The sequence below is a fragment of the Anomaloglossus baeobatrachus genome, chromosome 12 (genome assembly GCF_048569485.1).
Source record: "Anomaloglossus baeobatrachus isolate aAnoBae1 chromosome 12, aAnoBae1.hap1, whole genome shotgun sequence".
NCBI classification, from domain to species: domain Eukaryota; kingdom Metazoa; phylum Chordata; class Amphibia; order Anura; family Aromobatidae; genus Anomaloglossus; species Anomaloglossus baeobatrachus.
Window position 1 is genome coordinate 57,120,425 of NC_134364.1, and position 72,089 is coordinate 57,192,513.

The following is a 72,089-nucleotide window of genomic DNA, read 5'->3' on the forward strand; positions in this document are numbered from 1 at the left end:
TTTTCCGGGAGGCCAAACCTGAACAGTAACACGAACGTCCCTGAGAAGGCCATGTTTGGGGTCTGTGCACGGACTCTAGGTGTCTGGTACAGACCCCTAACTTTACAGATCGGTTTTGCCTATTACTAGTAATGACTAATAAAAACAGCATTATATCGCAAAAAGTTGTGGTCATTAAGATCTCCCATACTTCTGTAGGAAAATTCTAATGTTATGCACTGACAGACTCCTGTATTGCTGTATAACAGCAAATTTGCCATGAAGAAAAAAGTATTTCAGGCAATCCCTATAGGATAAGTAGTGAAATTAGATTGACAGTAGTGTTTTCCATTAAAGATACAATTAGATAAAAAAAAAAAAGTAACATCTTGACAGCAGGATAAAGGGTTCTTCCAGTAATTCCTTTAAAATCTTCACAGGTTATGCTCCTCAGTCTGAAAATTAAAGTTTCTAAACTAAAGTAAAAAAAAAAAGACTTTTCTATGCTGCCTATTAACTCTATCCACTTGCAGGATGCAAATTTAATTTATTTCATTAAGTAGCAGAGTAGAAAGAGAAATGAGTTATTGCAATATTTACCCTCCTCTCTGCTAAGGATACAGAGACCTGTGATCCCAGCAGCATCAACAATGACTCAAGCAGTTTATTTTTTTTCTTTCTCTACAGTGTTAGAGCGCTGAAGTGAGAAAGGAAACAAAGCAAGAGGAATGTAAACTAGAAGTCTTGGAGAAACAGTGACTGGGGTGCAGATCCACTATATTTGTAATATGACAGGCAATGATAACAACTTTACGTCAATTAGAAAGGCGACAACTGTAGAACAAATAGCTAAGCTATAAAAGAAAAGGCTTAGGCTGCTTTCACACATCCGGTTTTTGCCGTCAGGCACAATCTGGCGAATACCGGATAAAACGGATTCGGCGCCGGATGCGTTTTTATCCTCATTGAACTGTTATAGCGCCGGATTGTGCCTGATGCCCTTGCGTTTCATCCGGCGTGCACCGGATCCGACGAAATTTCTGTGTCCGGCTGGCAGAAAGGTCGCACAAGGGAACGTTTTTTTGTCACCGGCAAAAAACCGCACTGCGTTGTGCGGCGTGATGTAAAATGAAAACCTATGGGCGCCAGATCCGTCGTAATATGGCATACAACACATTCCACCGACAGATGTTTATTTTTTTTTTTAACTGAGCATGCTCAGTAGCACAACGGATCCGTTCAAAAACTGAAGGAACTGATGGAAAAAACTGATGCAACTCATCCGTTTGTTCGCCTGATCTGTTGCATCAGTTTTTACACCGGATTGTGTCTGACGGCAAAAACTGGATGTGTGAAAGTACCCTTATAAGTATTTTATGAGGATGTATTTTTATATTTATTTACTGGAAGGATACAGGTAAAATTTATGTTTGTACCATGTTAGCCAGAATATAGAAAAATAATAATGATAATAATATTTATGCACTTATATAGCACTATTAATTCCACAGCGCTATACATCCATTGGCAATACTGTCTCCATTGGAGCTCACAATCTAAATTCCTTATCAGTATGTTTTTGGAGTGTGGGGGGAAAACTGGAGACCTCAGAGGAAACCGAAAGAAACATGGGGAGAACATATAAACTCCTTACAGATTTTGCCCTTGGTGGGAACCACTGAGGGCTCTGTTTTAGTAAAGAATTTTTTTTACTGGAAGGATGCATTAATTTTACATTAAATCAGTTTTTATTTATATATATATATATATATATATATATATATATATATATATATATATATATATATACTTTAAACAATAGGGCTACGTTCCCACAATGAGCTTTTGGTGAGTTTTTGATGTGGAGAACCAATATTAAAACCAAACTTTAATTACTATCCTAATAAAATGAACCATGCGCATACAGGTAGAATGCATAGACACCCCTCAAAAAATCAATACAATAAAGACCATGATTCAAAAAGTGCCCAACAATAACTGTATAAGTAAAAAATCTCTCACCCATTCTTCTGTAGTAGAAGGAATCCATCCTAGAGGCAGGCACACAGAGCTGGGCAAAAGATATATTAATCTATTGTCCCCCGTCGTGCCCCGTGTATTGACTCCCACCCTAAGGCCTCGCTCCCACTTAAGTATATAACGGATGAGTGCAATGCTAGAAAAAAAAAAAAATCGCATTGCATTCTGACCAATGTTTTTCAGTAAGTTAGTGCTGATTTGTGAGTTTTTCCTCAGCTGTAATCGCCATGAGGAAAAAAATTGCAGCTCGCTGGGTATGGTCGCATATATTGCACGAGACTCGCCAATGCAAGGGTATTGGTACAAAAAAAATGGATGGCACATGGACCATCTTTATGCCATCTATTATCATGGTACTACAGAGACAGATAGATGAGGTCCCCCTCATCTATCTATCATGGTATCTACATGGCACGCATTTTGATTGGGCTCCTGATGAACCCTAGGGGAAACGCATTGAGGAAAGGGCTCATACGCATGGCATCAGAACAATGAGTACCTTTTATTAATGAATTCCTTGAATGTATTTATCTGCCCATTTAGTAGCACTTCTTGCACTTTGTTAGGAACGAGCACTTTTTCTCACTTCATTATGTCAGGGTGAGTAGGGGCAGCTAAGTGACAGTCAATGAAGAGTGGGGGTGCAAATTCGCATTTATTGGGGTAGTGCACAGGAGGGGGATTTTATTTTAGGGTATCATCTTTAATTCCCTCCTCCTTTTACCTGTGCACTAGCATTTTATGTGTATGGTGTATATTCTTTGTGTCTTCTTTTAATTTATATAGAATAAAATGTCAGATTTAAAGGGTAGTATATGTTTAAACTTTAAGAAGCTGCAATTTTTAACGGAGTAAAAACACTTACAGTCAAAAACTCATGGTGGGCACACAAACTAAAGGATGCTTTACACGCTGCGACATCGCTACCGATATATTGTCGGGGTCACGTCATTAGTGACGCACATCCGGCGCCGGTAGCGACATCGCAGCGTGTGACACCAAAGAGCGATGATCAACGATCGCAAAATCGTTCAAAAACGGTGATTGTTGACACGTCTCTCCTTTCCTTAATATTGCTGCTGCCACAGGTACGCTGTTGTTCGTCGTTCCTGCGGCATCACACATCGCTATGTGTGACACCGCAGGAACGACGAACATTTCCTTACTTGCGTCCACCGGCAATGCGGAAGGAAGGAGGTGGGCGGGATGTTACCTCCCGCTCATCTCCGCCCCTCCGCTTCTATTGGCCGGCCGCTTAGTGACGCCGCAGTGACGTCGCTATGACACCAAACGCACCTCCCCCTTGAGGGAGGGATTGTTCGGCGGTCACAGCAACGTCGCTGACAAGGTGTGTGAGTGTGTGACGCTGCCGTAGCGATAATGTTCGCTACGGCAGCAAGCACCAAATGTCGCATGAATGACAGGGCCGGGTGCTATCATGCACGACATCGCCAGCAATCGCTAGCGATGTCGCAGCGTGTAAAGCACACTTAAGAGCAACGAACAGATCAGCAAATTGGCAACCATACATTACTGCAGTAACCCGTTAGATATGAGCAACTAATAAGACATTCTCCAGTACACCGTGCACCGTGAGTTATTACTATGTCCTCTTAAAAGCGGATGATAACAAGTGTACTCCCATTACACACTTCTTTTTGCATAAGTTACTCAAGTGCACAGTGCAAAAAAACTCAGCTCTTAAGATATTTCAATACAGCCTGAGAGCAAAGTGGAGATTGGATTTTAATTAGGCCAGTCCTCTGCTGAATTTCTAATAAAGGATTTTTAATCTAGGCACATACTGATAAAAAAAAAACTTCTTCTGTATCCTGAAGGCAACTTCCCTGCCAATTTTGTTTGCGGAGAGCGAAAATAATTGAAAGAACAGTTCAAAACAGGAAAATCACAAGAGAGAAAAAAGCACTTCAAACTTGTGCTCTGGATCTGTCCTAGGGTTTTCATGTTTTTGATACAGTTCATGAAATTTTAGTAAGTGACACATATCATTACTCATTTTTTTTCCGGCACATCATAGCCTGATTTATTCTGATGGGAAAAAGTGTTTTGTACTCTGGGATGTTAATACATTGTGTACAGGCTGATGGTATGCCCTTAGCAGACCTCTTCAAGGGATAATGCATTCACTTAATTGCAAGATGTCGACATGGTCCTTGCAGAGTGGAAAGAGACGACAATGCATTTTGTAGACTTAAGGCTATGCTAATGAGCTCACTATGATGCATACATGCATGAATGGAAGCCGATACATCACTATAACTACACTTATTCTGAAATGATAAAGTATTATTCACAGGTATAGTACTTAGGAGGGAAATATTCCTTTTCTCCTTGCAAAAAATACAGTACATTTATCTTTTCAGGACTATGCTTTTATGTCAACTACAAGTTCTTATTTAAACAAAACAAAACCGTTTTATATTACAGTTCATGAGTTACAAAGCATTTATTTTTACCAAATTGTATTTTACATTTTATAAATGCATTTGTATCTGGTTGTCTACAGATCTGTGCCATAACAGGACATTGTAAAGCTTTATACTGCACATCTATGTACTCATATTGGGTCCATACTTTACGTGTTCACCAGTGAATGTACAGTTATGGAGCAATTCTCTTCTAAAGGCATTTAAATATAGTGGAGAACACCTTGAGAGTCACAAGAGCCTTATTGGGACTCTCAAGGTATTCTCCACTATATGAAGTGCCTTTACAAGATTATTGATCGGTAACACGTCGTTTTTGCTGCGTTTTCTTAGCATGGTTTTTGCCTTTGTTTTCTGCAAATCCATGCTAATAAACCTCTGCCTTCACAGTCCCAGCAAAGCCTATGAGAGATTCCAGGAATCTCATGCACACACACACAAAACATCTGTGTTTTGAAGGAATGAGCATTTCAATTCTTTTCATCGTTTTTGCCATGGTTTTTCAAAGAGACATTGGACATGGCCAGTTTCATCTAGCAAGACAAGTAATCTTGGTCTTACTACCCAGTACCTGCTTATTATTTTGTTTTGCACTGAGCACCTTATCTAGGCACTTGCACGTTTTTCGGCAGGGAACCCGTGGTCAGGGACAGCCTACAGTGAGTGGGGACATCAAATCGTTATTAGGGTGCCTACCCCCGCTGTTAGGCAGTGCACTAGAGGGAGAATCAAAATCAGGGTCAGTATTCTCCTTTTCTGTGCACCTTAGGCTAGAATTCAGTTTTTGGTGGCTTTTAATCATTACTAATAAAATTGTGTTCTATGCATTTTTTTTTTTGACAATCCATTTTTTATATTTAACTCTATATGCCATGGTTTTTCACCCTACAAGTCACTGAGGAAGTGCAAAAAATGCATTAAAAAAACGCCATAAAGACCGTACCAAAAACACAGAAAACCACTAGGAGACTTCCTGCCACATGACTGTAACATTTGCCCTTGACCACAGACTCAGGGGGACTGTCACAGACAGACTAGGGCTAGCCACCGAATCGGCAGGATCTCAAGAACCCTGAAACCCTTTAACCCCTGTACAGGGATTTAAAATTATACAAGGTCCAAGAGATCGCTGCCTATGGAAGGCTGCAATCCAGGAAAGAGTGGTCGTCAGGCATGGTCCAAACCAGGAGTCACAAAAAGGGACAAAATCGGCAGGCAGGAACATAATCAAGAAACGAGGCAGAGGTCAAAACCGGAGATGGTAGCGAGGTACAAAAACAGCAGGAGAGTAGTCAGTGAGCAGACAGAGGTCAAAACACAGGGATCAATAGTCAGAACAGAACAGGAACCAGACACTAGCAGGAATACAAAACTATATCTGGCAGTGACCAGCAGACAAGAGGGGGAATTAGAAGGGTGTGATGTCTTTCCATTGGCTGTAGCAGGAATGGTGGTAACTTCAGCTGAAAGACACATGCCACCTACAGTCAGCCAGTGGTATTGCAGGTCCCAAGGAAACCCAGCTTAGTGGATGAGTGGAACCTGCGCCCACCAGAGCCACTGGCACTGACTCCTCTCCTATCACAAAAACAGTCCATGGCAGAATCACGGCGGTGCCTGGTGACGGAAGCAGAAATCGCAGGAGCGGACTCCAATGAGGACGTGACAAAGATATGGTTTTGCTGCAGAAAAAAATGCAAGAAAAACGCTCTGTGTGAACATAGCCTTAGGTGCCAATAAGAGGTTTAAAAACTCTTTACCATGAAATAGGTCTGTGCACCAAGTCGAACTTTATACTAATTTCCAAATAAAGCAGTTTATACTGTTTACATCCCTGCATCGATTATGTGACATCTACTCATGTGACCACTGCAGCCAATCTCTGACCTCAGAGGACCTCTGCTATATACCTCAGAATGACCGCTAAGGCCAAGGATTAGCTGCAGCAATCGCTTTAGGAAGTAGCCAGCAGGTAGCGCTAGAGAGGAGTGATCTGATTGGACAGAAATTGATCAAATATCTGCACATGTAAAGTCAAGATGAAAAATTCTCTAGCCGTATTCCAGATAAAAATAATAAACTTTATTCCAACAAGTTTAAAAAGTAGACCTGCTCAAGTACGGTGTATATGCTTTCCATACATTAAAAACAAAACAAGTGTGCTGATGTGATTGACTACTATGGTGCAATGATCCTATTTTTCGTTTGTATATATTCCCAAAGAGAGAAAATGCAAGAAAAAAAATGGACGAAATTGCAGATGAATTAGGTATTTTCAATGGCCTTTGTTTACAATATCCACTTTTGCACAAAGTATATGTGCCGTTTTATAAATATATCATAATAATGCTCTCTGTCTACTGTTCATTGTTGTGCAGGAAAATTATGGTTTGGGTTTTTTCTCCTAGTACCCATAAAAAAAGGAACAAAAAAAGAAAAAATAACATTCGCCACTGTTTATTTTAGAATCTCAGCATGTACAATGCTGCACCTGAAATTGTACCATGAAATACTGGATGATTTATATGTATAACAAAAGGAATAAAAATCACCCCATTCACATAAAACATTCATTTCTCCAGCAATTTGTAATTGGGGGCAAAAGCCTTAAAACATATTCACGATAATTCACAAAAATTACATCTTTGTCAAGACGAAAAATTACTTACAAACCAGGCTTCCTAATTATTAATCCCAGGCTGAATTTTATATATACAGTAGTTCCCTTATGTTACAGTGTTCCAGTTTTGCAATAATTTTGCAGTTATTATTATATAAAAATATGAGGAATGCTGCTCATTCTACATGGACACAAAATGTAATTTTTGGCTCCAATGATATAAAAATAAGGGTCACAATAGCTACAGCCTAATTTTGGCTCTTATGCCTGGAGGGGGCTGCTATTGAAAATGAGAATAACATCCTCTCTGGCTGCACAGAAGCACTCAATGGCAGAAATATCATTAGTGTAGCTTCACAGGTGCCCAAAAGGTAAAGGGGTCACTACCACCTCCAAATCCAGTGGAATTATGCATTATGATGATCTAAAGGGCCCATATATTGTTCTTGCACTGGGGACATCTTTTTTTCTGTGTCCACAACTGGAAGAACTCAAAAAAGTCCCCAGGGTAGGAAAGTTAGTAGCCACTTTCCCTGGTCTTTCCAACCAGACAATAAATCATTCACCACTCCTAAACCAGATGGAGTTTTGACATAGCATTTGATATAAAAACAGTTTTCTTAAATGATGCAGAAAAGGGTGATTGGCGTATATGACGCACAAAGTAAACTACAACTAATAAGTGTTAACAATGAAACCTTATCTATAAGCAAACATGAAGCATGTGGCAATATGAAATATTATGGTCTGTGTGTTATGTTCATATTTCAAAGTTTTTCTTGTAATATTCTAGACTGGCTGCATAAACAACAAGTACAATTACTGCTAAGAAATTTTTCCCACCTAGTAAAGAAATATCACATTTAGCAAATTTTATAGATGCATATACACCACTCACAAAAAGTTAGGGAGATTTGGCTTCCAGGTGAAATTTCAGGTTGACCCTACAATGCCTTCTAACCTTTTCAGTCTTCAGTGTAGGAGGAGAAAAAGGGGTTAAACCCGCGCAATCCGCCAAATAAGATGTAGAGATGTTGATAGTTTAATCACTCTTTTATTCCATAGGTCTACGCGTTTCAAGGTGCAGGGACCTCTTCCTCAGGACCAGAAAATCAACATTGCATGTGCAGAGAGATAACACACTTATATACATATGGGATATAACAAAAGGCCGCCTACTGGCACTTTGAAAGGAAAAAAAAAAAATGTGTTTAAATGACACAGCATTTTCCAGCACCATAGCAAAACTTAGTCAGTTGTTCATATAGTGTTAAGATGCATCTATATGTATCAGTAATTGAGGAAGAGGAATGAAATTCAGAAAAGAAAAGGAGGAATGTAGAAAGAAAGTAATGAGCAATAAAGAAAAAAAAAAAAAAAAAAGGGAAAAAAGACAAAGAATCTGAAAGTATATATGTTCTTATAGGGGCTAGAACCCCAATTGCAGTGAATGTATCAGTGAAATGGCAATAGCACATCAGTGCATCAGTGGTTAATGCCACCCAAGTCATATGTGCAAAGGGATATTGGGTAGACCAGGAAAAAATATATATATAAAAGATCAAATATATTTTTAAAAAAATATGTAATCAAATTATATTTATTAAGATGAATAAAACATGAATTAAAAACAATAAGTGTATCTTATTAGGGAGGGGGGGTCGTCAATTTCAACATGTAAAAATAGGTCTGATAACAAGCCAGAAGGACTTCACGGATTATTAGGGTACAATAGCGTGAGAAAATTGTATGTGCGCATGCTCTAGATCTCATCAGTAAAGCTGCATAGAGCAGCGGTATCAAGCAGTCACCAAAGTTCAAAGCGTGGGAAAAAAAAAAAAAAAAGAGAGAGGAAACACACATTAACTACAAGGGAAACACAGGTTCAAGAACCAAGTAGGAGCTTTTTAAACACCTTATTCAGAGCAACACATGATACATTGATATAAAAACGTTATATCTGACACAATGTGTGAATCTAAATATATATTATCACGGAAGAGGTTCCAAATGATATATTAATATCAGAGGCACAATATGTAAATCTAAATATATAATTCCACAGGCAAAAACAATAGTATACAATAATATAAACAAAGGATGATTATATTGGGACAACCAAAATCAAATCTATAAATATTAATAAATCATAAAATATATCATAAAAACAGATTTAAGAACTATCTGCAGAAAATGTAGTAACAATAATAATATTATAAATACATATATATACACATACACACATATATACATATATACATATATACACATATATATATATATATATATATATACATACACATACATACATACACATACACACATACACTGCATACATAAGGAATAAAAAATAAAAAATAATAAATAATAAATAAATAATAAATAATAAAAATCTTCAGTTTAATAGCTATATATCAGGTGGAATAATAAATATATTAAAAAGGAATAAAAAAATGAAACAAGAGATCTGGAAAGTAAAATCAACAAAAAAGGTCTGTCACTTCATTTAGTCCTATCGGTTTTAATGTGTTCAGTCTATAGATCCAAAAGGTCTCTTTTTTATTGAGAACCTCCAGTCTGTTCGGAATGTCAATTGGGATTTGCTCAATGGGTGTTATGGTAATGTCCGCCTTTTTCTCATGTATTATAGTACAATGTCGAGAAAGACCATGTAGGAGGAATCCTTTTTTGATGTTGTGTCTGTGGGAATTGAGTCTATTATGTAGGGCTTGTATCGTTCTCCCCACATATTGTTTCCCACATATACAATCAATTAGATATACCACATAATCGTAAATTTCTCCGCTTCTCCAGCGGGGCCAAAAGTTTTCCTCTTATGTGCGATAGATTTGCAACATAGACAATTCCTACTAAAACATTTGGAGACACCCATTGGCAGATCCCTGGCTACAGCTTTAAAGGGAACTTTCAATCTACTAGGTGCAACAATGTTCCTTATAGTAGGAGCTCTTCTGAAAGTGACACCCGGGTGGGAAGATATTACATTTTTAAGGACAGGGTCACCCATTAAGATACCCCAATGTTTATTAAGTACCTTTTTAATGACTGCATTGTCCTGGCTATAGGTTGTAATAAAATTTGAACTAAAATCAGGTAGATCAGCCAACGAGATCTCCTTTTTTGATGGTAAAACCAGATCATCCTGCCTCATATTTGACATTCCGAACAGACTGGAGGTTCTCAATAAAAAAGAGACCTTTTGGATCTATAGACTGAACACATTAAAACCGATAGGACTAAATGAAGTGACAGACCTTTTTTGTTGATTTTACTTTCCAGATCTCTTGTTTCATTTTTTTATTCCTTTTTAATATATTTATTATTCCACCTGATATATAGCTATTAAACTGAAGATTTTTATTATTTATTATTTATTTATTATTTATTATTTTTTATTTTTTATTCCTTATGTATGCAGTGTATGTGTGTATGTGTATGTATGTATGTGTATATATATATATATATATATATATATATATATATATATATATGTATATATGTATATATGTATATATGTGTGTATGTGTATATATATGTATTTATAATATTATTATTGTTACTACATTTTCTGCAGATAGTTCTTAAATCTGTTTTTATGATATATTTTATGATTTATTAATATTTATAGATTTGATTTTGGTTGTCCCAATATAATCATCCTTTGTTTATATTATTGTATACTATTGTTTTTGCCTGTGGAATTATATATTTAGATTTACATATTGTGCCTCTGATATTAATATATCATTTGGAACCTCTTCCGTGATAATATATATTTAGATTCACACATTGTGTCAGATATAACGTTTTTATATCAATGTATCATGTGTTGCTCTGAATAAGGTGTTTAAAAAGCTCCTACTTGGTTCTTGAACCTGTGTTTCCCTTGTAGTTAATGTGTGTTTCCTCTCTTTTTTTTTTTCCCACGCTTTGAACTTTGGTGACTGCTTGATACCGCTGCTCTATGCAGCTTTACTGATGAGATCTAGAGCATGCGCACATACAATTTTCTCACGCTATTGTACCCTAATAATCCATGAAGTCCTTCTGGCTTGTTATCAGACCTATTTTTACATGTTGAAATTGACGCCCCCCCCTCCCTAATAAGATACACTTATTGTTTTTAATTCATGTTTTATTCATCTTAATAAATATAATTTGATTACATATTTTTTTAAAAATATATTTGATCTTTTATATATATATTTTTTCCTGGTCTACCCAATATCCCTTTGCACATATGATACACATAGTCCTTTTAAAATTATTTTTTCATCTTTTAATGCTTCACCCATTTATTTATTTAAAAATGTTGATACAAATAACTTGGGTGGCATTAACCACTGATGCACTGATGTGCTATTGCCATTTCACTGATACATTCACTGCAATTGGGGTTCTAGCCCCTATAAGAACATATATACTTGCAGATTCTTTGTCTTTTTTCCCTTTTTTTTTTTTTTCTTTATTGCTCATTACTCTCTTTCTACATTCCTCCTTTTCTTTTCTGAATTTCATTCCTCTTCCTCAATTACTGATACATATAGATGCATCTTAACACTATATGAACAACTGACTAAGTTTTGCTATGGTGCTGGAAAATGCTGTGTCATTTAAACACATTTTTTTTTTTTTTTTCCTTTCAAAGTGCCAGTAGGCGGCCCTTTGTTATATCCCATATGTATATAAGTGTGTTATCTCTCTGCACATGCAATGTTGATTTTCTGGTCCTGAGGAAGAGGTCCCTGCACCTTGAAACGCGTAGACCTATGGAATAAAAGAGTGATTAAACTATCAACATCTCTACATCTTATTTGGCGGATTGCGCGGGTTTAACCCCTTTTTCTCCTCCTACACTGAAGACTTCTGCACGTGGGGCCGCGGCAGCCGCCATTATCCTATGCTATCTACGGTGGTTGTGACCCTTCACAACCATTTTTGGTGAGTGTATTTATCTATATACTAACCTGTACTTATCTGGTAAAACCCTATCAGCGCTTCTGTTTTTTAGCACTATTTTCTAACCTTTTCAGGTGACCTTAATGTGACCTTCTCTTATCTTTTGGATGCACATGTCCAACTGTTCAGTGTTTCAGGACTTTTTGCACAACTTGCTGTTCTCTAATAAGGAGCTTAAAATTCACAACAGCTGCTTGATTCATGAAATCGCCCAATAAAGGTTGGGGTTCAATTATCATTGGTATTAAACAATCCTCCTCATCATCATAATGCTGTTCACATTTTGACATCAAGAGACCAAGACGGCACCTAAGAATTGATCAACTGTACCGCGCCATTGTGAAGCTCCAAGCAGGTGTCGCAATTGTGTCGTGTTCGGCTGAGACTGTTGCAGTAAGTGTGATTAGAAGGTAACGGCGATTTGCATATCACAGGTTCTCTTTAACATGAGTGGATTTAACTTCATTTGGTGCTGAAGGGGTTAAGGGTTCCTTATTGATTCTGCTAAGATTCCATTTATCTATAATCTCAGCTGCTCACTCCTGGCTCTCCCATATGCCAGTGATAGTTCATTCTATACTTACCTGTGAAGAAGTTATCCTTTCCAGAGGATTCGATGGAGTCTTTCTCTGCAGAAGAACTGGCGTTCTTTTGCTGTATCTGTCTCACTTGTTTAGCTCCCCTTCCTTGTGTTGTCTTGATATTAGTAGTAAGACCAGTGTCTTGCTGGCCTGCTCACTAGTCAGGGCAAGTTCAGGGTCAGCCAGGGTCTAGGCATGTGATCACGCATAGGGAAAATAACCCACCTAGGGACATTAAAGCGTGCAGGCATCAAACACAGGAGAGTGTGAGGTGGTGATCCCTCTCCCTATCACCAGGGCTTTCCTTTACATCTTCCCTGGTGTACCCCACCTGTTATGCTGCATGTTCCCCGGCATAACAGCAGGATGTTCTCAGATGGAAATGGCCACTAGGCTTAGAGTGTCACAGAGTAGCCTCAGCAGTTTGCAACAGATATACAGAGAGACTGGAAGAGTTACAGAAACACATAGAAGTAGACGTCCTTTGGTCACATCCTAAACTGATGACCGCTTCATTGTGAACAATGCCATTTGGAACCAGATGAGGAATGCCACCCTACTTTCATGGTAAAATATCCCTGTAGCATGATCTTTTAACGGTTTACTTAAATTTCACCTGACAGCCAAACATCTCTAACTTTTTGTGAGTAGTGTATATCAAGCTACATTAAGCTCTTGAGAAGGACTAACTTAGGAGACCAGTTTAATAATTTTTTTTCACAATTTAGCATTTCTAACAAGAAAGTGGGCTCCAGAGATTACAGTCTACTCTCAACTCTGCTGATCTATACAGTTGGCACTAGAATTATAATCAACCCTTTCCCAGCAGTTGTAACACTAAGAATAATAACGTAACATAATTTTCCCACACATAAGATACTAGTGATTATGATTAAAACTGACTCCTTCAGTCTGAACTACTTGTGGAGGGTATCAATACACTAAAACTATCCATCTTATTCTCAGAGATGCTGTTTGATCTAAACTGGAGCATGGGAGTGCTCCTTTTCATCAATATCTTCTTCTGTGAAGGTGCTCAATCCCACCTTTTGTACTAAGCCACAAATACTTATGTTGTAAAGAGTAAACAAACAGAACTTCAAAGACTTTCGACTATCCTCCTGCAATGTTTGTTATGAGATTAACATTTAAAAATGTGTTTACAGAATAAGATGAAGAGTATCTGCTGGTTCCCGTCCATCACATCATCACAATAAAACAACTAAATCCTGGAAGGATGGTACAGAATTTTGCACAAATGAAAAAAAGTTACTGTCAACAAAACAAAAGTTTAATTGATATACGTTAAACCTACTACATTACTATTATTAATGCTAGAAGTGCGCACTTGGCCTAGTGGGTTTTGAGGGTTGAGATTGACATTAAATGGCAAAGACTTTTGTTCACTATTGCAAAAGTCAAAATTCTTTCTGTAAATAACATGGAGTGTGATGGGATAACCAGGGACCGGGGTTCCTAAACCGGCTGTCACTAATCGCAGAGATATGTCTCATGGTGACGATGTCTGGGCCGCCTTTGTCACCTCGGTCCTGTACAGCCCTGATCTAATACCTAGTCTCCCTCACCTCAGGAGAGGGCTGGGATAGGAGTGGTAGAACCCACAGAAAAGGACAAACAGGGGAAACCAAAATTCGATCACACAGCACGCTCACACAGAGGTATTAGACAACAAGTGATAAGAAGGAAAATAGCAACAGGGAGGAAACGACGAGAGAACTACAGAACAATTCCGCGCACAAAGCAATACATTCATCAGCAGGACTGGGATGCAACAGGACACGGACTGGTGTAGCAAAAGCTATAGTCGGCATGTGAAGACAGGCTCCTCAATCTTAAAAAGGCGGGGAGTGACAGTTATAGGTCTCCCACAACATGTGATCCAAGAGGTAACCAGCAGGCTAGAAGAAATAAACTCCTATAAGCCCAATCACTAATGAGAATGCATCTGGTTTATGCCTGAGCCTATGTAACTCAGAAGCACCAAAGGAGGCATAGTGTGGAGAGACAGATTCTGCAGTGTGAACAGCGCCAGATGCCGCCATGACACTCGGCTAGTTTGAAGTCAAAACTGTGTGACAATATGACCTAGAGAGTAATCGTTGTATGTGGCTCTCCCAAAACTACTAGCAATTGTTATATAATAAGAGCAAACGCCTCTCCATACATTCTAGAAATAATCTACTTCGCTCATAAACAAAAACAATACAGACAATATTAAAATAGACACATACACAGTTGAAAAGAGAATGTGAACACACGGATATGGGCAACATATGATGTAATACTTAATGTAGTTCAGATATAATAATTCAAACCAAACAAAATGAAATGTCCATGTCCAGAGGGTTAAAGGACCTATAGTATCTAACTGGAAGCCCACTCCAGCAATCAATGAAGGACAGAAGGCTTTTATTATTTGAGGAAATGCTTACTAGAGACACTGCAGAGTGCATTACAGTTAGAGACCAGCTCTGGTGCCCTTGTGGAAGTGCTGGGTGCTGGAATAAAACTTTTCCAGAAATGCTACACCCAGGTGTGGTTAGGCAATCAACAGGACTACTACCAATCCTGGTAATTAGTTTTGCAGGATTAAGGCTATGTGCACACGTTGCGTTTTTTGACGCTGCGTTTTTGTGTGTTTTTGGCCGCTAAAAATGCACAAAAACGCACCCGCGGCAAAAAAAACGCGACAAAAAACGCATGCGCTTTTAGGGTAAGTTCACACAGTGCGTTTTTCGCGGCGTTTTTGCGCAGTTTTCGGGTGCGTTTTTGCTCAGAAAACTGCATGACTTTGCTTCCCCAGCAAAGTCTATGAGTTTTCATTTTTCCTGTCTGCACACAGCGTTTTTTTTCAGCTGCATTTTTGTGGTGCCACAAAAACGCAGCATGTCAATTATTCCCGCGTTTTTCACTGCGCTTTTCATCCATTGAGTGCAATGGGATGTTGAAAGACGCAATGAGAAACGCAAATAGCTGCGTTTTGGTGCGTTTTGGTGCGTTTCTAAGACCAAAAACGCAGCTATAAACGCAGGAGGTGGGTAGTAAAGTGACATGTACAGGAAGAGGATTCCTTCTGTCAGTAAACACAGTGAATCCTCCCGGTACTGTCACCGCCGCGTCCACCTCCAGTCCTGTGCATGTATGCTGCCGTGCACCGTCATGTCTGGGCAACAAAACAAACAAACAAACAAAAGTTAACAGTAGAAAAAAAAAAAAGTTATACTCACCTGTCTGCAGCCTCCCGGTGCCATGCCCGCTCCCATCTCCTCTCACGGTATCGCCGCTCCGGCTGTGTGCAGACGGCCGGGACACCTCCGATGGATGCAGGACCTGGCGATGGATCACCTGATGCAGTCACCTGACGCATCAGGTGATCGTAAGTATCGCGGTGACGCGGGCGCCCGGCCGGTTTAAGCTATCAGCGGATGCGTCAGGAGACTTCATCCCTGATTACCGGCAGCTGCTGCAGCGATCGGACAGGATCAGACTCCCGCCCCATCGCTCCAGGAGCTGCCGGTAATCAGCACATAAGTGAGTATTTTTTTTTTTTGCACCGATGCATCTGCTGATTGTATAAATGGCGTTTATACAATCAGCTGATGTGTGATGTGCTTCAGCCCCTAGAACCTGACACATCATCTGATCGCTTTGCCTTCCAGCAAACCGATCAGATGATATTGGAACCGGATTGGACGGCGCGGGACCCTTGACCCAGGATTACTGCGGAGGGGGGTTCTTTATTTCAATAAAGATGGAGTCACTAATTGTGTTGTGTTTTATTTCTAATAAAAATATTTTTCTGTGTGTTGTGTTTTTTTTTATCTTTACTAGAAATTCATGGTGGCCATGTCTAATATTGGCGTGACACCATGAGTTTCGGGCTTAGTGCCAGCTATATAGCTAGCCCTAACCCCATTATTACCCAGCGAGCCACCCGGCATCAGGGCAGCTGGAAGAGTTGGATACAGCGCCAGAAGATGGCGCTTCTATGAAAGCGCCATTTTCTGGGGTGGCTGCGGGACTGCAATTCACAGCGGGGGTGCCCAGAAAGCATGGGCACCCTGCACTGTGGATCCCAATCCCCAGCTGCCTAGTTGTACCCGGCTGGACTCAAAAATTGGGCGAAGATCATGTCATTTTTTTTAAAAAATTATTTCATGAAATTCATGAAATAATTAAAAAAAAAAGGGCTTCCCTATATTTTTGGTTCCCAGCCGGGTACAAATAGGCAGCTGGGGGTTGGGGGCAGCCCGTACCTGCCTGCTGTACCCGGCTAGCATACAAAAATATGGCGAAGCCCACGTCATTTTTTTTGTTTGGGGGGGGCAAAGAAATCCTGCATACAGTCCTGGAAGGAGGATGCTGAGCCTTGTAGTTCGACAGCTGCTGTCTGCTCTCCTGCATACACTATTGGATGGAGGATGCTAAGCCTTGTAGTTCGACAGCTGCTGTCTGCTCTCCTGCATACACTATTGGATGGAGGATGCTGAGCCTTGTAGGTCTGCTCCCCCTGACTCTCCCTCCATCATACAGTCCTGGATGGAGCATGCTGAGCCTTGTAGTTCTGCAGCTGCTGTCTGCTCTCCTGCATACACTATTGGATGGAGTATGCTAAGCCTTGTAGTTCTGCAGCTGTCTGCTCTTCTGCATACACTAGTGGAGAATGAAGAACACATTGAAAAAGGAAATTACATCAGACCTTTTTTTTTTGTTCACTGATAAAAAAACGCATAAAGACGCAGTGAGCAAAAACGCAGCAAAACGCAGCAAAAAAACGCACCAAATCGCAGCAAAACGCGTGCGTTTTTTGCCGCGTTTTTTTGACGGGGGTGCGTTTTTGTGCGGTTTTTGCCGCAAAAAAACGCACAAAAACGCTGCATCAAAAAAACGCAGTGTGTGAACCTAGCCTTACCGTGATTTGGTGCGTTTTTGGCTGCGTTTTGCTGCGTTTTTGATCTTTGCGTTTTTCTAATGCATTGCATAGGGGGATAACGCAGAAAAACGCAGGAAAGAATTGACATGTCCATTTTTTTTTAAGCTCAAAAACGTAGCTTAAAAAAAAAGTTGTGTGTGGACAGCAAAAATGAAAACTCAAAAACTTTGCTAGGGAAGCAAAGTCATGCAGTTTTCAGGCCAAAAATGCACCCGAAAAACGTGCAAAAACGCCGCGAAAAACGCACTGTGTGAACTTACCCTAAAACTGCTGACAGGTTCTCTTTAAAATATTACCACTGTCCACATCTCTTCACTTGTTTACATTGTGAACACTGACTGGACAGTGTCAGAAAAAGGTGAAAAACAGATGAACAGTACAATGATGAGTTCAAAGAATAGATGTTCTAAGTTAGTTTTTCAATGTCCTTTCTTTAACATGGTGAATGTAAGTGTTCACTGAAATTGGCATCTAATGTGAACTCATTAGTGCTCTATTTTGAGAGTATGAAAGACCGGCAAAATTATCAATCTGATAGCAAATCCGTGTCATGAGCTTTTGGTAAGTTTTCGATGTTGCCGATTTTCTGAACCTATTAAGTAAATAGGGTTACTTGCGTTTTTTATAATATGTTTCTCATGCTTTTTGCTTTTTTTTTTGCTGTTTTCTTTTTTTGTCTGTTTTCAGGTATATCCTGTTTTAACCACTTAATGATGAATCGTCTCCCTGCCTTTGATGCGGGCTTGCACACTGAGTTGGCAACTTTCCCTGCAGATGAAGGCTCAATCATTCAGCAGGATTCATCATGCCATGGCAGGGGGGTGCACACTGTTATAAGCCCTCATCGAATCAAATACAATACAAAGTAGATATAAATGTCTAAAAATAGGAAAAAAAAAAAAAAAGTTCAAATCATCCCCCTTTTACCATATTAAAAGTTAAGAAATAAAAAAAATGCACATATTTGTTATCGCTTTCTTCGTACATGTCCAATCTATCAAAATATAAGATAAATTAATCTGATCAGTAAACAGCGTAATAAGGGGAAAAAATGAAAACGCCAGAATTGCAGATTTTTGTCCACCAAAAACTATGTTCTAACAGGCGATCAAAAGATTGTATACGCTTCAAAATAAATATCAATAAAAATATCAGCTAAGAGTGGAAAATAAGCCTGCACACAGCTCCATATAATTGGAAATTTTATGGCTCTCGGAAAGTCGTGACACAAGCAAAGTTGTTTTTTTTTAATTTTCTTCAAAACTTCTGTTTTTTTTTTTCACCATTTAAATAAAATAAAAACTATACATGTTTGTTCTCTATGTAATAATACGGACCTGGAGAATCGTATTGCCAGGTCAGTTTTAAGGTAAAACGATTGCTATAAATAATAAAAAAAAAACTGCAGAATTTCATTTATTTTACCATTTCACCAGACTTGTAATTTTTTCCCCGCTTACCATTACATCATATGATAAAATAGGTAGTGTCATTCAAAAGTACAGCTCATCCTGCAAAAAATAAGCCACAAGTGTACCATGACGGAGAGTGGTCCCTCCAATTTCTGGTGTCAGGAGATCGCAGTACAGGGATTCATATATACTTGCTCAGGTTATTACTGCTTTTATCCAGCGCTGCTAGGTTAATAAATCCTATGGTCTCCTGAACTCTGAATGAAAGCTATAGCGAGCTGTTCTCTATTGCTAATTACCTCTGCTATAAAGACTTCTCTCCTAGCCCAGGTAATTGCAGGTGGTAGTTTCTGCTTAGCTTGGCTCTAAAAGGAACCTGTGAGTTGTGGGCCAGGAAGCCATTCAGAGAACATTTACTGTGTGAAAGATGTGTTGAGTTTTTCCCTTCCTTAGTACTTTTTTGGGTTTTTTTTCCCCCTCTGGTCCATTCCTTATTACCTCTTGTCGTTTGGAGTGCTTTGCATGATTGCTGTTTATTTTACGCCTGTCTGTCTAATCCTCTCTGCGTCTTTAATCTAAAGTGGGACTAGGCTCCCTGTTGCCCTGCACACTATATAGGGCTGAGTCCAGGGAAAGATAAGGATAGGGACGTGATTGGTGACGGGATGAAAGAATCCGTAGAGAGATGTTAGGGAGTGCAGGGATCAGGTGAGTTTAGGAGGTGACCTTGTTCCCCTTTCCTCACTGTCAGGGCCCACCATTGTATCGTGTACCCTCTGTGCTGCGGCACTTGCTGAGGATTCCTGTTTTACCTGGCGAAACCCCGGTAGTCACTGCGTGACACCTCACACGGCTATACTGACAGAAAAATAAAAAAAGTTATGGCTCTTGGAAAAGGAGAGGAAAAAAATGAAAGTACAAAAATTAAAAATCGCTCAGTCCTTAAAAAGGTTAAATAAGGCTGCTTTTTATTTTATACTTCCTGGTATTTGGCTTTGACAGAACTTTATTGACATAGTCATGTGCAGATTACATGTGTTTTTAATGCATTTCCGAGGTGGAACCGCACTAAAAATGCATGTGCATTTTTTCCCTGTGGATTTAGCATCTACCGTAACTCAAATTTATGGGAAAAATCTACAGATATGACTCAGAATACCTGCAAGAGATATTGATATGTCGCATATATGAAACACGCCGCAGGTCACTTTACGCTGAGTAAAAAAAGAAGCACAGTGGGCAGGAGAGTTCTATAAATCCCATCCACTTTGCTGGAACTTTAAGGCTATGTGCGCACGTTGCGTACAAGCCCTGCAGAAATTTCTGCAGCGATCTGAAGAGCACATGTGCGCTTTAGATCGCTGCAGAAATGTCCGTAGTGAGCGCCGATTCCATGCGCTCTGCCTGCAGCTCCTGCCATAGACAGAGCAGGAGCTGCCGGCAAAGCGCAGGAAAGAAGTGACATGTCACTTCTTTTTGCGCAGCGCTTCGGCAGTAGCCGAAGCGCTGCGCTCTTAGACGCCACGTGCGCACGGCCCCTGCACAATCTCCATAGACTGTGCAGGGGACGCAGGACGCATGCAGTTACGCTGCGCTACAAAGCGCAGCGTAACTGCATGTATTTACGCAACGTGCGCACATAGCCTAAGACTGATTTTTTCTGCAGCGTCAATAAAATTCCAAAAAGCTCATCGTGGTCATACAGCTTTACATAGATATTTGCATGAATACTTCCTTGTTTATAGTGGTTAGTATTATTTCTTCCTATCAAATCACTATTATTTTCTGCTTGGTTTCCCACTAACAAGTATATAATCGACAGATCTACCAAATAACTGTAAAAGGCCCTTGACACTTAACAATGGTTTTGTTTATACCTTGCTATGCCAGCAAACAATAATCTTCCTAATTCCATTACTACAGCTTAAATGCCTTTCAGGCATAAAAAAAAAAAACAAAAGAAAAAAAAGAAACAAGCTTAAAGAGGGGAAAATATAAAAGTGATCCATGATTTGCCACCAGCCTGGATTGTGCAGCCCAAAAAAACAATGTCAAATGAGAAACAGTCTCTGATCTTATCTCTTTCAGCCTCTGGGCAATCTGCAGTAGGCAGGTACATGGAAGATTAAAATATTCCTGTTTTGTTTTTGTTTTTTTAAAGACTAGGTGCTGGGTGTATTCTCAGACTTCATGTGTGCAACATTGAAGCTCTATTTCTTTGTTCTCTTTGAATTATACCACACTGCTCCTCTTGTGTTAATTACTTTGACATTCCACCCGTGAAACAATTAAGTTCTTCAAAGCTAATGAGGGAAAAAGATAGGATTGGTACATTTTTACAATAATAAAAAAAGTGGCTTGAATAATAGAGAATTATTATATGCTAATCTTTTCTCTGCCGATATGAATGCTTTCAAACAATGCACAGTAATGGCTGTGCATATCTGCAAAATGCAAATGGCGATCAGTGGTTAGTAAACTAATTACAAAAAATATAAAGTAAATACTGGCAAGTAATTGAGATAAAATATTTGTTGGTGCTGGTTTACTCATGAAATGCAAATGCATTTTTATTGCTGTGTTTGTCATCACCCTTCCATTAGGCAGATTGGGTTACATGCAGTAGAAGGCAGCTGGTGCGAAGGTTCGAGAGAAGGGCACAGGCATAAATGAAAATAAATCTATTGCAACAACAAACTTTTCTAAGCAAAGTCAACTTATCGGGGTAGATTTACTAATCCTAATATTTAGAAACGCATATATGTCTATGAGGCTGTTCGTTCAGGTGGGTGGACGTGCAGTTGCATCTGGAATTGCGGTCTGAATACAGACCATAAAATGTACTGGAGTGAAGGCACCCTTAAACTCGACAGTCTGAAAAAGCACTAAATTTACGACGGTGCTTCATACTGGATGATATATTTAACACATCTTTACAGACTTCCTAACATTTTTTTATCACGAAAGTGTGAGGAAAGAGTTAACTTTTACACTGGTTAGAAAAATCATGGACTTTCATTCTCCTTTGCAAACAGCGCAAACAGACTTGTTTACATAAAAGACTATGAGATAGTTTCAAGGACTTGGAATGTTTTGACTTAGAGGAGAGAGAAAAACACCTTGTTATGGGTAACAGATTGTTTTGGGAATAAAAGTGATCATGTTAATTTCTCTTGCTGGGAACATGTAATCCATGCCTATGATGAATTTAGACTAATGAATATGCATGTTACATAGTTACGCCCTAATTGGTTTTTGTATAACCCTGTAACCCTGTGTATCAAACAAATGAATACAGTTCTTTTTGGAGCGCACATCTCTTGCTTCTGTGTAGATATCAGCGCGTGCCTGTATCTCGCTAGAGCTGAGGAAGCAGGGGGGGTTACCGGGACTCCCTCTGCATTAGGTCATCACTGGCAAAAGTTGTGACCGTTTGGTCAACCTAACATTTCTGGCGCCCGAATAGGGACCCGTGTTTATCCCAGGACCCGGTGGATCGTCTTGCCAACCCGAGGAGGAAGTGACCAGACGTGGGGACCAGAAATACCTGGCCAGGTAAGAGTTGAACGCTTTCTGCTCTTTGCTCTGCTCCCCATCTCTGTTCTCTTCCCTCCTCAACATGCAAGAGGTACACTGTGAGTAGATACTGGGTAATTGGCGGGTCACTACTGAACTCTGAGAGAACTTTTGCCAGCAGATGTTTTCTGTGTCCTTGTCTGTTTATTTGTCTGCTTCTCTGTGCTTTGCCTTTGTTGTCCATCCAAGATTAGAGGAGTTGGTAACATCTGGTTCCTCCAGGCTAAAACTGTGCGCCCAGGGCCAGACCGGACACCTTCGGGTTACAGGCGACTGCAGTGGGACCAGTGCCAATGCTAAAATCACCTTGGGACGAACCAGATAACCAACTCCATTGGCCCTCACATCAGTGAGTGTTGCTAAGGGAACAGTGTGTCTGCCCTGTCCAATGGATGTGATATTCACTGCCCTAGTGTTAGTTGGAGGAGCCCTGTTTGCCATTGCTATTGGATATAGAGTGTACCTTTGGTACAAGAAGGGTAAGCCAGCGCCATTCAACATACTCAGCCCCCTCTGAACAGTTAGGACACCACCTTTCAGTAGGAATACAGATCAAGAGTTAGTCTCTGGGTACTTCCAGGATAGGTAGGTCTAGTCCAAGGGACGTTCAAAAGTCTAAAAGCTGAAGAAGATAGACGAAGAATGGGGCAAGGAATATCAAAGGACAGAAGGACTGGATGCACCCTGCAACATATCATTACGTGTTATCATGGCAAAAGAACAGCCAGTCAGTCCAAGGAAGTTTTTAAGACATTTGGATTGAAGGGGAAGGATCAATTGGACCCCAACAAATGGGACAAAATAAGAGATACTAGAGCAGGAGTAATAGCAGATAAATCATGGACTGAACTGGTCAGAATTCTTTCTGATATGGCAAACACAGCCACGATCAAGGCAGGATATACCATGAAGAATCAGATACATAGGAAGAAACTGGGAATAAGGCTAATAAGGATCAGCAGCCTTCTCCGTACCTGTCAACTTCTCCTGCAACAACTCCAAAAATAGCAGGACCCCCAGGATGGACCTGCACAATCTGTGGCCAACAAAATCCGTACTGGAGTGAAACATGCCTAGCCTGTGGAGCCCCACAGCACAAGCCACAGCACCAGTGCCTCTTTATCCCATAGTGGAAAGAAGAGTCCTAATAAGACCACCTGTTAATCCACAAAACCCAGATGCTCCCAGAGATGCAGTTCCTCGTACGCATGACAACTACGTACGCTGGACTCCAGCCGAGCAGATGGCTTTCCTGCAAAATGCTCCAGACCCGACTAGAAACCCAGTCAGTTTTTCACGTTACCTGAACCAAATACAGGTCTCCTACAGAAGCACTTGGTTGGACATGGAGGGCTTATGTAGAGTTAAAATGTCCCCTGAGATGTATGCCAAACTCACTGCCCATCTGACAGGACATGTTCCAGCTGATACCCATACTGTGGAATCGGGCCAAGACTTCATGACAAGACTCAATCTCTTCTGCGCCCAGGAGCAACGAACTAAGGGCACAATGGGACCAGTGCATCAAGGTCCTGTGGAGAATGTCAGTTCATTTTACTACAGATTAATGCAGTCATTCGGAGATAAAGGGTTTGACTTGCAAGAAGGCGCAATACGTTGCCTGATGGTAAGATCCTTCATGGATGAAAATACATGCACCTCTGGCAGTTAGACTGAAAGCGTGCTGCCCCGAATGGAGAAACATGGAAGACATAGATCTTTTAGTCAACAAAGCAAGTGGCTTAGAAACCGATGCAAAGGATAAAAGGATCAACAAGAAAGTTGTCATAGCAGCAGTGGACGGTCAGCCAGAAGGAGCAAGAAAGAAGGCACCAACATGCTACTATTGTGGAATCAAAGGACATGTGATTAGAGACTGTAGAAAAAAGAAGAGGGACACTCAAAACCAGCCCGGGAGTCAGGAAGAAATGACTGCCTGACTTGCAGCAGCACGGGATAGGGATGCCAGAGGTCCATTTATACACGTCCCCCTCCAAATTGGCAACAAGGAAATAAGGGCTCTGGTGGACTCAGGAGCCTCATGCTCCATACTCCCCAGGAACCTGGTGCCTGAAGGCTCCATCTCATCCGAAGCTACTATAGTATCCGGTTTTGATGGACAAGCCCAGATGATCCCAATAACACATCCACTGAAGGTGAAACTGGGACCACACATGTTTGTGTCTAAATACTTAGTGTCCCCCCTGTGTGGATATGCCCTAGTGGGAGCAGATGTACTATCAAGATTACAAGCTCAGATTGTATACAATGAAGATGGATCTGCTATCCTGCAAATTCCAGAAGATATTCCAGAAGAAGTCCTGTGCACTCTTCAAATGATCGAAGATCAACCAGAATCTGATGTCACACAGGAAGCAAACACGGATCCAGTACTTCTACAAGTTCCTGCAAAACTGACCTTGGCACACTATCCGTGCCCCCTGTAAAAGTTTCAGTCAAACCTGGAATTACACCACCACAGCTGAGACAAAATCCTCTCAATGCTCAACAGGAAGCTGCTCTGGATCATCAAATAAAAGAACTGTTGAAGTCGGGAGCTCTCAGAACTACTAAGTCTCCTTACAACACTCCGCTGTTTCCTGTAAAGAAGAAACAAGTGAAGAAAGGTGACCTAGTCACGTACCGAATGGTACACGATTTGAGGGCAGTGAACTAAATACTGCAGCCCCTCACTCCTGTTGTTTTTAATCCACATACACTGCTCACACAGGTACCGGCTACATCTACCCATTATACGGTCATAGACCTTGCCAATGTTTTTTTCTCAGTACCACTGGACCCAGCATGTCAAGACCTCTTTGCATTCACGCACAAGCAAAATCAATACCCATACAGGTGGACCAGGCTGCCTCAAGGGATGCAACATTCCCCTACGCTATATACTCAGGCTATGAGTAGGGTCCTTCAAGGCTGGCAGCCTCCTGAACGCTGTGTCCTCCTCCAGTACCTGGATGATTTACTACTATGATGCCCTAGTGATGAAGAATGTAAAACGGCTTCAATAAGCCTTCTTATCTTTCTAGCAGAATCTGGATGCAAAGCAAGCAGAGGCAAATTATAATTCTGCAAAACGAGGGTAACTTTCCTGGGTCACTGTCTCTCTGCGGGACAAAAACACCTCAGCCCGGACAGACAATAAGTGATTAGAAAAGCAAGCATTCCCCGGAATCTCAAGCAACTCAGAGGATTTTTAGGACTAATATCATTCTGCAGACAATGGATTCCCAATGCGTTACTACTCATGCAACCGTTGTATGATTGCACGAAGAATGTTCCTTTCTGCCTTTCAGAAGAAGCTCGACAAAGCTTTCAACAGCTAAAGGAACTAGTGATTGATGCACCTGCTCTGGCACTACCAAACTATGATCTCACCTTCTATCTGTTTGTAGCAGAGCTTCAAGGATTTGCCGTAGGAGTACTCACCCAGAAGACGGACAAACATCACATAATCGGGTACTACTCCTCTTAACTTGACAACGTCACCAAAGCAGCACCAACCTGTGTCCGTGCTGTTACAGCAGTTTCAAACATTCTGCAGAAAGCATCTGAAATCTCACTCGATTTCCGACCACCATCCTTACCAGCCATGACATCTATGATATTCTCAATCAAGTGCAGCTGAAACATCTCTCCATGGCAAGACAAGTCAGACTTCAGTGCACGCTGTTGCTACCCCCAAACATCTCATTTGCTCGAGTTACAAGTCTAAACCTCGCTGATCTGCTGCTCTTCACAAGTTTAGAAGGGGGGACAGAGGAAGAGAGTGCACCATTTAATCATGATTGTCAGGAACTCATCGAACATGAGGCAAAGCCCCTGCACAATATTCAGGCAACACCGCTTACAAATCCAGACTTTGAACTTTTTGTGGATGGAAGCAGATATGCCGATGACACAGGCAAGTTCCACACCGGATTTGCGGTAGTAACTCTATATGAAGTCTTAGCCAAACAACCGCTACCTCCGCGCATATCTGCCCAAGAAGCGGTACTTCTCGCCCTCATCTGGGCAATTGAGTTTCTGGAAGAACGAACAGTGAACATCTACACGGACTCAGCCTATGCATACGGCATTGTGCACGACTTTGGCACTGTCTGGCAGACTAGAGTATTCCTCACAGCGGAAGGAAATCCCATCAGGCATGGAGCCTCAGTGAAGAAACTAATGGAAGTAGCCTTGATACCAAAGCAGCTGGCAATCATAAAGGTTGCTGCCCACACCAAGGCTCAAACACCCAAGTCAAGGGGAAATCGCTTGGCCGACCAAACAGCAAAACAAGCAGCCTTACTCCCGTTGAAGGAGACGGAAACAGTGTCAACGACGGAGGAAGAAACGCAGAACCTCTCTGAGACACAGGAAAACGCCTCTGAGGAAGAAAAGGCCGGAGGGCAGGCAAAGGGGGCAGAAAAGGTAGAGGGGATTTGGCGCCTAAACGGACTTTCCGTTCTGCCACGCAGTTGGTTCCCTGCCATTTTCCAAATACTCCACTACCCTACGCATGGTAGCACAAACTCAATCATGAACCAGATGCAACCTCATTGGGTAGCCCCTGGCTTCAGACAATACGCCTCCCAGAGAATAAAAGCTTGTCACATCTGTCAACAGCATAATCCAGGCCAGCTAACTAAAACCCCGCAAAGACACATGCCAAAGACGTCTGCCCCATTTCAAAGAGTACAAATAGACTATATTCAGCTGCCAAAACATGGCATCTACGAGTTTGTACTTGTCTGTGTAGACCTCTTCTCAGGATGGCCAGAGGCCTACCCTGTCAGCTCAGCCACTGCCAGAATCGCAGCAAAAAAACTGGCCTGTGAGCTGGTACCCTGGTTTGGACTCCCTGAAGTCATAGAGTCAGACCAAGGTACCCATTTCACTGGACAAGTTTTTGAGAACACTTGTGCCCTGTTAGGCATTCAGTCAGCCTTACACACGCCTTACCACCCACAGTCATCAGGGAAAGTGGAAAGGTTAAATGGGACTCTAAAGCTTAAACTAGCCAAGGCAGTGGAGGAGACTGGTAGACCATGGACAGAATGTCTCCCCATAGCTCTTTACTCTATAAGGACCACCCCACAGGGAAAGCACAGGCTCTCACCCTTTGAAATACTCTTTGGTAGTGCACCCAGATTAGGATGCTACTTCCCGCAGGAGTTACACCTGCAATGTGACAGCCTAACGTCTTATGTTGTTTCCCTGCATAAAAGGCTAACTGAGACCCACCAAAGGGTCTATTCTTCTCTACCTGATCCTGATGCAGTTCCAGGAACCCCCTCCCTAAAGCCTGGTAACCGGGTCTACCTAAAGAAGCACGTGAGAAAGACCCTTGAGCCACGATTCGAAGGGCCTTTGACTGTCCAGCTGACCACTCCAACCTCTGTCACACTTGAGGGAGATCGACATGGGTCCATGCCAGCCACTGCAAGAAGGCCTAATACTGCTGATAAGTATCTCTATGTGTACTTCCTTTTTGGGGCCTTCTACACCACGGCAGAATTCATTTGAGACCCACCATGAAGTGTTGGCTGAAAAACTTGAGATCAGAGACTGCTGGATACTGGATATGTACACACGCACCTGTGACAGCCTCTTCTATGCCTTACTTAGCCATACCAGTCCCAATAAACGAAGTGTTCCAATGGGGAGGCTGTTACAATAGACTATCAGTCAATGACACCAAGTATCAAAAACTGTGGAACACTAGTGTGCCCATACCAATAGTAGGATGGGTAGATTTCCCCTGGTGGCAAGGCAACCTTACTACCCACCTTCCCGGAACCCAGCAATATTTAGCCTTTGAAGGAAGCAGCTGGGTACCCCGTAATTACACAAAAACACCTACTATGGGCAAGATTCCAACAGAAGGAATCAAAATAAGTTTTGGGCGAAACTCTGACAGTACAGATGCATTTAAACCCTTGCTGTTAGAGAGACATCTGCATGTCCATGGGTGGGTATACAATTCATTGTTTCCAGAAGGCACAAATGATACTTGTCACTCCCAACCCGAAAATTTATGGTGCAATGATTCAGACCCATATGTGCCTGGCCATGAAACCTGTGGTGAACAGTCCGCAGGGTATTGTAGTCCCCTAGGCCAACTTCCCGGATGTTGTATGCTCAGAAACATATCGGCCTTTATAGATATAGTACATAGACTCATACTAAAACATTCTGCCATCTGGGATCTCCCGCCGCAAACCTACTGGGTTTGTGGTTATAATGCCTACAAATGGCTACCAGTAGGAGTAAATGGCACCTGCACCTTGGCCTGTTTGACCCCTGCCACCTTCATTATCAATATTACTGATATACCGGCAGGGAAAATGCCTCTCCACCTACTGGTAAAGAGAGCGGCAGACAACAAAGACAGGCCTAGTGGCCGACCCCATGTGGTTCAAATGAGCCATGTCAACAAATTTTACAGTTCCCTTTTTCTCTATCCCATGATAATGCAGATGTATGATAAGTTGGTGGACAGCACCGACTATCTTGATGATCAAATTTTTGAGGTTCTCCAAGCAGTAAATAGTACCATTGCCATACAGAGACAATTAATCATTGTAACCAACCAACATACTTTGGTACTGGATTACCTCACTGCGGCCCAAGGGGGGATGTGCCAAATAATAGGCCACAACTGTTGTCACTAGATAGATCCAAAAGGAACCTTAAAAGCCCAAGCCAGTTTAACTGAGATACAAAAGCTGAGGAAAAAACATGATGAGCAGGTACTCAGAAGCTCAGATGCTTGGTGGACCAATACCTTTTCAATGTTCAACCCTGCAAACTGGTTTAAGGGAATAGGAGGATGGTTAGTGGGGATACTCCAATCAGTATTCAAAGTGATACTCTGTTTATTAGATGTCTATGTAGTGTTTAAGTGTGCTAATGGCTTTGTTTTCCCGCTGCTTGCGGAAATGTAAATACAATGATTATTCAGCACCCCTATGAAATCACTAACATGCGTTTTTCTTCTCTACTCTTTCCTCTAGAAATCACCTTGGCGTATCATGATGGATCACCTGTCGGGAGGAATGCAGGCAGTTTTCTGGAGGACTGAGGTGGACGACACTCCCCGAGCAACCCGCGGCTCTGATAGTATCTGGTGGCTAGCCTGCTCTACACCGCTTCTTGATGGCTCCCTGTCCATCACTCACGCCAAAAGGGGGATTGTGAAGAAAGAGTTAACTTTTACACTGGTTAGAAAAATCATGGACATTCATTCTCCTTTGCAAAGAGCGCAACCAGACTTGTTTACGTAAAAGACTATGAGACAGTTTCAAGGACTTGGAATGTTTTGACTTAGAGGAGAGAGAAAAAGACCTTGTTATGGGTAACAGATTGTTTTGGGAATAAAAGTCATCATGTTAATTTCTCTTGCTGGGAACATGTAATCCACGCCTATGATGAATGTAGACTAATGAATATGCATGGTACATAGTTACGCCCTAATTGGTTTTTGTATAACCCTGTGTATCAAAACAAATGAATACAGTTCTTTTTGGAGCGCACATCTCTTGCTTCTGTGTAATATCAGCGCTCCAAAAAGAACTGTATTCATTTGTTTTGATACACAGGGTTATACAAAAACCAATTAGGGCGTAACTATGTAACATGCGTATTCATTAGTCTACTTTCATCATAGGCGTGGATTACATGTTCCCAGCAAGAGAAATTAACATGATGACTTTTATTCCCAAAACAATCTGTTACCCATAACAAGGTGTTTTTCTCTCTCCTCTAAGTCAAAACATTCCAAGTCCTTGAAACTGTCTCATAGTCTTTTACTTAAACAAGTCTGGTTGCGCTCTTTGCAAAGGAGAATGAAAGTCCATGATTTTTCTAACCAGTGTAAAAGTTAACTCTTTCCTCACAATCCCCCCTTTTGGCGTGAGTGATGGACAGGGAGCCATCGAGAAGCGGTGTAGAGCAGGCTAGCCACCAGATACTCTCCGAGCCGCGGGTTGCTCGGGGAGTGTCGTCCACATCCGTCCTCCAGAAAACTGGACATGCATTTTTATTAAGTAATTGAGATAAAATATTTGTTGGTGCTGGTTTACTCATGCAATGCAAATGCATTTTTATTGTTTGTCATCACCCTTCCATTAGGCAGATTGGGTTACATGCAGTAGAAGGTAGCTGGTGCGAAGGTTTGAGAGAAGGGCACAGACATAAATGAAAATAAATCTATTGCATTAACAAACTTTTCTAAGCAAAGTCAACTTATCAGGGTAGATTTACTAATCATAATATTTAGAAACCCATATATGTCTATGAGGCTGTTCGTTCAGGTGGGTGGACGTGCAGTTGCGTCTGGAATTGCGGTCTGAATACAGACCATAAAATGTACTGGAGTGAAGGCACCCTTAAACTGGACAGTCTGAAAAAGCACTAAATTTACGACGGTGCTTCATACTGGATGATATATTTAACACATCTTTACAGACTTCCTAACATCTTTTTATCACGAAAGTGACCTGGCGACCAGATGTTTACCACAGATTTGGAATATGCAAGTAATGGATTGGTTGGGTCCACCCTGGTCAGAGTTGCTCAGAACCCCTCTCAATTGTCTGTATGCCAATGATTTTTATACCACTAGCCCAAGAGGGATTATGTAACCCAAGGGACTTCAACACTGGATGATGCATACCATGTTGAAATAAAAAAAAAAAAGATTAACTATAATACATATTGAAAAAATTAATATTACTGGTTATGTGCACTAGACTGTGACTGGGCGTTGATCCAGGGAACTAGTCTGATTGCCATATTTGGAGTCGGGAAGGAATTTTTCCCCCTAAAGTGGTGCTTACTGTTTGCTTCATGTTTTTTTTGTCTTTCTCTGGATCAACATGTTATATTAAGTTAGGTCATGGGTTGAACTTGGTGGACTAAGCCTACCGTCAACCTTAAACACTATATGTAACTGTCTTTAGAAAAGGGGACAGAAGGAATCCCGGCAGGAGCTTTCTAACCATATGCGCAGATACGTCACTTGGCCATATCCACTGTAAAATCTATATATATAGCTACCCAGCCTACCCAGTTTGAGAGTCTCTTCAGACAGGGCACCTCGACGAGGGGACTAATCTCATGTATATACGACATACTTACCGCACACATTGAGATCCAACATGCGTATATGGCAAGATAGGAGACAAACTTGGGAAGGGACCTACCGAAACCAGTGTGGCAAACTATATGGGAAAGAGCGGCAAAAATGTCTCTTTGTACCATGCAAAAAGAGAACCAGTATAAAATACTGATGCATTAGTATCATACCCCATAGGTCATTGCAAGGTTTTTCCTAATTCATTAGACCAGTGTTGGTGATGTATGAAGGAAAATGGATCCCTCCCCCATATTTTTTGGGACTGCAAAGTTCTTTTCCCATTTTGGGTAGAGGTGAGGGAACAAGTCCACAGAGTTTTGGGGCATAGGGTCATATTAGACCGATTTAATTATCTTCTTAGTGTTCCACTCACGGGGATTGCAAAAGACTCAGCCACGCTACTCCTTCACATATGGACTTGGGCAAAGTGTCTAATAGATTCATCATGGAACAAGAATCTCCCTCCCACTTATCAGCAACTAGAGTTGAGGTTCTGGGAGACAAGACGAATGGAATATCTAACAGCATGCATCAACAACCAGCTGGATAAATTACAACGTATATGGACACCATGGGATCAATATGTGGATGACTACTAATCAGGTGCTGATATGGAGAGTTTGCATATGTTGTTGCTCTGTACGGACGGCGCACACAACTTGTGACTAGAGATGAGCGAGGTTCGAGGTTCGCCAATTTCATGTTCGAGTGATTTTGGGGGGTGTTCAAGCTCGAACTCGAGCTGTTTGCTAAAAGCTGGACAGTTCGAGTTACGTTCGAGAATGGTTCGATCAACAAAAAGCCTAGCTAGTTACAAGCTGGCTTTTTACTGTAATAGTGTGTCACTGTGAATCACGCTATTACCAAATTTCAGCGTATAGTGTGCGGGGGGATGGGGTTTAGATCTGTGCTGCTGCTGAGTGCTGAGATAATGCCGATCGCCATTTTTTTTTCCTGAACCGCGTGTGCAGTGGGGCGGGCCAGGATGTCAGCCAATCACAGACACACACACAGCTGAGTGGATTTTTGCCAGACAAGCAAGGGCATGTGTCATAGGCTGTGCATGTCACATGTCCTTGCCTTATAAGATCCGGCCATTTTCCCCGTCGCCGCCATTATCTGTCTTCTGCGTGTGGGTGACAGTCACCGCTCATGCTGCTGCTCCTGCTGTGTGCGCTATGGAGATACAGTGCAATCTACACAGCGCTTTAGGGATTAGGGACTGCTGGTTATTTCAGCCCTTTTCAGGGCTGATTTACAGGTGTTCATAGCCATAGCTGCTAGGCAGGTCCGTGCAAACGCTGTGTAGGGCTTTAGATAACAGTGTCTGCCTAACTCAGCTCAGGCAATTCCTTGCTGCATTTTTTCATTAGCAGGGATAGAAAGTGAGGCTTCCTTTGCTGTCCTGCTACCCACAGCACCCGTGCATTGTAGCCACCTGCCCATTTTTGCCACGCTATTTTATTTGCCCAAAGAGCTGACACTTTTGTGCCATCCTAAAAGTGTCTGGAATACTAAGTTAGTGTTCTTTTTCTGTCCACTGACCCACAGCACCCGTGCATTCTACCCACCTGCCCATTTTTGCCACGCTATTTTATTTGCCCAAAGAGCTGACACTTTTTGTGCCATCCTAAAAGTGTCTGGAATACTAAGTTAGTGTTCCTTTGCTGTCCACTGACCCACAGCACCCGTGCATTCTACCCACCTGCCCATTTTTGCCATGCTATTTTATTTGCCCAAAGAGCTGACACTTTTGTGCCATCCTAAAATTGTCTGGAATACTAAGTTAGTGTTTCTTTGCTGTCCACTGACCCACAGCACCCGTGCATTCTACCCACCTGCCCATTTTTGCCATGCTATTTTATTTGCCCAAAGAGCTGACACTTTTGTGCCATCCTAAAATTGTCTGGAATACTAAGTTAGTGTTTCTTTGCTGTCCACTGACCCACAGCACCCCTGCATTCTACCCACCTGCCCATTTTTGACACACTATTTTATTTGCCCAAAGAGCTGACACTTTTTGTGCCATCCTAAAAGTGTCTGGAATACTACCTTAGTGTTCCTTTGCTGGCAATCACGGTACAGCACCTGTGCATGGTACACACCTGTCCATTTTGCAACGCAATTCTAATTGCAAACTGTGCTGCCACTGTTAAGGGAATACTAAAATTGACTGGGATGGTCAGTGTTGGTTCTTCAGCTGTCAATAAAGCTAGACCACCTCTGCATTGTACACAACCTCTCCATTTTTGCTACCACATTTTAAGTGTCCAATCTTGTTGCTAACAAAATGAGTGGCAAAAGGACAGATGCTGGTGGAAAGGGGAACAGGCGTGTTGGAAAAGGAAAAAAGGTTTGTGTCTGTGGGGTAGGTGGGAAAGCTACATTAACATCTGCTGAAGAAAGCCCATCTTCCAGCAAAAGTAAGATGTCTACAACTTTCCGTGGACAATCGGATGTGCTACCTTTTTTACGGAACCGAACAACTATAACAAAGGTAGATGATGCACAAAAAAAGAACATGCTAGAATGGATCTCAAGTGCCCCTCAACTTCAACATCCAAAAAACAACAGTCCTCTGAGTTGTCACCCCAATCGCAGTTGCTTTCTCCCAGCTCTCAAGTCTCCACCCGCCCTGCAGAGTATGGTGTAACAAAGATGGCTGAGTCTGCAGAGCTATTCAGTCACACTATACCCTGGGAATCAGAGGTCTGCTCCCAAGCTACAGTGAGTACAGACCAGGAAATAGTCTGCAGTGATGCCCAGAAGCTTTGTGAGTCAGATTCAGGCCCTGATGACCAAGTTTCTGATCATAATGTAGACCCTCATTCCCAAACTGTAACACCTGTTGGTGGAGACAATTAGGAACATACTGATGACAATGAGATGCAGATACCTGATTGGGATGACAACTTAACTATTCAGTCAGGGCAGGAAGAGGTTAGGTCTGAGGGCGAGGGGAGTGCAAACACAACGCTTGATGATGAAGTTCTAGATCCCACTTACTGTCAACCCACAGTCAGGCACTCAAGGAGGTCACCAGAGGCGGTGGAGGAGGATGCGACTGACGACAAAGTTACCTTGCGCCTTCCTGGACAGAGTCGGAGTACTGGAAGCATGTCAACAACTGCATCCTCAGCCACAACTCTGCCTCTGAGCACGTGAGAGACGGAGAAGGGTCTGCTGAACAAGTCTTGCCGTCCCCACGACTTGTGCGTCAATCCTCTGAATGTAGAAGTTCCTCCAGTGCTTCTGCCTCCTCAACCTCGTCTGGGTCCTCTACCTCCGCCCCAAGCCTGCCTGGTCAGGCCACCCACGTTGTAACTATGCACAAGGAATCCCGCACACCTACTTACTATGCTGGCAGCAGAGCTCAACGGCATCAGGCGGTCTTTACCTTGAAATGTTTTGGAAATAAGAGTCACACAGCTGAGGAGTTGTGGTCAGCTCTTGCAAGCGAGTTTCGTAAATGGTTGTCTCCACTCAACCTGCAGCCAGGGAAGGCCGTGTGCGACAATGCTGCAAACCTGGGTGCGGCCCTTCGTCGGGGCAAGGTGACACACGTGCCTTGTATAGCTCACGTGTTGAACCTTGTTGTCCAACAATTTTTAACCCACTATCCCGGCCTAGATGTGCTTCTGCACAGGGCACGGTCACTCTCTGCTCACTTCCGACGTTCAACCGCCGCAGCTGACCGACTTGCATCGCTCCAGAAGTCTTTCGGCCTGCTGGTTCATTGCCTGAAATGCGATGTGCCGACACGCTGGAATTCGACTCTCCACATGTTGCAGCGACTCTGGCTGCACCGCCGAGCCCTGGTGCAATACGTTATGACGTACAGCCTGGGCCAACGAGATTCAGAGGTGGGGTAGATCACGCTGATGGAGTAATCTCAGATCAAAGACCTATGCACCCTTCTGCACAGTTTTGACATGGCGACGAAAATGGCATTTTCAGCGCTAAACATAATCAGCATGACAATTCCAGTCATTTACATGCTGGAGCACACGCTAAACAGTATTCGGAGTCAGGTGGTGGGACAAGAGGAAGGGGAGGAAGTACAGGAGGATTCATATGTGCAAGGGATACCAACATCTACAAGGTCCAGACATTCAGCATCACCAAGGTGGCAGACATGGGATGGTGGGGGAGAGGGATTAACAAGGGCGCATGTTAGCAGCCAAGCTGTTGAGGAAGGTGCAGGAGCCCAGGAAGAAATGGAGGACGAACTCTCGATTGACATGGAAGACTCAGCAGATAAGGGAGACCTTGGTCAAATTTTGAACGAGGTTGGGGGGAGATGTCAGAGGAAGAAAGCATGGTTATCACCTCGCCGCCACAAACACAGCGAGGACTTGGTCCGCATGGATGCGCAAGACACATGAGCGCCTTCTTGCTGCACTACCTACAACATGACCCTCAGATTGTCCGAATTAGAAGTGATTCTACTGGGTTGCCACACTATTAGATCCCCGGTACAAGTCCAAATTTGGAGAAATAATTCCAGCCATAGAAAGGGACATTTGTATGTAGGAGTATCAGCAGAAGCTGTTACTCAATCTTAGCTCGGCTTTTCCACCAAACACCAGTGGTGCACGGAGTGAATCTCCCAGTTGTAACTTGCCAAACATGGGACTGTCTCGTCATTATCAGTCAAACCGTAACAGCAACACCGTATCTGATGCTGGTAACAGCAATTTTATGGAATCGTTTCATAATTTTTTTAGACCATCCAATGCAAGGCCACAAGAGACAAGAAGTCTGACACATAGTCAACAGCTGGAGAGGATGATACAGGAGTATCTCCAAATGAACATCGATGCCATGACTTTGCAACTGGAGCCTTGCTTATTTTGGGTTTCAAATCTAGAAAAATGGCCTGAGCTCGCCACTTACGCCTTGGAGATCTTGTCGTGTCCCACAGCCAGCGTTCTCTCTGAACGTGTCTTCAGTGCTGCTGGGTGTGTGCTGACAGATAAGTGCACGCGTCTGTCCAGTGACAATGTGGACAGACTAACGTTCATCAAGATGAACAAGTCATGGATCCGCAAGGATCTTACTACCCCTGTGTCATCCTGGGGAGAGTAAAGGCTGGCGTATTTTGGAATGTTCTTGATGCAAATCTACCTGTCAAGTTTGCAACTTGGGCACAAGTGATGCCACTGAATGGGTGTCTGTGGGGCCCAATTTTTGGAAAAAAGGGAGACTCTGCTTGGAGTCCCCTTGCTGTGTTTTACATGATTTTAGAAGGGCAAGACATGCCTATATCTGTGTCTCCTCCTCTTTTAACTTGTCCAGCTGTTTTGTTTTCGCATGAGTATATGTCCCTGTCACTTTCCCATGTGTTTGTGGTGCGTTGTGAGTTGTTTGTCACCTTTTGGACACCTTTGAAGGTGTTTTCTATGTGGTTTTATGTGATTGTGTTTGCCTGCCATTGTTTTCAATGGGGTACGAGAGGTTCGTCGAACGGTTCGTCGAACCGAACTCGAACGCGGCTGCTGTTCGACGAACCGAACCGAACTCGAGCCTTTAGAGGCTCGCTCATCTCTACTTGTGACTGCTACCCCCCCTCCTCCATCCCGTCCAGACTTTCCTTATGTTTCTCCTTCCCTGATGTCTTGTCTGTTCTTACGGAAGTTATTTGATATCTGATGCTTTAATTTTACTTATTTGAAAAAAACCTTTATTAAATAAACAGTTTAAAAAAAAAAAAAAGGCAGAAGTTCATAGGACACTAGGAGGCAGAAAACAGCAGAATCATATTATTTGTAATTAGGAACAACCAGTTAAGGCCCACATACACAAAATGAAAATGGGCAAAACACTTGTCTCAGGCCCAAAACAAGTCATAGACTACAATGACAAGCATAGTTTTGATATTTATTTCTGTTGATGTTTCAGCCAGCACTGGTCGTCAGCCAAAAAATACAACATAATTGATTAGTGTATTGGCTGATTATAAATGTTCATTGGTTGAAACTACTGATCGTTCAGTGGTTACATAGCCATGTAGGGCACACAGCGAGCATGTAGAAGAAGGTGCTCTGGTCAGATGAGGCTAAAGTAGAACTTTTTAGACTAAAAGCAAAATGCTATGTTTGATGGAAAACTAACTCTGCAGATCACCCTGGAAACACCATCCCCACTGTCACACATGGTGGTGGCAGCATCCTGCTGTGAGGAAGATTTTCTTCAGCAGGGGCAGGGATACTGGTCAGAGTTGACGGGAAGATGCATGGAGCTAAATACAGGGCAATACTGGAGGAAAACCTGTTAGAGGCTGCAAAAGGTTTGAGACTGGGGCGTAGGTTCATTTTCCAGCAGGACAACAATCCTAACCATGCTGCCAGAGCTATAATGGATGGTTTAGATCACAGCATATTCCTGTGTGTGAGCGGCCCAGTCACAGTACAGACTGAAATCCCATTGAGAATCTGTGACAAGACTTGAAAATTGCTGTTCACAGAAGTCTACATTCAATCTCACTGAGCGAGAGTTCACGTGTGTGTGTGCAAAGAAGAAGGGGCAAAAGTTTCAGCCTTTAAATGAACAAAGCTGGTAGAAAAAAACACCAAAGACTTGTATGAGTAATTACAGCAAAACAGAGTCCTGCAAAGTAGTGGCTGAACAGAAAATGCACATCACAATTTTCAGATTTATATTTTTAAAATATTTAGAAAATCAGATATCATTTCCTTTACACATCACAAATACTTACTAGTGTTGGTATATCACCTAAAATCCTAATAAAATATATTTACGTTTTTGGGTGTAACATGCAAAAATTTAGAAAGGTTCATGGGGTAAAAATACTTTTTCAAGGTACTGTAAGTAAAATAATTTGTTGAGGATAATTGGTTTACATTCTGAACTGAAACATTGAACCCACTATGCTACATCTAAAAAAAGTTTTACATTATAGGGTAGGAATAAAAAGGCAGGAGTGATGTTTTTACTAGCAATCAAAGACCAGGGATTTTTTGTTATACTTACAGGTCATGTACACAGGAAGTCCACTCTGGCGGTGTAACTCATCATACACCCCTGGCTGGAGCTTGGCAGCCTCTGCATTTAAAAAATAATGGGAAACACCAATGAACATTATAGATTTTTGATGGTTTCATCGCTTTTAAGTGTTTGACAAGTAGGTGATAAAATGCCATGTTGCCACATTTAGAAATTCATTTTTTTTGCACTTTTACTGTTTGTGTTCACACCAAACTACACAATACCATTCTGTCCCATTTAATATGTATTTGTTGCCTGTTGATTTGCATTTCATGCCTTACACCCCATGATGGATATACTCATCATGGAACATGTTAGGGATATTGGAATGGGCTCAAAAGTAAAGCCTGCTCTACACAGATGCCGGTTATAACATATAGCTGGCATCTGCTTCTATCTGCAGCGATTGGCAAGCCCATTGATCGTTGCGGTTAACATCTAAGTGCCACAGTTTGACGTTCATTCAGGAGGCCATGTGCTTCCCTGTGACATGATCGCAGGCAGCTGATGCAGTCCTATGACAGTCAGGGGCCAACTGAACGTCCCTATGCCCGTCGTGATCTTCTCTGTGATGTACAGCTGGTGACTGGGCGTCACAGAAGACAGTGATTTTTACTATGGTATTGCTGTATACAGTAAAAGTGATCAGACAATCACAGATTCAAGTCTGCTAAGGGGACTTACAAAACAAAGTAAAGAAAAAAAAAGTTTTTAAAATTGTAACAAAAACAAAAAAAAAAACATATAAAAATTTAAATCACCCCCTTTACCTCAGCTAACCATAAAGAAATGTGAAAAATACACGATTGGTATCAACATGTCCAGAAAATGGAATTTATAAAACAAAAATTAAGAAAAAAAAAGTTTTTAAACATGTGAAAAAAAAGTTATAAAAATTTGAATTGCAAACAAATGTGGTATCAACATGTCCAGAAAAGTCTGAAAATAAAATTAATTCACCCCAATGAGTAAAAACTGTACAAAGAAAAAACTAAGAATGTCAGAATTGCGGGTTTTTGATTGCCATAACTCCTCAAAAATTGCAGCAACAATAAGTAATCGGTATGGACACCGAACCTCGGGTTCACTCATCTCTAATCCCAACCTATAAAGTTAAGGGTTTGTGCCGAACAGTGGGTGTCTGGGCATGAACCCAAACACCGTCTGTGTTCGAGTTCGGGTGCTGTTCATATGTTAACCACTCGATCGAGCATTTTTGTGCTCGGGTACATTCGGTGCAGTCTCTGAATGGCTCTTACTGGGAGTATAAACGTGTGTGGGAAAACAATGCGCCCTCCCTCTCCTGGAAATGCTTTGTTTATGGCTGGCGGTATGAGGGAGGCGAGACAAACTACCCAATCATTGACTTACATTATACTCGTTACTTGAGTTGAGCCAATAAGTTGGGGTCACCATTGAATTATATGGGGATCAAGGTCCGGGAACAAGTTCAGGTCAAGTCTGGGTCCCAAAACGAACTATTAACTAGAGTCCAGACGAACCCAAACATTCGCGGGTCTACTTACTTCAATTGTTAAACTCTTATTAGATGGGGTAAAAGTCGAGCAGAAAAATCGTCATATTGTTCTAAACAGCGATATTTTCAGTGTGTAATAGTTGCTATACATTGTAAACTAGATCTTTCAATTTGATTAAAAATTATCACTTATTGGCATAGATTTCACTTTGTAATAAGTCACTACCACCTCATCAACACATGGCACTAGAGGCGTGCTAAAATCTTAGCCTGATCTTCAGGTGTAATACATGCTTTTATGAACAACTAGCGACTTTCTGTTGAACGCAACAGCAATCTCTCGAGCAAACAGTTGCTTGTGTAATAATGAGCTTGTAAGCACGATAACGACGCGATAACAATTTGCTTGTCAATTGTTATTGTTAAAAAATGTTCCCGTCTAATAGGGCCATCAGATGCAGCAGATTTTCAACACACACACACACACACACACACACACACACACACACACACACACACAAAGCAGAGAACGTGGTATTAGATGGTGAAGATGATGTAATGAACACAATCTCAATACACTTAATCAACTCAACAATGACAGAAAAAGTGTATAAGTAATTCTATATTGTTCCCCTAAATAAACATGTTTTTTTTCCAGTCTCCCTCCCCCAAAGAAGAATAGAGAATTAGTGTCCCCCAGAGGATTATGATGTTGCCTCATCATCACTAGACCCAAAGGATCAAATATGTGAAATGGCAGATGGTAGGAGACCGTCAGGAGGGCCTCATACACCCTACATTTTTACAAGAGCTCTAAAGAAGTGTTACATTATAGCTCTGTCTGTCCAGAGGTTTGCATGAAATATTGTAATGCTAAGTTCATGCATTCTGGATTTGCCTAAGGCAAATCTAACACTTTTTTTTCTTTTTCTTCAAAGAATCTACAGCAGAGATCTGAGGCTGAAACTTGTATCTGCAAATTCACACATGGATTAGTTCTATTGTCATTTAATGGTACTAATTGATGGTCCTCCACATGTGGAATCTCTACAAATAAATACTGGAAATTCTCAGTATACCACAGGGGATTTTTCTCTGTTGTATATCAATATGATGTATAATATCCTACGCATCTGCATTAGCTGCTGACTGTTGGCAGATTAAGTCCGAATTTATGCACAGAATACTTGTGCTGGTAGCTTTTAATATCTTTGCAAACCAACAAACTGCTACTTTTGTATGCATTAATATCTCTCACCCACTCAACATTGAAATTACAACACCATAAAAGTCATGGATTTATAAAAATCACATGATGGATAGACATGTTAATGATAAATGATATGTAATTGCTGAAAACCTAGAAACAAAATGTTTAAAACATCTCAATTTAATCAGTATTGGATATAAGCACCACATGCAGAAAACTCCAAATTTACAGCCTTGGCTGCTATCAATGATGGGTTTTGTAAATGCACTTGGGCAAATCACCAAGATTCACCACTGGCGGATCCCTTTGTAATTGCCATGCAATGACTTCACAGATGTGCTCGATGGGAGACAAGTCCAGAGACGTTGCAGGCCACGGTAACACATTTAGTTTACGCAAGTGTATCACAGCAGGACGAGCAACATGCGACCTGGTGTTATCGTAATGAAAAATGACTCCTGGGATACTTGGGAGAAATGGATGAACCACTGTTTTCATGACCAAATCAATATAATGTTGAGCTATTATTGTACCTGGAATGAAGACCAGAGGAATCCGGCTACCGTACATTATGCCACCACATATCATAATCCAGGGAGTAGGATCAGTGTGACATTCCCTCGTGAAGGCTTCTTCATCGAGTTGCCCACATGGTCTCGAGAACAATCTCCAGCTATCACTCTGTCCAAGACAAAAACTGGACTTATCATGGAAGAGGCAGATCTCCATTTCAGCCTCCATTGTCGTGTTTCTCTGCACCATGATAGCGTTTGACAGCAGTGGCGTGAAGGCCATGAACCACTTGTAGCTGTACATCGTAGTCCAATGTTGTATCAATGCCTTCTGATAGTTTGTGTAGACACTGAGGCCTAAGGCTTGGTATGTGATGTGGCAAAATTAAAAAAACAATCCTGCACTACTAGGTTTACCTTCATAATCCAGTGGCGATAGAAAAGCAGCTCCAGCCCACTTTACTTCTCGGATATGAGGAGGTGCATGCTCCAAAGCAAGCCCATATACAATTAAGTCCGCAATGAAGATAGAAAGGGTGGCTCAACTTCATGGACCCATAGAAGCGCATGCCTAGAGCGAAATGGCCGTAGTCCTGGGGGAGCCCGAACCCGGCTTTGCCACTACTACTTTTATGCACACCTTTATGAAATAAGTTTCAAGTTTTACGGACTTTGTTGTTGAGCCGCCCTTTCTATCTTCATTGTGAACTTCCTTGTGATGTCTAATTTTACTTGCAGAACAGAATGGATCAATTGTGGAATCAGTGGTATGGAAAATTCTGCAACGTGTCCCAGGAGCCGTTTTGTAAAATGACAAGTCCAGGCTGCATGTTGCTTGTTCTACTGTGAGCAGCTTGTATTGCCTAAACATGCTTCTATGGCCTGCAGCGTTTCAGGAGTTCACATTATGCACATGTGGGACATCACTGGTCGGCAATTGCAAAGTGAGCTGCCAGCGGCAGATCTTGAGGATTTGTGTGCTCAAGTGCATTCAGCCTGGCAGACGATTCCACAGACAACCATTAGTAACCTTGATACTCGATGCTGAATAAAGAGATAGTTTTTGAAAGTTTTGTTTCCATTTTTTTTCATAATGTGCATATCATTAACGTAACTATTAATGATGGGCGGACCCGGACTGTAAAAGTCTGGATCCGTGCAGGTTCAAAAGTACTTGAACTACAACTCTGGGCCCGGAGTTCTCAGGTAATTCCAGGTAATGATCCAAATCTGGCAACTCAGGTGATTAAAAAAAGAAGCGGGGACAAGACCAACAAAATAATCATTTGAGCCTCCACCCTCCCTGTGCCGAACCAAGCTGCACTTCAGATAAGAATGTCCAGCTGTTACATTTTATGCACTGGCTGATTACTTATATGGACGCTTTCCATGTGTTGTATTTCAATTACATGCTAGGGCTCGACTGTTTTTTCCTGTTTATTTATTGATTACTTCTCTATAGTTTGGTGTGCTTTTTCTACTCCATGGTGTGACATAGACTTTTTTGTATCACCCTCCATTTGTCTTAGTTCAATACTTTTATGTCTTTTAAAATGTTTGGATATGTTTAATAAAAGTTATTGTCTTTTGCACATTTGAAAACTTTCTTCTTCTTGTGTTCATATGCACTTTTGTGGAGTGTGCTGTTCCCTACTTAGCACTTAGGTGCTTTTACCATGTGTGGTATGGGATACTAGCCTAGACCAATGGGTCATTTTCTCTATTTAATAAAAAAAATAAAGGAAAAATAAAGAAAAAAAGGGGAAAGCAGGCACGTTATACTTGCCGAGTCTCTCGCGCAGCTGTACACTGCTTCAGTAGCCAAATGCTTTATCTGTGCTGGGTATCATGATATTGCGGCCATTTTTTTATTTATTTATTTTTACAGCAATATAGACACACACACACGTCTCTAATTGAAAGCAGTCAGACACGCTGTCACACAGGGTGGGGGCACATCTGACTGCAAGCAATCAGAGACATGAGGACTGTCAGTTGGCGGGGGAAAGAAGTGCATATGCATGAGGTTAATGAGCAGTCCCGGAAGTAGTGTTACAACTGTGCTGCGACTGGTAAATTGACAGCGCCTACTCTAATCCCCCTATCCCTTCTACCACTATTTTTAACCTCCTGATTCGGGTCCCCATAGACTTATATGGGGTCAGGCGGCCAGCCAGATATCTAAGATCAATTCCAGGCCCAAACTGATTTTTTTTTTTTTTTAAACTCGATTGCATCTTCTAATTACAGGTATCTGCGAGTCTGCACATCACTACCGTAGTAACTATCCATCCTTTGATTTCCATGACTTTTCCTTCATGGTTTTGCAATTTTAATGTTGAATAGTATATGTACTATATATATATAGTATATATATATATATATATATATATATTATAAATATATAGTATATATATATATATATATATATATATATATATAGTCATGTGTGTGTATTAATGTATGCAAAAATAGTTAAATGATTATACAGTATATGTACTAGAAGGTGGCCCGATTCTAACGTATCGGGTAGTCTAGAATGTGTATGTAAATTGGCGTATTGAATAATAAGGTAATGAATGGACTGGATGGGTTAGGTTTAATTTAGTATTCTTATAATTGTTTATTGGTTTTAAAATGACAAACAACAGAAGGAACAGTTTTAATAGATGAGTCTAATGTTTGATGATGTCCATGGCTTGTAATGAAAGAAGGCCATGAACAGTGTAAAGTTAAGTAAAACTATTTTTGTACATCACATTTTGTGTGAAGACCTTTTCACTATCTGTAAGTAACTTTCCTTGTAAAGGGGTGTCAACAACTTGCACTTTGACGTTGGATCTCATTGTCACTCTTGAAAACGCAACATACAGTTGTCCATGGCTAAAAACTGGTTCCCATCCTAGTATAGTCTCCATCCTTGTATGGCCCCCATCCTGATACGTGGGCTGATGCTGTGATGTGGCCCAATGCTGGTATGTGCCCCCATCGTGGTGCAGCCACCATCCTGACATGTGCCCCCATCTTGCGGGGTAATGTGTGCGGGAGGGGCGGAGTGCGGGTGGGCTGGAGCACAGCGGGGCCATGGCACTGAGAACGTCAGTGCTGGGGACTGCATGGCTGGGGACAGGTGACTATTCGTGTGTGTGTTCAGTGTATAAATGCGGAGGGCGGAGCCGAGCGGGGTAATGTGTTCGGGGGGCGGAGTGCGGGGGGAGGAGCCGAGCAGGGCCATGGCGCTGAGGACGTCGATGCTGGGGACTGCATGGCTGGGGACAGGTGACTATTGGTGTGTGTGTGTGTTCAGTGTATACATGCAGACGGCGGAGTGCGGGGGGGGTGGAGCCGAGTGGGGTAATGTGTGTGGGGGCGGTGTGCGGGGGAGGAGCTCAGCAGGGCCATGGCGCTGAGGACGTTGATGCTGGGGACTGCATGGCTGGGGACAGGTGACTATTGGTGTGTGTGTGTGTTCAGTGTATACATGCGGACGGCGGAGTGTGTGGGGGGGTGGAGCCGAGTGGGGTAATGTGTGTGGGGGGCGGAGGCGAGCGGTGGGTATGTGTCAGCTGGGTTGCCAGGGTGGGCTCCCGGGGATGAAGCACTCACTGGGGAGTCAGGGCTCCGTGTGAGTGCGGGGAAAAGTATCGGGCGTTGTCCTGTCGGCCCGTAGTTCGGGCCGATCAGTTAGCTGAGCCGTTGGTCACAGGCTCTTTAGCGCGCGCGGTGTGGCGACGGTTGTCACTGTAATGACGTCAATTTGGAGCAAGACAGGCAGAAAGACAGACAGAATAAGGCAATTATATATATATAGATAATGAATTATACATAATATTGAAAAATAATTTTTAAGTACAAATGATTTAGTGATTAAATGTATAATTGGTGGAGGAAGGTTGAACTGGATGGACCTAGGTCTTTTTTCAACCTATGTAATTATGTAAGTTTAAATTTTGACAATAATACATATTAAAACACAGCCAGAAAAATTAAAAGACGTGGCTATAAGTTGAGCAATTAAAGTAGATTTATTACATCTTTTTAAAGTGACTGGAAAACTGCCCAATTATATATGTAAAATATATGGCTTTAAATAAAATTACTGCGATTATTATGTGCAATTTAATAAGTCAGTGGCAGTTGAGAACATATTATTTTACATGTAAATTACCAATTATCCACTGCAGTATGAATGGAACCTTTAGGCTGCATTCGGGCTATAGTACAATCTTTTAGGTTTGTGCGGAAAAAATACAATGGAGACTTCACCAAATCAGGGAACCTGGTTATTTTTTTCTCCCTTTGCTACTCTACTTTTATTCATCTTGAAACAGTACTACAAAGATAGAGATGATTTTTTTTTCCTTTTCCACGGAAAGTTCTCCAGTCACGAATAATCTGAGTTTGAAAGGAACAAATAATAGTAATTGCTTGCAGTTCCTGAATGACACTTAGGACATGTTAATCAGCGCCTTTACCCAGATACAATACACTTCAAAGAGTCTCCCTGGAAGTTTCCAATAATATACCCTTCTCCCTCAGAACATAACCTACTACTCTTTTTAATAGGCTTTTTCCATGCTAAGGGGTTGTTTCTTTCTCTTTGTAGAAATAAGGATGGTTAGAGAATAGAGACATTAACACATACTAAAGGTCATTACCGCTATGAAGAGCTTTCCTAACCATCAATATAGCCAACACGTTTATTTTAGTAATATACTTTTATTATCCCCATTGTCCCACTTGTCTAAATTATCCACAGGACGCGTGACTGCACTATTTGTATCCTGGACATTTCTGCTATCATCATGTTTGGATGCCCCATGAGTCTCTGCTATATCCAAATACAGCCTCAGTAATTACTCAGTGTTTCCCTAACTGAGCATGTGCACAACGATTCTCTACACATTTTCATTTGGAAAGGATGAAACCCAACCACATGGTATTGCTGATGTTGTATTTGGATACCGCAGAGACTGAAGGTGAGTCTGAACGAAACATTAGCGGAACTGCAGAGAGATCCAAATAGTGTCATCACGCGACTCATGGGTGGTTTAGGTAAACGGAAAACCGAGGATAATCAAAACATATTAGTAAAAATAATTGTGCTACCTTTATCATTGGTTAGAAAGGTTCTTCATAGTGCTGGGTAATGTCTTTAACCCCTAACCTCCCAAGTCAGGGTTGACCTTCCTGGCAGAGCCCTAGATTTCAAATCGAAAACGTATTACCTAAAGTTGTAATAACTTTGGAATGTTGCTTCCAATTTTAGCGATTTGTAGAATGTTATTTTTTGCAGGATGAGATGATGTTTCTGTGATAAATATTTTCTTATATAAATAAAACTTTTTGATCAGTTTTTTGTTCATTTGTTTGTGTCCATGATAAAATGCTGTATTTTGGTGTATTTTTTTAATTTCTTTTTATGATGTTCACTTTATATGTTAAAAAAAATAAACATTTTAATAGCTTGTATGATTTCAGATGCGGCGATACCAATAATGTGTAAATTTGTTTTAGCAGTAAAAAAAAATAGCAAGTTTAGTACCAAAATATTTTTCACTAATTTCTTTTGTATTTTATTTAGTTTTATTTTACATTTTTTACAAAGTTCATTGTGATTTGTATCTGTTTTTTTTTTGTTTTTTTTTTAACTTAGTCCCAATATTGGACTTGAACCTTCTCTGATCTGATCACTGGTTTAATACCGTGCAAAACAAAAGTAGTGCAGGGTATTAGAACAGATTTTCACTGGTAGGAAGCCTGTTAGACCCTGTTAGGCCACCATACCAGGTCGACTCTGAGATAATTATTTGACTGTCAGGTTCTATGACAATGATCGACCACTTGCAACCACATTGTGGGGGTGCCGATGTTGTGAAAGAGGGAATCCCCGTGCTCTCACAACCATCAACTCATCATGGTCGCTGGTGACAGTACCAAGTAGTAGATTAAATGGCTGTAATAGGTGCTAGGTCTGATTGTAGCAGTTATGGCTTGGTGTCAGCGATGACATACTGATGATATCCACAATTGATGGTGTTGAATTTGCTTCTAAGCTCCATCACAATACATGTATGCCACTTTCTGTGAACTCCATACCGACTGCACTACACTGTATATGTATGGAAGATTTTGGGAACCGTGTTGACGCAAAAAGCCTGCAGAGATGGTTTGTCTAAATAACTTAGGTGGTAGCTGGCATCAGACATGAATCAGAGGAATAGTTAAACCTGATTAAGGTCACTAAATGATCAGGAAAGTTAACACGAAGTTCAAGGTAAAAGAAATCCAAGGTCAAGCTTATAAAGACAATCTAAAAGTAGGTTTCAAGAAGACAGAAAATTTGCAAATAATAAATAGCTACCAAGTACTACTTCCCTAACCTCCGTCCGTCCCCCCTTTTTTGACTTCCCGGTCTCCCTCTCCTCTCTCCACTTGTTGTCCTCGCTCTGCTCCCTCCTTCATACTTACTTGTCTCCTTGGCTTCTGACCCTGGTTTGTGCTCTGACTACGGCTCTGCTTCACCTCGCCTCTTGACATGATCTCCTGGCTTCCAACTCCCGACTCTCATCTGACTTTGGCTTCGCTTGCTCCTCTGTTCTTGAAGTGACATATCGGCACTGATTATCTATTATCTATTACATCCTTGCTCTGGTGCTAGTGACTAGAGTTGAGCGATGTTCTAGGTACGCCAATTTCATGTTCGAGTGATTTTGGGGGTGCTCGAGATCGAATGCGAATGCGAGCTTTATGCTAAAAGTTCGATAGCTCGAGTTACGTTCGAGAATGGTTCAATCAGCAAAAAGCCTAGCTATTTACTAGCTGGCTTTTCACTGTAATAGTGTGAGTCACTCTGTGATTCACACTATTATCTAATTTCAGCGTATAGTGTGCGGGGGCAGCGCGTTTAGATCAGTGGTGCTGGGATAATGGCGATCGCCATTTTTTTTTTTCCCTAAGCGCGCGTGCAGTGGGGCGGGCCAGCATGTCAGCCAATCCCAGACACACACACAGCTAAGTGGTCTTTTTTGCCAGACAAGCAAGGGCATGTGTCATAGGCTGTCCATGTCACATGTCCTTGCATTATAAATACAGGTATTTTCTCTCACGGCGCCATTATCTGCTTTCTGCATGTAGGTGACAGTCACCGCTCACGCAGCTCCTGGCGCCGCTCCAGCTGTGTACGCTACATACACAGCGCTCTACAGATTAGGGACAGAAGTTTATTTCAGTCCTTTTCAGGGCTAATTTTCTCGGGCTCAGAGCCATAGGTGACAGTCAGGTCTGTGGAAACGCTGTATCAAGCTTCAGATAACAGCGTCTGTGTACCGAAGCTCAGGGAATTCCTTGCTGCATTTCACCATTAGGAGGGATAGAAAGTGAGTTTTCCTTTCCTGTCCACTGACCCAGAGAACCCGGCCACTGTACCCATCTGCCCACTTTTGCCACGATATTTTTATAGCAAACAGTGCTGAATATAAGTGGCATCCAAACAGTGGCTGCTATACTAATTTTGTGTCCCACTGGTGCCAAGAATTTTCCAGTACCTCTGCATTAAACCCTCCTGCACATTTTGCTACGCTATTTTTATAGCAAACAGTGCTGTACATAAGTGGCATCCAAAAAGTGGCTGCTATGCTAATTTTGTGTCCCACTGCTGCCTAGCATTTTCCAGCCCCTCTGAATTAAACCCTCATGCACATTTTGCTACGCTATTTTTATAGCAAACAGTGCTGAATATAAGTGGCATCCAAACAGTGGCTGCTCTACTAATTTTGTGTCCCACTGGTGCCAAGCATTTTCCAGCACCTATGCATTAAACCCTCATGCACATTTTGCTACGCTATTTTTATAGAAAACAATGCTGAATAAGTGGCATCCAAACAGTGGCTGCTCTACTAATTTTGTGTCCCAATGGTGCCAAGCATCTTCCAGCACCTATGGATTAAACCCTCATGCACATTTTGCTATGCTATTTTTATAGAAAACAATGCTGAATATAAGTGGCATCCAAACAGTGGCTGCTCTACTAATTTTGTGTCCCACTGGTGCCAAGCATTTTCCACCACCTCTGCATTAAACCCTCATGCACATTTTGCTACGCTATTTTTATAGCAAACAGTGCTGGACATAAGTGGCATCCAAAAAGTGGCTGCTACACTAATTTTGTGTCCCACCGGTGCCAAGCATTTGTCAGCACCTCTGCATTAAACCTTGATACACATTTTGCTAAGCTATTTTTATAGCAAACAGTGCTGGACATAAGTGGCATCCAAAAAGTGGCTGCTATACTAATTTTGTGTCCCACTTGTGCCAAGCATTTGCCAGCACCTCTGCATTAAACCCTGATGCACATATTGCTGCGCTATTTTTATAGCAAACAGTGCTGAATATAAGTGGCATCCAAACAGTAGCTGCTATACTAATTTTGTGTCCCACTTGTGCCAAGCAAGTCCCACCACCTCTGCTTTCTACCCTCCTGCACATTTTAGCTATGCTATTCTTATAGCAAACAGTGCTGGACATAAGTGGCATCAAAAAAGTGTCTGCTATACTAATTTTGTGTCCCACCGGTGCCAAGCATTTGCTAGCACCTCTGCATTAAACCCTGATGCACATTTTGCTATGCTATTTTTATAGCAAACAGTGCTGAATATAAGTGGCATCCAAACAGTGGCTGCCATACTAATTTTGTGTCCCACTTGTGCCAAACAAGTCCCACCACCTCTGCTTTCTACCCTCCTGCACATTTTAGCTACACTATTCTTATAGCAAACAGTGCTGGACATAAGTGGCATCCAAAAAGTGTCTGCTATACTAATTTTGTGTCCTACTTGTGCCAAGCAAGTCCCACCACCTCTGCATTCTACCCTCATGAACATTTTGCTATGCTATTTTTATAGCAAACAGTGCTGCCAGTTTTAGGGCCATAGTTGCGTTGTCAGGGATAGTCACTGTTGGTTCTTCACCTGTCAATAAAGTTACACCACCTCTGAAATCTACACCACCTCTCAATTTTTGCTACCACATTGTGACTAATCTTGTCGCTAACGAAATGAGTGGCAAAATGACAGATGCTGTTGGAAAGGGGAACAGGCGTGTTGGAAAAGGAAAAAACGTTTGTGTCCGTGGGGAAGGTGGCAAAGCTACATTAACATCTGCTGAAGATAAGCCATTTTCCAGGAAAAGTAAGATGTCTACTACTTTCCGTGGACAATCCGATGTGCTCCCTTTTTTACGGACCCGAACAACTGTAAGAAAGGTAGATGATGCACAAAAAAAGAACATGCTTGAATGGATCTCAAGTGCTCCAACAAGTGCCCTCTCTTCCACCTCAACTACCACATAAAAAAAAACCCCAGTCCTCTGAGTTGTCATCCCAATCACAATTGCTTTCTCCCAGCTCTCAAGTCTCCACCCGCCCTGCACAGTATGGTGTACCAGAGATGGCTGAGTCTGCAGAGCTGTTCAGTCACACTATAGCCTGGGAATCAGAGGTCTGCTCCCAAGCTACAGTGAGTACAGACCAGGAAATGGTCTGCAGTGATGCCCAGAACCTTTGTGACTCAGATTCAGGCCCTGATGACTAACTTTCTGAGCATAATGTAGACCCTCATTTCCAAACTGTAAAACCTGTTGGTGGAGACAATGAGGAACATACTGATGACGATGAGACACAGATACCAGATTGGGATGACAACTTAAATATTCGGTCAGGGCAGGAACAGGTTAGGTCTGAGGGCGAGGGAAACGCAAACACAACGTTTGATGATGAAGTTCTAGATCCCACTTACTGTCAACCCACAGTCAGGCACTTGAGGAGGTCAACAGAGGTGGTGGAGGATGCAACTGACGACAAAGTTACCTTGCGCCTTCCTGGACAGAGTCAGAGTACTGGTAGCACATCTGCAACTGCATCCTCAGCCACCACTCTGCCTCTGAGCACAAGTCGGGGTGGCTCTGCAGGTCGAATGTCCGCTAAGCCTTGCCTAGCCTGCTCCTTTTTTGACCTTGCAAAGAATCTCCCAAATCATGTGATCTGTAAAATTTATCGGGAATCTATAAGTAGAGGCAAAAAGCTCACCAGTTTGACAACTTCCATGAATCGTCACATGAATACCTAGCATAATTCCCAGTGGGAAGCTCTCTGTGCTGCAATGCGGCCTAGCGTAGCGGGCCAACCACCGCCTGCCCCTTCCAGTGCATCCGCGTGCTCTTCATCTTCATTACTGGGGGGACAGCTGTCACACCTGGTTTTCCACGCACACCTTCCACCACTGTAACCGCAACAGGCAGTTTGCTTGTTAGGTCATCAGTTGGTTTGGAAGGGGAAACAAGTGCGTGTGTACAGCTCTCTCAGACATCGATAGCACCAACATTGGATGAAGGCAACATCATGTCTACGCCTGCACTTTCCTCACAAACCTGCATTTTTCCAGGGACACCCCACTCACCACCGTCTACACACAGCAGCCAGATCTCTGTCCCTCAGATGTGGACAAATAAAAGGCCATTTCCTCCGACCCATGACAAAGCTAAGAGGTTGACTTTATCCCTCTGTAAGCTCTTGGCTACCGAAATGCTGCCTTTCCGCCTGGTGGACACACAGGATTTTCGAGACCTTATGTCCGTAGCAGTGCCCCAGTACCAGATGCCCAGTCGCCACTACTTCTCCAAGAAAGGTGTGCCTGCGCTACACCAGCATGTCGCACACAACATCACCGCTTCCTTGAGAAACTCTGTGTGTGAATGGGTGCATTTCACCACCGATACTTGGACCAGTAAGCATGGACAGGGGCGTTACATGTCGCTGACTGGGCACTGGGTAACTATGGTGATAGATGGAGAAGGGTCTGCTGAACAAGTCTTGCCGTCCCCACGACTTGTGCGTCAATCCTCTGTATGTAGAAGTTCCTCCGACGCTTCTGCCTCCTCAACCTTCTCTGGGTCCTCCACCTCCGCCCCCAAGCCTGCCTGTTCAGGCCACCAGCGTTGTAACTGCGGACAAGGAATCACGCACACCTCCTTACTATGCTGCCAGCAGAGCGCAACGGCATCAGGCGGTCTTTAGCTTGAAATGTCTTAGAAATAAGAGTCACACAGCGGCTGAGTTGTGGGCAGCTCTGCTGTCCGAGTTTCAAAAAAGGTTGTCTCCACTCAACCTGCAGCCAGGTAAGGCCGTGTGCGAAAATGCTGCAAACCTGGGTGCGCCCCTTCGCCTGGGCAAGGTGACACACGTGCCTTGTATGGCTCATGTGTTGAACCTTGTTGTCCAGCAATTTTTAACACACTATCCCGGCCTAGATGGCCTTCTGAACAGGGCACGAAAACTGTCTGCTCACTTCCGCCCTTCAACCGCAGCAGCTGAGTGACTTGCATCACTCCAGAAGTCTTTCAGCCTGCCGGTTCATCGCCTGAAATGCGATGTGCCGACACGCTGGAATTCGACTCTCCACATGTTACAGCGACTGTGGCAGCACCGCCAAGCACTGGTGCAATACGTCATGACGTATAGCCTGGGCCAACAAGATGCAGAGGTGGGGCAGATCACCCTGATGGAGTGGTCTCAGATCAAGGACCTATGCACTCTTCTGCATAGTTTCGACATGGCGTTGAATATGTTTAGCGCTGACAATGCCATTATCAGCATGACAATTCCAGTCATTTTCATGCTGGAGCACACGCTAAACACTATTCGGAGTCAGGGGGTGGTTCAACAGGAAGGGGAGGAAGTACATGAGGATTCATATACGCAAGGGATAACAACATCACCAAGGTCCAGACGTTCATCATCACCAAGGCGGCAGGCATGGGACGGTAGGGGGAGAGGGATTAACAAGGGCGCATGGTAACAGGCAAAATGATGAGGAAGGTGCAAGAGAACATGAAGAAATGGAGGACGAACTGTCCATGGACATGGAAGACTCAGCAGATGAGGGAGATCTTGGTCACATTTCAGTTGACAGAGGTTGGGGGGAGATGTCAGAGGAAGAAAGAACGGTTAGCACCTCTATGCCACAAACACAGCAAGGACTTGGTCCGCATGGATGCGCAAGACACATGAGCGCCTTCTTGCTGCACTACCTACAACATGACCCTCGGATTATCAAAATTAGAAGTGATGATGACTACTGGGTTGCCACACTATTAGATCCCCGGTACAAGTCTAAATTTTGTGAAATAATTCCAGCCATAGAAAAGGACGCACGTATGCAGGAGTATCAGCAGAAGCTGTTACTCAATCTTAGCTCTGCTTTTCCACCAAACCCTCAGCTAGTGCACGTAGTGAATCTCCCAGTTGTAACTTGACAAACATGGGACAGTTTCGTCATCAACAGTCTAACCGTACCAGCAGCACCGTATCTGGTGCTGGTAACAGCAATTTTATTGAATCGTTTCATAATTTTTTTAGACCATCCTTTGCAAGGCCAACAGAGACAAGAAGTCTGACACATAGTCGACGGCTGCAGAGAATGATACAGGAGTATCTCCAAATGAACATCGATGCCATGACTTTGCAACTGGAGCCTTGCTCATTTTGGGCATCAAATCTTGAAAAATGGCCTGAGCTCGCCACTTACGCCTTGGAGATCTTGTCGTGTCCAGCTGCCAGCGTTGTGTCTGAACGTGTCTTCAGTGCTGCTGGGTGTGTGCTGACAGATAAGCGCACGCGTCTGTCCAGTGACAATGTGGCCAGACTAACGTTCATCAAAATGAACAAGTCATGGATCCGCAAGGACTTTACTACCCCTGTGTCATCCTGGGGAGAGTAAATGCTTGTGGATTTGGAATGTGCTTGATGCAAATGTACCTGTCAAGTTTGCAACTGGGGCACAAGTGCTGCCACTGAAGGGGTGTCTGTGGGGCCCAATTTTTGGAAAAAAGGGAGACTCCGCTTGGAGTAACCCTTGGTTGCAGTGTTTCTAAAAATGATCCAAGATGAACAGATCTGGGATCAGCAAAGACTTTGCTACCTACCCCAATGCCATCCTGGGGACAGTTAAGGTTGGCGTATTTTTGAATGTGCTTGATGCAAATCTACTTGTGAAGTGTACAACTGGGGCACAAGTGCTGCCACTCAAGGGGTGTCTGTGTGGCCCAATTTTTGGAAAAAAGGGAGACTCTGCTTGGAGTAACCCTTGCGGTGTTTTTAAAAATGAGCCAAGATGAACAAGTCATGGTTCAGCAAAGACTTTGCTACCCACCCCGGTGTCATCCTGGGGACAGTTAAGGATGGCATATTTTTGAATGTGCTTGATGCAAATCTACCTGTGAAGTGTACAACTGGGGCACAAGTGCTGCCACTGAAGGGGTGTCTGTGTGGCCCAATTTTTGGAAAAAAGGGAGACTCCGCTTGGAGTAACCCTTGCTTGCAGTGTTTCTAAAAATGATCCAGGATGAACAGATGTGGGATCAGCAAAGACTTTGCTACCTACCCCGGTGCCATCCTGGGGACAGTTAAGGCTGGCATATTTTTGAATGTTCTTGATGCAAATCTAGCTGTGAAGTGTACAACTGGGGCACAAATGCTGCCACTGAAAGCGTGTCTGTGTGGCCCAATTTTTGGAAAAAAAGGGAGAGTCTGCTTGGAGTCCCCTTGATGTGTTTTACATGATTTTAGAAGGGCATGCCATGCCTATATCTGTGTCTCCTCTTTTTCCTCATCCAGCTGTTTAGTTTTCGCAAGAGTATTTGTCCTTGTCACTTTCCCATGTGTTTGTGTTGTCTTGGGAGTTGTTTGGCACCTTTTGGACAACTTTGAGGGTGTTTTCCAGGTGTTCTTATATGTTTGTGATTGCCTCCCATTGTTTCCTATGGGGTTCGAGAGTTCGACGAACAGCTCGTCGAATGGAGCACCGTTCGACGAACCAAACCAAACTCGAACTCCAGGGGGGTGGCTCATCTCTACTAGTGACCTCTAGTGGGCTTCCGCTAAACTGCACTTAGGGGCATTACATCCACCCTGTGTTCCTGTGCCCCCTAGTGGTAGCATCACAGGAATTTTCTTAAGCCTTTTATACTTTTATTCAATGCCATCTAGTATTGTGTAGCAAACTAGCATCAATATTGATTCTAATTAATGAAGCAAGATAATCAAGAACAAATCAGTCACATCATCGTAAAGGCCAGAAATTTAGCATTTTGGACTGGGCATAAGCTTGACAGGTTCACTAGGGCTGATACTAGAGTCTAATCTGAAAACAACAATATTGTACCGATGTTTTGCATTTTTTACTTTATTACTGGCTTAAGGATTTTTTGGAACAAAAGGATCTCCAAATAACGATCAAATAACTCTCTGGGCTGAGATAAAGCAGTGCAGCAACTCAGAAAATGGTTGACACTTTTATACCCTAAGGCTACACCCGTAAAACGATAAAATAAAGTATACCACCAAGACATATTGTAATGCAACCCATGTCTTTCATTTCAGAAGTGCCTGTAGCAAAATAGTCTGTAGACCAGATAAGTGTTCAGCTCCTTAGATAAAAAGCATCTGTAATCATAACCTTAACTTTGCTCTTTTATTCTTTAGACTGTTTTTCATTCTAACTACATGTTTTATCTCCTTACTTTATATTCAATGACTCTTTCATTTAACTTTTGCAATAAAATAATAATAAAGGAACAAATATATTAACACTGGTGTCTTATACTACAGTAAAAAATGACAATAAAAAAATAAATTTGGGGCACAAGTTGAGAAAGGTTTATTAAAAGGCATGCACCCCCTAAAATATTGGGTGCATATTAGACTGTCTTAAAGTCAGAAAATGTAATATACACCTGTGATGAGCAGGAATAGTTTTGTGCCAATATGTGGGCTATTTTCTGGATTTACACTTAATAAATTGGTTTAAAAGTTATTGGCCACAAACCATTCCAATTTGTAACTTTTGTCTAATACAACACACTTTTATTTTTGGAATTTTTGTTTTTTTACAATGATTTGACTTTCAGTAAAAATAGGTGTAAACTGTAAATTGAAAGTGGGTGTCGTATCAAGACCTAATTTAACTTTTTGTTTTCACTGCAAGTAAATTTAGCCAGCTATACAAGTAAAAAAAAGTAACGATCTCAGCAATTGCAAATCCTAGAGCTCAACTGTGCAATTTGTAATATTGTTAGACTTTGTAAAGAGCAACAAAAAGAAATCTCATTAGCACAGGTACATTTCAACATGATTTTGGCAGTCTGAATAGGGGTATAGTGAATGGGGTCTTTCAAATGTCTGCAATTTTTAGAGGACTAAGTAGACCACACAAAATCGCATAGACACGTCTGATATTGATCCGAGTATCGCATCAAAATCACGATTTTTTTTAATACAAGCTTTATTTAATGTCAACAGGTATATATCAACAAAAAGAAAACATTGTTACATTCCATGAATGTCCATAGATTTTACATTGCGCCTGCTGCATCACTTTTCTTTCTTGTTGTCACAACAATTTCAATTCTATAGAATCATCTTAACAACAACCCTTAACTTAACGAACTATCATATTTCTTAATTTCAATTAGTTCTTTGGATGCTCTCTATCTTTAGTGTCCCTGCAATAACTTCCAAACAACACCAAGACACGTGTTCAAATGCTTTGATTAATTGGGTGAGTTCCATCTGTGTGAAGCTCTACTTTCCAAATTATCAAAATGTATAACACCTCTTCCTCCCATACCCCCAACACCTGTGGGCATTCCCATATGCAATGAAAAAAATCAGCAATGTGAAGTCAATGGGTCTGGGGAAAAAAAAAAACATACAGCACCAGATGTCATCAAGATAGAAAAAGACTGATAAGTAGAAAAAGAAAGAGAAACATTTGTTTTTATTTCTTTCTCATCTAAAAAAACTGATGTAACTTAGACCAAATTTTGAAGGTAAAAACGGACTTGTCTGTTAAAAAGAATAAGCACTTGGACCAATGTTCTCGTACAAGAAAATCACTAACGTCGGCATAAGCTATTAAGGCCCCTTAGGGCTTATTCATTGACGATTTTGATAAGACCCTTTAGCTGTGAAAAACACAGATTGCACTCTTACCCAAAAACTGAACATCTTTGGGTAATGAGCCCTTAAGGCCCGGTCACACACAATGACTTACCAGCGATCCTGAAAACGATGCGACCTGATAGGGATTGCAGGTAAATCGCTGGGAGGTCGCAGGTGAGATGTCACACAGTCAGATCTTACCAGCAATGCAGGAACAATACAGGTTGCAGTAGCGACCTGTATAACAATCTCAGCAGTCACTGTGACCCTGTCACACAGTGTCAAACATAGTGATGAGTCCTGCCCAGCAGGACATCGCCTTTGAAGAAAATGGCCTGGACCATTCTGCAACGACTAGCAATCTCACATCAGGGGCCTGATCGCTGGTAGATGTCACACATAACGAGATCGCTAACGGGATTGCTACTGCGTCACAGAAACAGTGACTCAGCAGCGATCTCGCTAGCGATCTCGTTATGTGTGACGGTACCTTTGGAGTATGGCAGTTCATATGAACTGTTGAGGCATGTTACTAATATGGGTACTTGGGAACACTGTAAATGTGTAACTGTTACTGCGCTGCTGGAGATACGACACACATCCAGGAGAAGTGAAATACAGTGTCATACTGGTGGATTTCCTGATGAAGAAGTGGGGTTACACTTCGAAACGCGTTGAAATAAACCAACTCGTATTTTACTTCTCTTGGATGTGTGTCGTATCTCCAGCAAAGCAGTAAGAGTTCCACATTTACAGTGTTCCCGAGTGATTTTTGGCTTCTTCAGCACGTGGACGCTGCAGTAGCTGGTTACAGGCTTTACTTCTGGTTGTGAGATACACAACCCAATAAGGTGAGCACATTCCCTTATTACTTTTATTCCTTGTTATTGGGTAAGACCCTATTGCGCTCTTTTCCCTCCAGATTTTTACACTAATATGGATAGACACAGGGAGTGTCTTTTGCTTATTATGCAGCTATGAATTCTGCTATTTGCCATCCTGTATGAATTGCCTAATTCTATGCATGGAACACCTATATTCATGAAGCCTATAAATATATGGACACTCTGGAAAAGTCCTTGGAGATTGTTAGAAATCCAATGCCTGTGTACTTCTTCTATTCTCCCCAACCATAAACTGAAACCCAGAAACTTTTGTTTATGCCATATTCACCCCATCCATGTATCACGGTCTGATCAGGGACCGTGATACACAAAACCTGTCATGGGTCTACTGACCTGAACAATCTAATAGGCATACATGAGGCTGCAATGCTAGGTTTACACATTTCTATTACCTAGGCCAATGCACATAATTCTGTGCACCCTCCTTTTGGGCTGCTAGCACTCATTGCTTCTATATCTGCCCCACTAAGACGTCTTCTGTCACAACAAGAAGCTATGGTGGCAGCAAAGTTAAAGCAGAGAGCCAGTGCTGCACTCACATCTCCCTTGATGTCTATCACCCAGGACATTTTCAGAGAGGGCAGCGATGCAACTGTAGTAAGTAACTGCAGTGCTACCCCCTGTGACTGAGCAAGACAGTGCAAGCTGTAGAGATGGGCAAACTGTACCGCTCAATTTATTTAATGTATGTGGATGTAAATTTAAAGAATAGCAGTTTATATGGCCTTTTCAAAATAATACTGAAAAATCTGAAAATATTTGGTCGTTATTTCTTCTGTACATACTGACTGCTGCGCCCTAAGGCCATGGCCTAGGTTGGCCTTATGGTAAATCTGACAATGTGAGGCTGTCAAGTTTGAGTTGGGATTCTAGAGACTGATCCGTGAACCACAGTCTGTACTCGGAAGATGACACAGATTTGTGAATGTGGCCATAAAGTGACTTTTATTCTAACACTTTCCATGTGTTTATTAAAAATACCTCCTTTAGAGAAAGACATGTTCAAAATACCAGCTATCGATATAATGGGTGCTCTTTTACTGCACTTTCCATTGTATGGGTATTATACAAGCTTTATTACTACCTGTAACTCTCCCGCAGGTTAGAACAATGATGTTGTTGAATTTTATTCATATTTCTATGAATGAAATTATCAAACAGAGTCTTCATTGGATGTGACACTGAATCTTATCTATCCTGCATATTATCTGTCATATCTGGTAATTCTTAAATACAATTAGAGACGACAGCTGCTAAATTTAATACATTAGTTATTGAGTTGGCCTGCCACCTGGTAAATCATATCACTATTAAATCATCAGCCTACTGTTGCGAATGTGGAAAGCAAATGAAAAATCATATTATAGTTGTGCAACTGTCTGATGAAGTAGGAATTATAATGTGTGTGTTCAGGTAAAATGATACAAGGCCTCCTCCGTATAAAAAAGGAGGGATTGTAGGGAAAACAGAATGACATATTGTATAATGGTGCATATGTATTTGACTTCTTTGAGTTGTAATAGGGATTTTATAAGGTAAATTATACTATAGACTGTGGCTCTCCAAAACCTCTATGCAAAGTAGGCCTTAGTCAATTTTTGTTTTGAGGTAGCTGTAAGACTATAGTCAGTCACAATTGTGACCAAAATTGCACCAGCTCGTCCACAAAAAGAAAACAAATCCCCCCCACGACTGATGCTTAAAGGGGTGGTGAGAAGGCAAAAATATAATTTCATTTAAATCTCTATATACTTGATGGTATAATCTAGCCTACTTTGTATAATAAAAAAACAGACCATAGGAGCCAATTCAGATGATGTACGCACACACAGAATGTGGCAAACCCTCCCAATAAAGATGGCCGCAGTCCAGGTGCACGATGCTGATGATACAGAGACTCAAACCTCCACACTAAATGGGAGGGGCGGCTGTTTAGCATAGAACATGCACACTAATAAGGCTTACATTGGGAGCCCGTCATATAGATGAGTGAGATGCACAGTGTCTGAATTGTAACCTATAAATGAAGCCAGAAACCAAGGTTAGGCGGGCTAATCAGCACTATATAAGTGCATCTTGCACAGATACGCGAGATGCACAGTTTCTGAATTGTGGCCTATAAATGACGCACAACACTAGGTCAGGCGGGTTAGTTAGCACTATATAAGTGAATATCAAATGACGGGCTCACCGCTAACATATGGCCAACCGCGCGACCGTTAGGTAAGTATTATAAAGTGTTTTTTATGTTCTTACAGCGGCGTGGGCTCTTATATACAGCATTTTAGAATGCTGTATATAAGAGCCCGGTGGTGGTGGCCGCAGTTTATAGGCCAAAAAAGTGGTGACAGGTTCCCTTTAAATGACTTGATGTAATCTGGAGTCAGATTGATCAGTGTAATGCTTTGTTTGTATCTGCATAACTGAGTCTCTACTGTATAGCAAATGTCGCTGCAGGAAAATGTAGGAAAATATGTCAATATGATGGACACTTTGGCAAGAACAGACAGTCCTCATTATAAGTGAGTGTGACTGTGAAACTTATTTAAGAAAATTTCAACAAGGGCATGTTCCCACGGGGTATATACAGTAGATTTTCCATACAGAATATCTGCAGTGTATTAACACAGCAGCATTGTGGATACTGAGAAAATCCACAGCATGAACTGACCGATGCTACAAATTTTGCAAAGAATAAAATAGGGTACAAACCTAGGGCAACGAAATCTGCAGTTGTTTCTGTTGGATAAGGTGCAAGAGCACATGGTCTCATTGACAGGAACGTAGTGGGTCCCAGGAGTTGTAATTATACCTAGGATCTGAAACATAGGGGAGAGCCCACATGTCTCTAGCTCATTGGAAAAATTCAATACTATAAAAGGGAATCTGTCAGCAGGTTTTTGCTACCTTACCTGAGAGCAGCATGATGTAGGCTCAGAGATCTTGAATTCAACAATGTTTCACTTAGATTACTGGGTGCAGCCATTCTAACACAATCAGAATTTTAAAGTGAGCCATGTAGTAGAGCTGAGAGAACTGTCCCCGTCCACACCAGGCTCTCAATAGAAGTTGTACATTGACAGTGAGGTGTCAATCAGAGGAGGGGGTGTGCCGAACTGCCATGTACGTAACATTGTAGTCTGGGCAATGATGAGGGTCCTGCTGCTTTAACAAACTTATCAAATAAACAACAGAGGAGATTGTGACAAGACAGGCATCCTTGAATTCCATGTTTTAAACCCTTGCAGCATGCTGGCTTCAGCTTACATAGCAAAAACGTGTTGCCAGATGCCCTTTAAATGGAAAATGGCACCAGGTTTTCTCGAATATAAACTAAAGTCACCACCTTTAACAGCTCTATTACTGTTGTTCATCGACCTGTATCTAAGCACCAATCCCCTCTGAATATGTAAAAAAATACTTTTTATACTTCATGTCCAGTCCAATTGATGTCTTTTTTTTCTTGGCACCACCTCAATCCCTGCATCTGCCGACCTCCTGGCTTGATTGCTGTTGTGTGTTATGCTTGCTTACTTCAAGTGTGACGCCCTGGCCTATCAGGTCAACACAAGGGTGCTGTGCAATCTGCCCTTCTGCATGGTACCTGCTCCTCCTTGGTTACGGGTCCTGTCACTTTGATGTGGCTATCAACAGGTGTACACAAATCCTGAGGAACACTCTGCACCACATCCACCAAACACCCAATGGGCAGCCTGAGGGGAACAGGGCCACCCAGATGGAGGGCTGGTAGAAGGAGGGCAGAAGTGTCAGTGCAGAGAGTGAGTTGTAGAGAGTGGAGGTGGAAGGAGAGACAGCGGTGACAGTCCAGGTCACACTGTGGAGCTGGGCTCCTGTACCCGTCCCAGGTGCCAGACGTTGTCCTGGCCAGAAGGAGCTGGAACCCCGGTCACAGGGGGTAGTGGCAGGGAGTACGGTGCTGCTACAGAGAGCAGGCTGGCTGCCTTGTGCTACAACCGGGCAGGGACCAGGGCACGATGGGGTACGCGGACCCTAGGCTGGGAAGTAGCTTCACGCAGCCCAGTAATTCACCCGACGGGAACGGAATCTTCAGGAACCGTTCCCCACCCGCTCCAGAATCGGGGTACTAGCGCAACAAGGGGGAAAGGACTTCCCACAACCGTCCAGGAAATCACAAGCATGAACCCTGAAAGCAAGCTCACTCTGCTAGCCACGCAGGTGAGCGGGACCCGAAACGCTTCAAGTGTAAGGGATCCACACGTAGGACACACAGTGCCAAGGGACAAGGCTTCAGGTCAACAAGCAGCACGAAGAGGACATGGACCCAGCGTGCCCGTACAAGGACCACAGAGTGCTCAAGCGTTTGGTTTACCTGGTGTCAGCGTTAGTGACTTTGGACTGTGGGAGTACACGTTACCCCCCTAGCACCCGACTGGTTCCCCACGCCATCCATCACCGGGCCCCGGGTCACCACTTCCCTGCCCACGGAAGGGTTAACAACTTCAGCTGCCATGCACCAGCGTTCCCGGGCTCCCCAAACCGGCAGCGGTGGTCCCTCACATTACCACACACCATGGGTGGCGTCACGAACACTATCCCAAAACACAAAAACTCCCCCTTTTTATTTCGAGAAGCCGCGCGACCCCGCCTCTGGTCCGGAGACTCCTCGAGCCACTGCGGATCTGGGTCCGAGCAGCCTGTCGACTGTCGCGGGGGCGGCACACAAGCACAGGCGCACTCTGCCGTACCAAGGATAGAGCAAGTCCAGTAATGCCCGGTGCCTATTGACCGAAAGTGAAGTTGATGCCAGTGCATATGTAAGGGGGTGTAGTGCTGTGCCCACCCCAGACCTGCAAACCTGTTGTGTATATAATAAGTGTATAGTGCTGTTATGCTATATATTGGTGAAATGTGTTTGCGGCCACTAGGTGGCCACGGTGGGATGGCAGCTCCTTCTGGTACTCGGGGCTAGAGAGAGTAAATGACAGGGAGGAGTCCAGCTAACAAAAGGGAGAGGGACACAGGAAGAGGTAGGAGAGTCCCTGAGGAGAGTGAACCGTAAAGATCCTTCCAAATTGAGTGAATTAGTCTGGTCCTCAGAGCCGAATCCAGGCTCATGGTGCCCTAGTAAGAGTTGGGCTGTCATAACCATGTCCCGAGCAGGTGAATTACTGATGGCTATGATGGTAGATAGCCAGAGCACCCCCCTCTTTCGGCTGAAGGTCAGTGGGCTCCCACGTTGGGAGTAGGTCCTGGCAAACTGGAAACGGAGGAGTGCTGTCCCTAAGAGGCCCGCCATAGCTTATAGTTAAATCCCTGTCGGTGGGACGACAGGCCATCTGAAGGAATATTTGAATCTTCCCGACATAGTGAAGCAAGAGAGAGGGAGTGAGGGGCTCGAAGGCCCGAGTACCAAGGAATTGGCTAGCCGGCAAATTAAGAGTGGATCAGGTCGTTAATAGCAACCACTGTAGTGAAAAACCAGAGTAGAAGTTCAAAGGACTGTATTTATCAATGGTGATGTCTCCTGTTCTACTGAAGAAGTGTGCCCGCCTAAGGCGTGAAAATATGTACTTGAAGTTGTCAAGTAAAGCGTTGTTTTGATTCAGGAAGGTTTGTGGCAGTGTGTGGTGTTTGGGGGCACTGGGATCTGCTGCAATCGGCAGCTGGAAAGCGGTCCTGAGGGGAGAACAAGCTCTGGCCTCCAGCCTGTGAGTGGGTGCCCCGCACCACAAGTCCCAGCATTCGTTCCCCTGCAATAGAGGGGCAGACGAGGTGCAAAGAACTGAACCAGGGCTGTGAGACAGCAAGACGGCAGTATCTGCCACGATTACCACCGCACCCCGCCGCTCATCTAACACATGCACATTGTAGGTCTTTGCTCTGTTTTTAGTTAAGCAGACCAAAGTGCGCCTGCACTTCAACTATGCAGTGACGATGAGGTAGGACGTGTCATCCACATCAATCAAGACAAGAAGGTATTGAGGAGGCGCAGAAGTAAGAAAAAGGACACCCATAGGACTAGACCACGCAGTATGTCAGAAGTATGAAAGGTATTTTTTGGCATAAACAGAGGATGTTGGGGGCTAAAAATACAGATTGATGGACTGCAGAAATAGAGCAGTTAAAGGTGATGGCGCTAGTTTATATTGAGAAAACCTAGTGACAGGATCCCTTTAAAGACCTTTGATAACTAAGGAGGTCTATTGGAGATTTTGCAGGTTATGTCGCTAATTGTTAAACAAAACATGGATTGGACCAGTCTCTTGTCCTTGTAGATATCTTAATTTTTAATTAACAGTAACAGCTACTAACAATGATTGATAAAGCTTATAGCAACCGATCAGACACCAGTAACTCAATGTAGTTGCCCATCGTTAGCGGGTATCATAAATAAATTGCACTTGCACAGTTTTAATACACCACATAAGCTGCCATGTCTCAAGTCTCTCTGGTAGGTTCACATAGTAAAATAATTCAAATTACACACTGCACCTGGGGTGATGAATTCAGTCCGATGAAATTAACTCTACAGGGGATAAACTGTGCATTTTTCATTTCTCTTCTGCACAGCCATTTCGTTTATCACCTCCCCCATTGCAAGATTCATAAAATTGATTTTTTTTTCCTTTTTTTCTTTTCATTTTGCATGTGAATTGTCAATGCAGAGAAGAATGATTCATTAAATCAATATCCCTGCAATGGCTTATTATAGGCTGAAGGTTTGCGAGGACCCATGCTCCGCATTAAACACAGTATTTTATGTTTTCATTCTGGTGGCCGAAGGCATGGGTTTTACTCAGCACTTCCACAGGCTTTATACATAACGAGCTGGTGCCTGGATCCTCGCTGCCAACTCTCTGTCATTACGTAGGGAACTGAAATATGGAGGGCTGGCTAGATTAACCACGAAAAAAAACAGACCATGCAGAACCAAAGGGCAGGTTCTTTGAATAAAGCACCATAAACAAACACAACGAAAAAAAAAATCAATTGGGGAGTGTTAAATCACTGTGACTATCATATTTTCGCCTCTTTACTTGCGGCTCCACAGAGACCTGGAAGGGGGATTGTTATGGCGACTTAATGCGGAGTTGAAAAGAATCCCAGAGCAATTAGCAGTTTCTCAAAAGAGAAAAAATAATGGAAAAATCGTGTTGTATCCAACAATGCCACTTGTGTAAATTGCTGGCATGACAGTTTTTATTTTTTTTTTCACTCCAGAATGCGAAGAACATAAATGCAGACTAATAACATTAATACATTATTCTGAATGCGGCCATATGAATAACTGTCATTAACAGAATATATCCCCGTGGACAGACAACTATCCTATTACTATTTAATTACAGTAGGGAAAGTATTTCTAATGGATCCTTAAACCTATATACAAGCTTTCAAACATAAAAGGGCGACTAATCACAAGTATTAATGTATAGACAGTGCAGCTTTGCCAGCAAGAGATTGGATTTGCATTATAAAGTATCATTGCGCTATAATAACACAGCGCCATCTACTGGCTACCTAGCAAAAGGCAAAAGGTTTCATTTTATTTTTAGCAATGTTTTTATTTTACTAATTCAATGAGCATCAGAGATCAGATAATATACAGATACTGGTGATATATTATTGGGATTGATCATCCCTATGATGTAACAGATTAATAAAAAATGACACCGCCATAGCATTCACCTTCAAAATACAAAATAAAAATAACGCCGTATGGTGCACATAAAACAATAATCCCAACTGTTGTGCATATTTTTCTACCTGTAGATTTACATGTGATTTCAATTTTCAAATTTGCAGAGAGCCACTTCTCTTTATAGAATTCAACAAGGGCTCCCCCCTCCCCCCTGCATTGAGTGACATGATCAAAAATGTGTATGTGAGATGTATATTTTTCAGCAAATTTGCAACAAATGTGTTGTGAAATCAACAGTCGTTATGCAGCAAATCTACTGTATTGCGTGTGGAGGGATACCAAGGTCTAAAATGCTGCAAAAAAGAAGTACATGTGAAGAACTAGCCCTAAATCTGCCGTACACTGCTGTATAATACTCAAACAATACACCTGCTCCTTCTGGCAGAGTAAAGGCTGCTTTACACGTTGCAATTTCGCATACGATTTCGTATGCGATTTGCAATGCCCCCATCGTATGTGTGGCACGTTCAATTTGTTGAACGTGCCGCACATACGAGTAACCCCCGTCACACGTACTTACCTGTCCATACGACCTCACTGTGGGCGGCGAACGTCCACTTCCTGGAGTGGGAGGGACGTTCGGCGTCACATGGACGTCACGCGGCAGCCGGCCAATAGAAGCGGAGGGGCAGAGCTAAGCGGGACGTAAACATCCCGCCCACCTCCTTCCTTCCGCATTGTGGGCCGGGAGCCGCAGGACGTAGGTAAGATCTGTTCATCGTTCCCGAGGTGTCACACACTGCAATGTGTGCTACCCCGGGTACGATGAACAATCTAACGTGCAATTCTAGAGACAGGTACGATGTGTATGCGATGAACGTTTTAACGTTCAATCGCAATCGCACGTACCTGTCACACACTGCAATGTACTTACAATGCCGGATGTGCGTCACTTACGACGTGACCCCGCCGACACATTGTAAGATACATTGCAGCGTGTAAAGCGGGCTTAAAGCAGGCTTTACACGCTGCGACATCGCTAATGCGGAGTCGTTGGGGTCACGGAATTTGTGACGCACATCCGGCCGCATTAGCGATGCCGTTGCGTGTGACACCGATAAGCGATTTTGCATCGTTGCAAAAACGTGCAAAATCGCTAATCGGCGACACGGGGGTCCATTCTCAAAAATCGTTACTGCAGCAGTAACGAAGTTGTTCCTCGTTCCTGCGGCAGCACACATTGCTGCGTGTGACGCCGCAGGAACGAGGAAGCTCCCCTTACCTGCCTCCCGGCCGCAATGCGGAAGGAAGGAGGTGGGCGGGATGTTACGTCCCGCTCATCTCCGCCCCTCCGATGCTATTGGGCGGCGGTTCAGTGACGCTTCAGTGACGTCGCTGTGACGCCGCACGGACCGCCCCCTTAGAAAGGAGGCGGTTTGCCCGTCACAGCGACGTCGCCGGACAGGTAAGTATGTGTGACGGCTGTTGTGCGACACGGGCAGCGATTTGCCCGTGTCGCGCAACAGATGGGGGCGGGTACCCACACTAGCGATATCGGGACCGATATCGCAGTGTGTAAAGTAGCCTTAAGAGAATTGCATGATCAAGGCCTCACTCACATAAGGGTGCAATCAGACGAGTGCAATGTGAGAAAATCTCGCATTGCGTTCAAACCAATGCTATTCAATAAGCTGTGCAGACCTGCAAGCTTTTCCTTATTTGTATTTAGGGTGAGAAAAAATGAAAGCATGATGTATATGGTCACGTAAAAGGGCAAAGACTCGCCAGTGTAAAAGGCCCCGTTACACGCAACGACATCGCTAACGAGATATCGCTGGGGTCACGGAATTCGTGACGCACATCCAGCGTCGTTAGCGACGTTGTTGCCTGTGACACCTACAGGCGACTGCTAACGATCCGTAAAACGGCAAAAATCATTGATTGCTCATTTTGGATGCAGGTTGTTCGTCATTCCTGAGGTAGCACACATCACTACGTGTGACACCCCGGGAACGACGAACAACATTGTTCCTCCATCCTCCGGCAACGAGGTGGGAGTGACGTTAATGCGGCTGGTCTCCGCCTCTCCACTTCTATTGGTGGCCCGCTGTGTGACGTCGCTGTGACACCGCACTAACCTCCCCCTTAAAAAAGAGTTTGTTCGCCGGCCACAGCGACGTCGTTAGGAAGGTATGTGCGTGTGACACGTACTAGCGATATTGTTCGCCACGGGCAGCGATTTGCCCGTGATGCACGCACGACGGGGGAGGGTGCGATCGCTAGCAGTGTGTAAAGCGGCCTTTAGTCTATAGGTGCGAGAAAAAAAAGCAGACAACACACGGATCACCTGTATGCCATCCATTTTTTAATGGATACATTACCATTCTGAAGCACACAACACTGTAAATGACTATAGAATAATAGCTGCTGAAAAAAAAAACGCATGTCATACGGATGATAGGCGGGAAAAAACATTTTACACTCACTTGACATGCAGCATACCAAACAGATTTCACTCGTCCTACTTTCCTGGATAAAAATGGATCTGATTTTTTTTATACGCTAATGTGACGCTGGCCTTAAAGGGATTCTCCAGCAATAAAAAATAAATTAATAAATAAAAAAATGTATTCTAAAAAGACTGAAAAAAACCCACAATACAAAACGTTTAAATAGATTAACGGTTTGTGGTATGTATTATCTCCAGGTCTCAGAAGCTTCGCATGCTACCAGGCACCAGTCCTATTAATTTACAGGACAGGTTCAGCAAGAAGGTGGCCATTATAATTAGTACTATAGTGATTACCTCCTTAGACAGGGGCTAACAATGGCGGTTGCAGAGGTCGCAGAGATCGCGACTGTGACTGGGCCCGGCGCCCGCCCTGCAGAGAAGCAGCCGGCTCTTCTCAATAATAATAATAATAATTTTATTCATTTATATAGCGCTATTAATTCCACAGCGCTTTACATACATTGGAAACACTGTCCCCATTGGAGCTCATAATCTAGAGTCCCTATCTGTATGTTTTTGGAGTGTGGGAGGAAACCGGAGGAAACCCACGCAGACACGGGGAGAACATACAAACTCCTTGCAGATGTTGTCCTTGGTGGGATTTGAACCCAGGACCCCAGCGCTGCAAGACTGCAGTGCTAACCACTGAGCTACTGTGCTGCCCATTCTCAATGAGAGAGGAGCTGCGCTGTTCAGTGGCAGACCACGCGGCCGTTATGGGGCCCGTGAGTCGGGGGGCCCATTGCCAGCAGCGGCACCGAGCCCCCCTCGCTCACGGGCCCTCGTCCATCAGCGCACAAAGTAATGATGAATGGACTGACATGCTTAAGATTTCAAAAACGCTGCAGTTCTCAAATTCAGCAGGGGAAAAAAAACAAGTTTCTGCACAAGATTACTGTAAAAAGCAGTTTGTAATTTGAAAAAAATAATGCAGCAAAAAAACTTGCAAAAATGGTGAATATAAATATAGCCCTAGGAATCTAATCACTTCCAGGCCACCGTGTCTTACAACCTAAACAGCAGGTAACATTACCCTAAAGTGAACTAGCTTGAATTAGAGCCCCTACTACAGGAACATCCAGTAACACATCCAGGGCTGCCACAAGGAATTTCAGGGCCCCTGACTGGCATCATTTTGGGGCCCCCTTGAGACTCCATCCCAGCTCCGCCTTAATCCCTGCGCCGCCTCCACCCTGGTTTGTAAGCCAAGAAATGAAGCATGAAGGGGCCCCCCTTCTGTTGGGGCCCCGGACTAGAGTCCTGTTTTTCCCCCCCTGGTCGCGGCCCTGACACATCCCTTATAAAATAGCCATTTTATAATACCGTTTATTGCACCCTCTAATATCAATGACAGCTTGAAGTCTTTTCTGGTAGTTGTGGTTGAGGCTCTTTATTTTCTCAGATGGTAACGCTGCTCATTCTTCTTGGCAAAAAGCCTCCAGTTCCTGGAAATTCCTGAGCTTTCTTGCATGAGCTGCGCGCTCGAGTTCTCCCCAGAGAGGCTCAATGATATTGAGGTCAGGAGACTAAGATGGCCGCTCCAGAATCTTCACTTTGTTCTGCTGTAGCCAATGACAGGTCAATTTGGCCTTGTGTTTTGGATTGATGTCATGTTGGAACATCCAAGTACGTTCCATGAGCAGCTTCTGGGCTGATGAGTGCAAATTTGCCTCCAGTATTTGCTGATAACATACTGCATTCATCTTTCCTTCAACTTTCCAAGTTTCCTGTGCCTTTGTAGCTCACACATCCTCACATCAGCAATCCACCTCCGTGCTTTACAGTAGGAATGGTGTTCCTTTCATCATAGGCCTTGTTGACACCTCTCCAAATATAATGTTTAGGGTTGTGGCCAAAAAATTTGATTTTAGTTTCATCATTCCAAATTACCTTGTTCCAGAAGTTTGTTGGCTTGTCTCTGTGCTGTTTGGCGCATTGTAGGCAAGAACCTTTGTGGCATTTGCCAGTAATGGCTTTGCTATGGCGACTCGACCATGCAGCCCATTTTTCTTCAAGTCTCCTCAAAGCAGCCTCCTTATTCTGCATCCTCCATATTGTGCATCTTCAAACAGCCACACCGCAAGTTTTCAGTGAGTCCTGTATTTCAGCTGATGTTATTTATGGGGGGTTTTTTTGCATCCCAAACAACTTTCCTGGCAGTTGTGGCCAAAAATATTTGTTGGTCTACCAGATCATGGTTTGGTTTTTTACAGGGCACCTGATTTTCCATTTGTTAATCATAGTTTGAACACTGCTGACTGGCATTATCAATTCCTTCGATATCTTTTTGTATCCCTTTCCTGTTTTATACAGTTTAACTATCTTTTCCTATAGATCCGTTGACAATTCTTTTGCTTTCCGCATGACTCACAATCCAGAAATGTCAGTGGCTGAATGAGAGATGCAAGAGTCTGTCTGGATCCCAGAAACTGACTCCACTTTTATGTACAGACACTGCAAACAGGGCACAGGTGAGGTTGTTACCTTTATTAGCCATTCAAACCCATTTGTGTCAACTTCTGTGCATGTTATCAGGCCAAAATCACCAGGGAATGTGAACTTTTGATCACGGTCATTTGGATGTTTTTGGTTGTCAATTATGATTTAAAAAGAGAAAACACAGTAGTTTGACAATAAATGGCTTCACCCAATCAGTAACCATAAGTGCAAAAAAAGTTTTTGTGCCATCATTCATATTATCCACTTGACTCATCCGGGCACCAAACAAAGGTAAAAACTTTTTAAAACATGTCGCCAATAGGCAATAGTCCTTTTCCCTGCAGTTGACATGGCAGCGTCGTCCATGCATCTGCCCTTTCTTAGCAGACCGCACAACAGTCCCAGACCTATTTAACAGGGTCCACTAGTTCCTTTTTCCTCCTCCCTCTCTGGGGATGCAAGTCACTGATGTACAACACTGCCCCAGCGCACCAGGTACGGGTAGAGTTACATGGGGCAAAGTCCTTGGGACAAAAGGGCAATGTTCTTGAGGTAAGGAAAAAATCCATGGGATCAGGGCAGTGTCCACAGTTTCTCACCTTCCCAAAATTTCCGCATTCCAGCAGAGGGGAGCGGAATGTGTGCAAAACAACTGGGAGGGGGAAAACAAACCAAAACTT